Raw genomic sequence first — 72,089 nt, forward strand, 5'->3', positions numbered from 1 at the left:
TAGCCATTACGATCTCGTGGTAGATCAACTCTTGTAATACTCATATTCATCAAGATCAATCAAGCAGGAAGTAGGGTGTTACCTCCATAGAGAGGGCCCGAACCTGGGTAAACATCTTTTCCCCTGTCTCCTGTTACCATCGACCTTAGACGCACAATTCGGGACCCCCAACCCGAGATCCGCCGGTTTTGACACCGACGTTGGTGCTTTCAATGAGAATTCCGTTGTGACGTTGAAGACAGGATTGATGGCTCGCCTTGTTATCAAGGACAGCATCACCTCCGGAGGAGCCCTGGCTCCAGGGCAAACCCTTTGGCTAGGCGGCTTTGTCATGACCGCCCAATCGGCCGTTAAGCCGACGATGACTTCTTAGGTCATCGAAAATCACCACCGTGTTAATCCCGAATACTCCAACGGATGGATCCGACGGAGCTATCATCTTTAAACGAACTCCACGATCGCCTCACTGCCTTGGGGGTCGCTACAGACTACGGTCGGATTAGGCTTAAACCCGATCAGAGAGAAATCAAATCTCCGCCGATCACCCACCAGATAGCGGTAATAGAGGATCAAAACAACAACTCACCCGTCGTATTGAGGACGAACTATGTTCAGATTGCTGAGCTCGAAGGGTTGGATACCTGCCCGCTGAGCGACGCGCCCCACTTCTGAACCTAGAATCGGACGATGGGCCCGAAAAATCAGTTGATATCCCGGAGCCCGAGCTATTAAGCTCGGAAGTTTGTCAAACTCTGGATCCCAAATCGGGCCAGGGTCCAGATTTAAATCCACCCATCCACCCAGATACACGCAATCTCATAGACTTACGACAACAGTCTCAGGAAACAGTCCATCACTTTTGGGCTAGATTCCTCCTTGTCACAGACAAGATTAAAGATTGCCATGATGAAGACGCGATCTCAATATTTTGCAACAATTGCACAGACGAAGGAATCCTCAACGCCATCAACCGCCATCGCGTATTACACTTCGCTGACTTGGCAACCATAGTACAGAAGTACTGCGCAATGGAAAGCGCCTGGAAAACTCAGGCAGCTCGGTGGGAACCATCGGTTTCCACTCAACCCCTCGAACAGGCGAAAAGGACGCACCCTCGTGACACGCCCGGCCCAATAGTAAAGAAATATAAGCCCGTTATGGGGCGCGGAACCGTTCTGGAGGGATGGCTCGATGGGCCATGCAAAATACACACAACACCGGATACCATACCAACCCACAGCCTTAGAGCATGTTGGATACTCTGGCAAGTGGCCAAGAGCGGCGAGGATATCCTCACCAAAAACACCCCAGAGCAACACCCCCCAGAAGACGACGACCTCAGAGTATTGACGGTCTTCGAGACCTTCGCTTCAAACAATAGGCGAAAAAGGGCACTCCGCGACCTTGCCAAAGTCTGCCAAATCGCAGCAATAAACCCCTGGAACAACACGACTATAACTTTTAATGCCAGTGACGAACCAAAATTCAGGACAGTCCGGGCACCAGCCGCCTTGGTCCTCAGTCCGATCGTGGATGGCTTTCGGCTCACCAAAGTGCTCATGGATGGCGGCAGCGGACTCAACCTCATCTACGAGGATACACCCAACAAAATGGAAATAGACAGCAGCCGCATCGAGCAGAGTAGCACGACCTTCCGAGGAATTATTCATAGTCGGGAGGCGCGATGCGCGGGAAAAATCACACTCGACGTGGTATTCGGCACGCCGGAAAATTACCGGTCCGAAGAAATAACCTTCCAAATGGCTCCTTCCAGCAGTGGATATCACGCCCTATTGGGGCGAGACGCATTTACACGCTTCCAAGCTGTACCGCATTATGGGTATATGAAGCTCAAGATGCCCATGCCCAATGGTATTATCACTCTTGCCAGTGATCCGGACATAGCACTCTGTGCGGAAAACAAAACCACATCCCTGGCTCTCGAGGCATTGTCTGAAGCACTTGCGGCCGAAGAGTTAACCGCACTAAGCTCCACGGTGGATAGGGACGACGTAATCTTGGACAAGTGACCCAAATCCACCTGCTTGAAACCAGAAGATGAAATCGTCAAATTTGAAGTCCATCCAACAGATCCCAAGAAGACAGCATCCATCGGGGCAAAACTAGAGCCAACGGTCGACGCCGTGCTACGAGAGTTCCTGCGCGAGAACTGGGACATATTCGCCTGTCACCCTTCTGATATGCCAGGAATCCCATGCAGGTTGGCCGAACACAGCCTCAATATATTGAAGGGATATAAACCGGTCAAACAAACACTGGGGTGCTTTTCCGAACCCAAACGTCAAGCTATGGGGGAGGAGCTATCCAAACTAATCGAGGCCGTATTCATTAGAGAAATAAAACACCCAAACCTGGTGATGGTGCCAAAGAAGAATAAATCCTGGCGCATGTGCGTCGATTTCAAAGACCTTAATAAGGCTTGCCCTAAGGATCCCTTTCCCCTCCCCCGCATCGACCAGATTATTGATGCTACCGCAGGACACGACTCACTGTGCTTCCTCAACGCATACTCCGGATACCATCAATTCAAAATGAAGGAGTCCGACCAAGCCGCAACGGCATTCATTATCCCATATTGGCCATTCTGCTTCAACATTATGCCCTTCGGGCTAAAAAACGCAGGGGCCACCTACCAACGCATGATTCAAACATGCCTGGAGAAACAGATCAGCAAGACAGTTGAAGCATATGTGGACGACGTTGTCATCAAAACTAGGCACGTCGAGTCATTGATAGACGATTTACGTCTCACATTCGACAACCTCTATACATATCACATCAAGCTCAATCCGGAAAAATGTGTTTTTGGCGTCCCCGCTGGGAAACTGCTGGGCTTCATCGTCTCTATCAGAGGAATTGAGGCAAATCCACCAAAAATACGAGCTTTGTCACAATTGGCTACACCAATAGACCTTAAACAGGTCCAAAAACAAGCCGGATGCGTGGCAGCTTTAAGCCACTTTATCTCCAGATTGGGAGAAAAAGCATTGCCACTTTATCGCCTTCTCCGGCGCACCGACCACTTCGAGTGGACGGATGCGGCAACGGCCGGACTGGAAGAAATAAAGGCCCTTCTAGCGAGCAACCCAATGCTGGCCGAGTTGAACGTCGGCGAACCCATGTTATTATACATATCGGCAACACACCAGGTGGTGAGCGCCGTGCTCGTCGTTGAGCGAGAGCAGGACGGACAAAAATTCCCGCTTCAGAAGCCAGTATACTATGTATCCACTGTGCTCACACCATGCAAATCCCGGTACCCTCATTATCAAAAGATAGCATACGCTGTCTTCATGGCATCCCGGAAGCTACGACACTACTTCCAAGAGTGTTCGATCACGGTGGCTTCCGAAGTACCACTCAATGACATAATAAACAACCGTGACGCTACAGGCCAGATTGCCAAATGGGCCATTGAGCTCCTGCCATTCGACATAATGTATAATCCGCGCCGAGCCATTAAATCACAAGTATTGGCTGATTTTATCGCCGAATGGACAGAGGCCGAACTCCCTAAAAAGTACGGCACATATTCCAACTGGGTCATGTACTTCGATGGATCTAAGATGCTGGCCGGTTTGGGAGCGGACGTCATCTTAACATCCCCAACGGGAGACACAGTCCAGTATGTACTCCAAATCTTATATACAGACTCCAATAATGCAGCCGAATACGAGGCCTTATTACATGGTCTTCGGATGGCTGTCTCCATGGGCATACAACGCCTGGAAGTGCGCGGGGATTCAAACATCGCAATATCTCAAAAAACGGAGATTTCGATGCCAAAGATCCAAAGATGGCGTCTTACTGTAATGTCGTTCTCAAAATGGCGGCTCGGTTCAAGGGGCTCGAGTTTCATCATGTGGCTCGAGAAAGTAATCAAGCGGCGGATGTCCTTGCTTGCATTGATGCCATGCGCGACCCCGTCCCACCGCACATCTTTCTGGAAAGGCTCTTCAAGCCATCCGTGGTGTGGCAAGGGGAGAGCGGCAACACCAGTCCGGACCCGACTATAACCCCAGATTCCGGACACACCGATATCATCGGAGGCTCAGCCACCGAAACAACACCGTCGGCCCATCTTATCATGGCAGTCATTGCCCCATGGACCGAACCCTTCTTGGCCTACCTTAATAGGCGAGAACTCCCTGAGGACCAGAATGAGGATCACCGCATTGTCCGGCGCTCGAAACCCTACAAGGTTCACGACGAAGAACTCTACAAGAAAAGTGCTACCGGAGTACTTCAAAGATGTATCTCCGAGGAAGAGGGGCGGTAGCTCTTGGCTGAAATTCACGCCGGTCTCGGTGGTCACCACGCCACAGCTCGGGCCCTTGTAAGCAAGGCCTTCCGTACAGGTTTCTATTGGCCGACGGCCCGAGCAGATGCACAGGACCTTGTCCAACGTTGCGTCGGATGCCAACTTTTCGCCAACCAAAGCCATATGCCACCCACCGCTCTACAAACGATCCCCATAACTTGGCCTTTCGCGGTCTAGGGTCTTGATATGGTCGGGCCCGTTAAAGGAGGAAGCCATAAGAAAAAATATCTGCTGGTCATGGTGGATAAATTCACTAAGTGTATAGAGGCCAAACCAGTTAAAACGGCTGAAGCCGGACCAATGACAGACTTCATATCCGGAGTTGTGCACCGTTATGGTGTCCCACACAGCATCACCACCGATAACGGTTCCAATTTTACAGCCGATGAGGTGAAAACCTGGTGTGCTAACCTAGGCATTAAGCTTGATTACGCCTCCGTCTATCACCCACAAACAAACGGTAAAGTCGAACGAGCCAATGGTCTCATTATGAGTGGCATTAAGCCTAGACTAGTGCGGTCTCTGAAAGAATCAGACAAGCACTGGGTTGAGGAGCTCGACTCCGTACTCTAGGGGCTGCGGACCACGCCCAATCACACTACCGGATATACACCTTTTTCATGGTGTACCCTGCGACATTATTCATGACTCACCTCGAGTGCGCATGTATGAAGAGAGAGAGGCCAAGCTTGATCGGCAAGACAGCTTAGATGCCCTGGAGGAGGAGCGCGACATCGTAAAAGCCCGCTCCGCATATTATCAACAGCAGGCTCGCAGATATCAAAGCAAAGAAGTGCGGGCCAAGACTTATAATGTTGGCGAACTCGTTCTACGCTTGCCAGAGAAGAAAAAGGACAAGCTCAAGCCCAAGTGGGAGGGTCCCTTCATCATTGACGAAGTCCTCACCGGAGGAGCGTACCGCCTGCGTGACGCATTAGACAATCGCCTAGAGCCGAACCCATGGAACACGGCCAGACTCTGAAGATTCATGCCTAGCGCCGAACTCTTTGTCCATCTCCTTCTCCCCTTTTGTTTCCATTACTTTTTCCTCTCTTTTCGCTTTTTTTAAAGATTTAAAGCTTTCGTGCGGCTAAACCGCGCACCTATGACGAACACATCCTTAAATATGTACGTCCATTATACCTGGGGGCTTATGGCACAGAAGCTTATTGTTGTTATTTTTCGAGCATCAAGCTCATCACAAATGCGTTCTTTCCTCATATGTACCTTTTCTTCGCCACTATATGCATCGATATGACTTAAGTTTTGGCCAAGCTGGGTTGCCTGGCTCCTGTGCTTATGCCCTACGTTCCCATTAGTTCGGCTAGGGCATAAAGGGAGCACCTCTGCGATTGTTACTGTCGGGTCATCCGGATGTGTACCTCAGACTGGGTGAAGCTGAAAGCTAGCGTTCTTAAGGGAATATTCGGTCGGCGGATTAAAGATGCTTTCACATTCATTACACTATGAACCCCCGGATGTTACGTATACTGCATTTTTTCAATAACAGTTCGGACATGCACATTAACGCATGTACACCCACGGAAAGGAACCCTTAACGGAACTATTCTCTCTGGAAGATGTTCCTTACAATCACAATGTAATATAACATAGCTAGTCGGATAGTTCAAGCAACTATGACCCCTACGCCTGGTTTCCACGCATACCCCGGCCTATTTTGCCGTTCAGGAATTCAGAAACACTCCGCACCTTCGGGTCCAGAGGTCGAAGCGAGAAGGTCTGCCATGACAATCGTTTTACAATCCGGCTAGGGACAAATATGTCAAGGGAAGTACATAGTCACCTGGACTCAAACATTTCCTCCTCTATACCGTCTACAAGGCTGTCTAACTTACAATCCTGTTGGGAATATTTGGCGTCTACTTCTACTTGGTCATATTGAAGGAAATATTCCCTGGAGGCAATAATAAAGTTATTATTTATTTCCTTATATCATGATAAATGTTTATTATTCATGCTAGAATTGTATTAACCGGAAACATGATACATGTGTGAATACATAAACAAACAGAGTGTCACTAGTATGCCTCTACTTGACTAGCTCGTTGATCAAAGATGGTTATGTTTCCTAGCCATAGACATGAGTTGTCATTTGATTAACGAGATCACCTCATTAGGAGAATGACGTGATTGACTTGACCCATTCCGTTAGCTTAGCACTTGATCGTTTAGTATGTTGCTATTGCTTTCTTCATGACTTATACATGTTCCTATGACTATGAGATTATGCAACTCCCGTTTACCGGAGGAACACTTTGTGTGCTACCAAACGTCACAACGTAAATGGGTGATTATAAAGGTGCTGTACAGGTGTCTCCAAAGGTACTTGTTGGGTTGGCGTATTTCGAGATTAGGATTTGTCACTCCAATTGTCGGAGAGGTATCTCTGGGCCCACTCGGTAATGCACATCACTATAAGCCTTGCAAGCATTGTGACTAGTGAGTTAGTTGCGGGATGATATGTTACAGAACGAGTAAAGAGACTTGCCGGTAACGAGATTGAACTAGGTATCGAGATACCGACGATCAAACCTCGGGCAAGTAACATACCGGTGACAAAGGGAACAACGTATGTTGTTATGCGGTCTGACCGATAAAGATCTTCATAGAATATGTGGGAGCCAATATGGGCATCCAGGTCCCGATATTGGTTATTGACCGGAGACGTGTCTCGGTCATGTCTACATAGTTCTCGAACCCGTAGGGTCCGCACGCTTAACATTACGATGACAGTTTTATTGAGTTTTTATGTACCGAAGGAGTTCGAAGTCCCGGATGAGATCGGGGATATGACGAGGAGTCTCGAAATGGTCGAGACGTAAAGATCGATATATTGGACGACTATATTCGGACTTCGGAAAGGTTCCGAGTGATTCGGGTATTTTTCGGAGTACCGGAGAGTTACGGGAATTCGTATTGGGCCTTAATGGGCCATACGGGAAAGGAGAGAAAGGCCTCAAAAGGTGGCCGCACCCCTCCCCATGGTCTGGTCCGAATTGGACTGGGGAAGGGGGGCGCACCCTTCCTTCTTTCTCCTTCCCCCTTCCCTTCTCCTACTCCCACAAGGAAAGGAGGAGTCCTACTCCCGGTGGGAGTAGGACTCCCCCCTATGGCGCGCCTCTCCCCTTGGCCGGCTGCCTCCCCCTTGCTCCTTTATATACGGGGGCAGGGGGGCACCCCAGAGACACAACAATTGATCCTTGAGATCTCTTAGCCGTGTGCGGTGCCCCCCTCCACCATATTACACCTCGATAATACCGTTGCGGAGCTTAGGCGAAGCCCTGCGTCGGTGGAACATCATCATCGTCACCAAGCCGTCGTGCTGACGAAACTCTCCCTCAACACTCGACTGGATCGGAGTTCGAGGGACGTCATCGAGCTGAACGTGTGTAGAACTCGGAGGTGCCGTACGTTCGGTACTTGATCGGTCGGATCGTGAAGACGTACGACTACATCAACCGCGTTGTGATAACGCTTCGGCTGTCGGCCTACGAGGGTACGTGGACAACACTCTCCCCTCTCGTTGCTATGCATCACCATGATCTTGCGTGTGCGTAGGAAATTTTTTGAAATTACTACGTTCCCCAACAGTTGTATCAGAGCCTGGTTTTATGCGTTGATGCTATGCACGAGTAGAACACAAGTGAGTCGTGGGCGATATAAGTCATACTGCTTACCAGCATGTCATACTTTGGTTCAGCGGTATTGTGAGATGAAGCGGCCCGGACCGACATTACGCGTTCGCTTACGCGAGACTGGTTTCACCGTTGCGAGCACTCGTTGCTTAAAGGTGACCGGCGGGTGTCTGTCTCTCTCACTTTAGTTGAACCGAGTGTGGCTACGCCCGGTCCTTGCGAAGGTTAAAACAGCACCAACTTGACAAACTATCGTTGTGGTTTTGATGCGTAGGTAAGAACGGTTCTTGCTAAGCCCGTAGCAGCCACGTAAAATATGCAACAACAAAGTAGAGGACGTCTAACTTGTTTTTGCAGGGCATGTTGTGATGTGATATGGTCAAGACATGATGTGATATAATGTGTTGTATGAGATGATCATGTTTTGTAACCGAGTTATCGGCAACTGGCAGGAGCCATATGGTTGTCGCTTTATTGTATGAGATGCAATCGCCATGTAATAGTTTTACTTTATCACTAAGCGGTAGCGATAGTCATAAAAGCAATAAGTTGGCGAGACGACAACGATGCTACGATGGAGATCAAGGTGTCGCGCCGGTGACGATGGTGATCATGACGGTGCTTCGGAGATGGAGATCACAAGCTCGGTGCTTCGGAGATGGAGATCACAAGCACAAGATGATGATGGCCATATCATATCACTTATATTGATTGCATGTGATGTTAATCCTTTATGCATCTTATCTTGCTTTGTTTGACGGTAGCATTATAAGATGATCCTTCACTAAATTATCAAAGTATAAGTGTTCTCCCTGAGTATGCACCGTTGCGAAAGTTCTTCGTGCTGAGACACCACGTGATGATCGGGTGTGATAGGCTCTACGTTCAAATACAACGGGTGCAAAACAGTTGCACACGCGGAATACTCAGGTTAAACTTGACGAGCCTAGCATATAACAGATATGGCCTCGGAACACAGAGACCGAAAGGTCGAGCGTGAATCATATAGTAGATATGATCAACATAAGTGATGTTCACCATTGAAACTACTCCATCTCACGTGATGATCGGACATGGTTTAGTTGCTTTGGATCACGTAATCACTTAGATGATTAGAGGGATGTCTATCTAAGTGGGAGTTCTTAAGTAATATGATTAATTGAACTTAAATTTATCATGAACTTAGTCCTGATAGTATTTTGCAAATTATGTTGTAGATCAATAGCTCGCGTTGTTGCTTCCCTGTGTTTATTTTTGATATGTTCCTAGAGAAAAATTATGTTGACAGATGTTAGTAGCAAAGATGCGGATTGGATCCATGATCTGAGGATTATCCTCATTGCTGCACAGAAAAATTATGTCCTTGATGCACCGCTAGGTGACAGACCTATTGCAGGAGCAGATGCAGACGTTATGAACGTTTGGCTAGCTCAATATGATGACTACTTGATAGTTTAGTGCACCATGCTTAACGGCTTAGAATCGGGACTTCAAAGACGTTTTGAACGTCATGGACCTTATGAGATGTTCCAGGAGTTGAAGTTAATATTTCAAGCAAATACCCGAGTTGAGAGATATGAAATCTCCAACAAGTTCTATAGCAAAAAGATGGAGGAGAATCGCTCAACTAGTGAGCATGTGCTCAGATTGTCTGGGTACTACAATCGCTTGAATCAAGTGGGAGTTTATCTTCCAGATAAAATAGTGATTGACAGAATTCTCTAGTCACCATCACCAAGTTAGTAGAACTTCGTGATGAACTATGGTATGCAAGGGATGATGAAAGTAATTCCCGAGCTCTTCGTGATGCTGAAATCGACGAAGGTAGAAATCAAGAAAAACATCAAGTGTTGATGGTTGACGAGACCACTTCAAGTGTTGATGGTTGATGAGACCACTAGTTTCAAGAAAAGGGCAAAGGGAAGAAGGGGAACTTCAAAAAGAACGGCAAGCAAGTTGCTGCTCAAGTGAAGAAGCCTATGTCTGGTCCTAAGCCTGAGACTAAGTGCTTCTACTGCAAAGGGACTGGTCACTGGAAGCGGAACTACCCCAACTATTTGGTGGATAAGAAGGATGGCAAAGTGAAGAAAGGTATATTTGATATACAGATTATTGATGTGTACTTTACTAGTGTTTATAGCAACCCCTCGGTAATTGATACTGGTTCAGTTGCTAAGAGTAGTAACTCAAAACGGGAGTTGCAGAATAAACAGAGACTAGTAAAAGTGAACAAAGGTATATTTGATATATAGATTATTGATGACTAGTGTTTATAGCAACCCCTCGGTAATTGATACTGGTTCAGTTGCTAAAGAGTAGTAACTCGAAAACGGGAGTTGCAGAATAAACAGAGACTAGTAAAAGGTGAGGTGACGATGTGTGTTGGAAGTAGTTCCAAGATTGATATGATCATCATCGCACACTCCCTGTACTTTCGGGATTAGTGTTGAAACTAAATAAGTGTTATTTGGTGTTTGCGTTGAGCATGAATATGATTTGATCATGTTTATTGCAATACGGTTATTCATTTAAGTTAGAGAACAATTGTTGTTCTGTTTACATGAATAAAATCTTTATGGTCATACACACCAACGAAAAATGGTTTGTTGGATCTCGATCGTAGTGATACACATATTCATAATATTGAAGCCAAAAGATGCAAAGTTAATAATGATAGTGCAACTTATTTGTGGTACTGCCGTTTAGGTCATATTGGTGTAAAGCGCATGAAGAAACTCCACACTGATGGGATTTTGGAATCACTTGATTATGGATCACTTGATGCTTGCGAACCGTGCCTCATGGGCAAGATGACTGAAACGCCGTTCTCCGGAACTATGGAGAGAGCAACAGATTTGTTGGAAATCATACATACAGATGTATGTGGTCTGATGAATATTGAGGCTCGTAGCAGGTATCATTATTTTCTGACCTTCACAGATGATTTGAGCAGATATGGGTATATCTACTTGATGAAACACAAAGTCTGAAACATTTGAAAAGTTCAAAGAATTTCAGAGTGAAGTGGAGAATCATCGTAACAAGAAAATAAAAGTTTCTATGATATGATCGTAGAGGTAAAATATTTGAGTTACGAGTTTGGCCTTCAGTTAAAACAATGTGAAATAGTTTCACTACTCACACCACCTGGAACACCACAGTGTAATGGTGTGTCCGAACGTCATAACCGTACTTTATTGGATATAGTGCAATCTATGATGTCTCTTACCAATTTACCACTATCGTTTTGGGGTTATGCATTAGAGACAGCTACATTCACGTTAAATAGGGCACCATCAAAATCCGTTGAGACGACGCCTTATGAACTGTGGTTTGGCAAGAACCAAAGTTGTCGTTTCTTAAAGTTTGGGGTTGCGATGCTTATGTGAAAAAGTTTCATCCTGATAAGCTCAAACCCAAATCAGAGAAATGTGTCTTCATAGGATACCCAAAGGAGACAGTTGGGTACACCTTCTATCACAGATCCGAAGGCAAGACATTCGTTGCTTAGTATGGATCCTTTCTAGAGAAGGAGTTTCTCTCGAAAGAAGTGAGTGGGAGGAAAGTAGAACTTGATGAGGTAACTGTACCTGCTCCCTTATTGGAAAGTAGTTCATCACAGAAATCTGTTCCTGTGACTCCTACACCAATTAGTGAGGAAGTTAATGATGATGATCATGTAACTTCAGATCAAGTTACTACCAAAACTCGTAGGTAAACCAGAGTGAGATCCACACCAGAGTGGTACGGTAATCCTGTTCTGGAGGTCATGTTATTAGACCATGACGAACCTACGAACTATGAAGAAGCGATGGTGAGCCCAGATTCCGCAAAATGGCTTGAGGCCATGAAATCTGAGATGAGATCCATGTATGAGAACAAAGTATGGACTTTGATTGACTTGCCCAATGGTCGGCGAGCCATTGAGATTAAATGGATCTTCAAGAGGAAGACGGACGCTGATAGTAGTGTTACTATCTACAAAGCTAGAATTGTCGCAAAAAGGTTTTTCGACAAGTTCAAAGTGTTGACTACGATGAGAGTTTCTCACTCGTATCTATGCTTAAGTCTGTCCGAATCATGTTAGCAATTGCCGCATTTTATGAAATATGGCAAATGGATAAACAAAACTGCATTCCTTAATGGATTTATTAAAGAAGAGTTGTATATGATGCAACCAGGAAGTTTTGTCAATCCTAAAAGTGCTAACAAAATATGCAAGCTCCAGTGATCCATCTATGGACTGGTGCAAGCATCTCGGAGTTGGAATATACACTTTGATAAGTTGATGAAAGGATATAGTTTTATACAGACTTGCGGTGAAGCCTGTATTTACAAGAAAGTGAGTGGGAGCACTACAGCATTTCTGATAAGTATATGTGAATGATATATTGTTGATGAGAAATAACGTAGAATTATTCTGCAAAGCATAAAGGAGTGTTTGAAAGGAGTTTTTCAAAGAAAGACGTCGGTGAAGCTGCTTACATATTGAGCATCAAGATCTATAGAGATAGATCAAGACGCTGGATAAGTTTTTTCAATGAGTACATACCTTAACAAGATTTTGAAGTGGTTCAAAATGGAACAGTCAAAGAAAGAGTTTCTTGCCTGTGTTACAAGGTGTGAAATTGAGTAAGACTCAAAGCCCGACCACGGCAGAAGATAGAAAAAGAATGAAAGTCATTCACTATGCCTCGGCCATAGGTTCTATAAAGTATGCCATGCTGTGTACCAGATCTATTGTATACCCTACACTGATTTTGGCAAGGGAGTACAAGAGTGATCTAGGAGTAGATCACTGGACAGCGGTCAAAATTATCCTTAGTGGAATAAGGATATGTTTCTCGATTATGGAAGTGACAAAAGGTTCGTCGTAAAGGGTTACGTCGATGCAAGTTTTGACACTAATCTAGATGACTCTAAGTCTCGGTCTAGATACATATTGAAAGTGGGAGCAATTAGCTAGAGTAGCTCCGCGCAGAGCATTGTAGACATAGATATTTGCAAAATACATACAGATCTGAATGTGGCAGACCCGTTGACTAAACTTCTCTCACAAGCAAAACATGATCACACCTTAGTACTCTTTGGGTGTTAATCACATAAGCGATGTGAACTAGATTACTGACTCTAGTAAACCCTTTGAGTGTTGGTCACATAGCGATGTGAACTATGGGTGTTAATCACATGGTGATGTGAACTATTAGTGTTAAATCACATGGCGATGTGAACTAGATTATTGACTCTAGTGCAAGTGGGAGACTGAAGGAAATATGCCCTAGAGGCAATAATAAAGTTATTATTTATTTCCTTATATCATGATAAATGTTTATTATTCATGCTAGAATTGTATTAACCGGAAACATGATACATGTGTGAATACATAGACAAACAGAGTGTCACTAGTATGCCTCTACTTGACTAGCTCGTTGATCAAAGATGGTTATGTTTCCTAGCCATAGACATGAGTTGTCATTTGATTAACGAGATCACCTCATTAGGAGAATGACGTGATTGACTTGACCCATTCCGTTAGCTTAGCACTCGATCGTTTAGTATGTTGCTATTGCTTTCTTCATGACTTATACATGTTCCTATGACTACGAGATTATGCAACTCCCGTTTACCGGAGGAACACTTTGTGTGCTACCAAACGTCACAACGTAAATGGGTGATTATAAAGGTGCTCTACAGGTGTCTCAAAAGGTACTTGTTGGGTTGGCGTATTTCGAGATTAGGATTTGTCACTCCAATTGTTGGAGAGGTATCTCTGGGCCCACTCGGTAATGCACATCACTATAAGCCTTGCAAGCATTGTGACTAGTGAGTTAGTTGCGGGATGATGTGTTACGGAACGAGTAAAGAGACTTGCCGGTAACGAGATTGAACTAGGTATCGAGATACCGACGATCAAACCTCGGGCAAGTAACATACCGGTGACAAAGGGAACAACGTACGTTGTTATGCGGTCTGACCGATAAAGATCTTCATAGAATATGTGGGAGCCAATATGGGCATCCAGGTCCCGCTATTGGTTATTGACCGAAGACGTGTCTCGGTCATGTCTACATAGTTCTCGAACCCGTAGGGTCCGCACGCTTAACGTTACGATGACAGTTTTATTGAGTTTTGATGTACCGAAGGAGTTCGGAGTCCCGGATGAGATCGGGGATATGACGAGGAGTCTCGAAATGGTCGAGACGTAAAGATCGATATATTGGATGACTATATTCGGACTTCGGAAAGGTTCCGAGTGATTTGGGTATTTTTTGGAGTACCGGAGAGTTACGGGATTCGTATTGGGCCTTAATGGGCCATACGGGAAAGGAGAGAAAGGCCTCAAAAGGTGGCCGCACCCCTCCCCATGGTCTGGTCCGAATTGGACTGGGGAAGGGGGGCGCACCCTTCCTTCTTTCTCCTTCCCCCTTCCCTTCTCCTACTCCCACAAGGAAAGGAGGAGTCCTAATCCCGGTGGGAGTAGGACTCCCCCCTATGGCGCGCCTCTCCCCTTGGCCGGCTGCCTCCCCCTTGCTCCTTTATATACGGGGGCAGGGGGGCACCCCAGAGACACAACAATTGATCCTTGAGATCTCTTATCCGTGTGCGGTGCCCCCCTCCACCATATTACACCTCGATAATACCGTTGCGGGGCTTAGGCGAAGCCCTGCGTCGGTGGAACATCATCATCGTCACCACGCCGTCGTGCTGACGAAACTCCATCTCAACACTCGGCTGGATCGGAGTTCGAGGGACGTCATCGAGCTGAACGTGTGTAGAACTCGGAGGTGCCGTACGTTCGGTACTTGATCGGTCGGATCGTGAAGACGTACGACTACATCAACCGCGTTGTGATAACGCTTCCGCTGTCGGTCTACGAGGGTACGTGGACAACACTCTCCCCTCTCGTTACTATGCATCACCATGATCTTGCGTGTGCGTAGGAATTTTTTTGAAATTACTACGTTCCCCAACACATATACCAAATTAACGGGAATTTCTTTTACATCTGACCCTAGAGGTCCGACCCGGGCCATATGATTTGGATCAAGCTTGGTATACCGTGTTTTCACCATGGCCCAGGCTTCTCGTGCTCCTTCCCGGCAGGCCGATATCTTCCATAATCGGAAACGCCACCGCGCTCCTTTGAATAGTTGTATAAGCTCCTCCATACTTCCTGGAGGCGAGGCGGCTGGCCATAAAGCCTTGGCAACACTTCGCATCGCCTGCCGAGCTTGCTCGTGCACTTTCGACAGCTCTTGTAGCAGATCGCCCGAGGATCCGGACATCTCCTCTTCGGGACGGCCAGTCAGCATACCTACAGACATAACTCTATCAGTTCCTTTTATCTCTGAATTACTCGGAGGTAAGTTTGACCACATACTGAATATGCCGCCTTGCGGCCTTTTATTTTCCTTCACGAAGTCAGCCAGCTGGGCCCGCACATCTTTCAGTTCTTCGCCCAGCAGGGTGTTGGAATCCTGGAGCTTCTTTTTCTCCTCCCTGACTCGTGTCAGCACACGTTCGCCTGCAGCCAGTAGTCATTTGGATTCTTTTTCTCCCGCTTGAGCGGCTTTTAGTTGCTCCTCCAGTTGATCTGACGATCATGTCATGAGATGGGCAACACTGTTAGCATTGTTGGCATATAATTATGTTTTCTCGATGGAGGGGAATATTACCAGGTGACGCCTTTTTGGATTTCTCTAGTTCGGCGGTAGCAGTAGTTAGCTGTGTCCGACACTTTTCCAGTTCTTGAGACAACAGGTTGTTCTTCTCCGTAAGTACCTGGTTATACAATGATCCTTAAATCAGTTGTATCAACTGCTTCAAGTCTCGGGGACTACTGGTATATAATTATCATATTTGTATAATATAAACTTACCTGCATTTCTTTTAAATGCTGGTCTGTGGCTCTGGTAAGCCCGTCTCGAGCAGCTCAGATGTATGCATCCGTCGAGCTGAAGGCATTGAATGCCTCTTTTGTAAAGCCGGGGTCACGAAGAGCGGCCCTTCGGTGCCGATGATCCATGGCGCTTTCCACTTCCGAGTTTGTGACGGACACATCATCCGAATCCTCGGCCAAAGGACACTCCGGCGTCGCTCCCGTATCTGTCCTTGTCTTTACAGCAGGGTCTGGAACCTGATTGTGGAGGACGTGACCGGCAGGATCCCCGGACATAGTCCGGCGAACGCTCTTCTTGATAAGACACAACGGACAGTGTCACAGTTGGAGGTGACTGCCAAGGGGCATGTTTACAAAGCCATACCTCTTTGATGAAGGCCCGGTCGTGTCTTTGTTTGCCTTGCTCTTCGAAGGACTGCTCGGCATGGGCGCCGCTCTCTTTGGAGTTGCTTCTGGTGTAGCCCGGCGCGTCGAGCGCCTCCCCTTTGGAGCACGAGATAGTGCGGTGGGTGAGGCAGAATGAGGAAGCTCTTCCGGGGGAGATGTTTCATGATTACTTACGTGCGAGGTAGGAAGGAGGCCTGGATAGTCGGCCTATAATGGCCACTTTTGTGCCATCGTAGCTCGCCTGGTAAAATACTCCCCCCTCAAGCTCTACAAATATGTCCAGATCTTCTTCGAATCCGGGGTCAAGATCCCGGTTATGGTCCTCCGGCTGTGGAGCGGGGCTGTGGATCCCCGCGACGACCTTTCGCCATTCCTGTTACAAATGGACGGGTCGTATCAATTGAAAGACTCGGGAAAAGATTAAGATGGTGGGATTAAAACTCACCCAACTGGGGGGGATTTTACATGGAAAATCCCTCTCGACGCTTGAGACGAGCGAACTCTTGTTTCTCCCATTTATACAGGTCGGCCAGTATTGCGGCCAAGGCTGTGAGGGAATCTGGACCCTTTCTTCCACAGCGTGAGGCGTCATCTTCCCCGTTGAATTGCCACATAGGGAGCCCCCTATATTGGAGCGGCTGAACCCCTCGTGCTATGGAAGTGGCCATTACCTCAATTATCGGTAATCCGGACTGGGCGAGTGTCCCTATCTTGCCCATCAATTGGCGGACTTCCGCACTATCTTCCTCCTCGAGACTCCGAGGGCGCCAGCTGTGGCGTTTCTTCAACGGAGCGCTTGAAAATTCGGGCAGACCCATTCGGACCGGGTCAGGAAGGGCGACGTCCTCAATATAGAACCACTCGGAAGGCCACTCTTCGGACGCCTTCTTCGGCGTGCCTGACAAGTATCCGGTCCCGGCGATGCGCCATACCTCGGCTCCGCCCACCTCGAATATTGATCCCTCTTTGTTATGAGGGACGAGGCAGAATAGTTTCCTCCATAATTTAAAATGGGCCTCGCAACCCAGGAATAGCTCACAAAGAGCGACGTAACCCGCGAGATGCAGGATGGAGGCAGGAGTGAAGTTGTGCAGTTGGAGGCCATAATACTCCAGAAGCCCTTGGAGGAACGAATGGATTGGGAATCCGACGCCTCTTAGCAAATAGGGGACGAAGCACACTCGTTCCCCCTGGATGGATTGGGGAAATTCTCCGCCTGAGCCCCGCCATTCAAAGAAGTCAATCCTGCTCGAACGAGGACTAGATCCGCAGGGGAAAGAAATCCCTGTGTTTGCAGCTTCGCTAGCTGACCGTGGGATACGGAACATCTCTCCCAATCGGCTTTTTTGGGGCCGTAGGGACGGGAGGAAGAACTGGGAGCGCTGGCCATGTTGGAATGGTTCCTCCTAGCAAGCTCTGAGGATTTTCCGCGTGGTGTGGAGTGGATCTGAGATCCAATCCCTTTAAATAGACGCTTTTCTTACATGGCTGGGGTGTTATGTGCAAAAATACCCTGACATCTCGTATTCGCCTGACACGTGGAAGACGAAGTCGTGGATACACAGAAGCCGAGGGGTGCGACATTAAATGGAATGCTGAATACATCTCTTTGAAGTCATCGGAGGAAGAACCCGCCTTGTAATGCCGAAGACAATCTGCGCGCCAGACATATCGTCATTGAAAGCCTGGTTTGGGGGCTACTAAGGGAGTCCTAGATTAAGGGGTCCTCGAGCGTTCAGCCTATTAGACATGGGCCGGACTAATGGGTTGTGAAGATGCGAGGCCGAAGACTCTCACCTGCGTCCGGATGGGACTCTCCTTGGCGTGAAAGGCAAGCTTGGCGTCTAGATATGAAGATTCCTTTCTCTGTAACCGACTTGGCACAAGTCTAGTCCCCTCAAGTGTCTATATAAACCGGAGGGCTTAGTCCATAGGGACAATCATAATCATACAGGCTAGACTTCTAGGGTTTTAGCCCTTACGATCTCATGGTAGATCAACTCTTGTAATACTCATATTCATCAAGATCAATCAAGCAGGAAGTAGGGTATTACCTCCATAGAGAGGGCCCGAACCTGCGTAAACATCGTGTCCCCTATCTCCTGTTACCATCGACCTTAGACGCATAGTTTGGGACCCCTACCCGAGAGCCGCCGGTTTTGACACCGATACTTACGGCAAAAACTGGATGCACTTCGTGTACAAAATGGACAATCTCTTTCGAAGTATCAGGGTTTCGGACGAAAACTCATCTATTAGAAAGTCATTTCATTTTTTTAAAATAACCTAAGTACTACCAAATTGAATATAATGATAAAACACACTAATATTAAACATAAGAGAAAAGAATCACCGAAAAATCTATTTTTAAAGTAAAGTTATTCACAAACTAGTGATTCACATAAATTTCAAATAATTCAAATTTGAAAACTAATGGCACTAACAGAAAGTTTATAATTTTTTTGACATAAAAGCAAAAATATTCACAAAGAAACTCTAAATACAGCAAAAAAACAACTCAGAAATAAATAAAAGAAAATAAATAAAGTAGAAAAGAAAAAAAGAAAAAGAAATTTTAAAAAGCCAGCCTACTAGGCCACAACGGCCTGCATACGACTAGAAACCCAACCTGTAGTTGGGCCAGGATGCAGGCCTGCTAGCCCAGTAGGCCCAACAGGGTATGCAAGCACAGGTAGGCCTAGAAGGCCTACAATAGAGAGGAGCTCGAGACAGCTGCCACGGCGGGGCTTATAGCAGGTGCGGACGCAGCTCGGCGAGCGAGGTGGGACTAAACTTGCCCGCACCGCACCTGCGCCAGCGTCAGCGCACACCTTTAGTACCGGTTGGTGGCTCCAACCGGTACTAAAGGGTGGTCTTTAGTACCGGTTGCTGCCGTGAACCGGTACTAAAGGGGGTGCGCTTCCCGCCGCTTGGCCTGGCCAAAATAGGCCCTTAGTGCCGGTCGGTGGCTCCAACCGGTACTAAAGGCCCCTCCTATAAATATAGCACTTACGAAATATTCAGTTAGTTTCTTCTTCATCTGCTTCTTCCCCATCGCCGCCGCGCCCGTCCTCGTCCCCTTCGCCGTCCCCGTACGTTGCCGTCGCGCGCCCGTCCCCCTACGTCGTCGTCGCGCGCGCGCCGCGCCGCCCCTGGCCGGCCCGTCCCCGTCGCCGCCCCCGTACGTCGCCGCCCCAGCCCGTCCCCGTCGCACCCCCCGTCGCCTGGCATCGCCGGCCGTCGCCCCCGCGCTGTAAAACCGCCCCGGCCCCCTGCCGCGCCATGGCCAGCGGCCAGCACACACAGAGTACACACACACACATGTACACACAGTACACACAAAGAGACATATTTTTCTTAATTATTTTCTGTTTTCTGTTTTTTAGTTTTTTATACTTTTAGTTTATATAAATGTTAGATTAATATCAATTGTTAGATGATTACATATATATAGAAATGTTAGATATTAATGTCAAATATTAGATGAATTAGATAGAAACTAGTCGTAAACCCGTGCATTCGCACGGGCTAGCCTATTAAAAGTGCTAACTTTGTACAAATTTGACCAAACAATATAGTTAACCTGTTATTAGTTGACAATGGCTTTGTAGTCAATTAATCATTTTATTGATGGGGCAAACATAAATTTTCCATATGCTCATTTTTTCAGCACATACCATGGATTTAGAGCCATTCTTAAACAATGCTGGCAAATTTATTTGGTATCTTAGCTTATTTCACATGTGAGATTTAGTGTATAATTTAAAATTTGACCGAACTATAACAGAGAGAATACCAACTCTACGCATATGAAAATCATTAATATATTTATCGTTGAAATATTACTTGCTACTTCCGAGTAGTAAAAATCAGCTCTATAGCCCTTACTTAATTTTCCCTTTATTTCTAATTGTTGTATCCGTCCGTCTCGATCAGCGCATAACTTTGCGTCTTTGGGTGCCAATGGTTTCAACATGCTATCTCCTCTATCTGAGCTCCACCACAACGTCCTGGACAAATTGAATAGGCTAGTACCATCTGCATTATAACCCCCAATCCCCATTCATTTCCGAGGTGTCCCCACACCACGGTGAACTCCCTTTGCAACTCTATGTTATTGTGTTTGCATCCATATTCCGTTGCACAGGAGAAGGGTGGAAGGTATCATGGGGAGATGATTGTACGTCGCTCATTAAAGAGATTGCTGGATTTTGTTTAAAATTTTATATTTGTTTTGACTCAGCCAAAGGAAATTAGTGATTTGTAATGTATTTTTTATATGTACTGTTTTTTCTGTACTGGCCATTATATTGTTGTCATATACATGTATTCTTGTTTCGTGGTTTTAGGCATGTAAATTACACGCGCATACACATATTGGAACTTTGGTTTTCCGCAATGCTAAGGGTTCCCATTAAGAACATGTACTATATCAATCAAATTCAAGCAGACTGAGAAATGAAAAGAGAATGATTACCGTACAGTTTGGAGACTACATCAAGATATGTTATTTCTAGAAAGCTGGCCCATGCCGTGCAGTTTGGACATTAAATCTTTCAGGACAAATATATACAACTAAAACAAATAATTAATTGATATAACAAAGATTCCGTGCTAGTACTAAATGTATAGAACAAATGGGAAATTATAAATAGTTCAAGTCTAGCCAAGTAGCCGGTTAATCTAACAAAATCTAGGAACAATTATTTTTGTTTTAACAACTGAACTATGTATTATCTCCACACTCGATATGATACATTATGACACAGATGATGCAAAAATACTGAGAACCAACTTAAAGGGATCCTTCCAACTTTACACATGGTTTTCCCACACAGATTACAGCACTATTCTGAAAAAAAAATATAACACTGCATTGTTTTGTAAGAAAGAAAAAACACAATACTACGTACACTAATTAGTTTTTAGAAAACTCGACAAAACATCAGGTACCATCTTGAGCGTTCTCAGTATTCCAAAGCCAAAAAATTCCTCGAGATATCAGCAAGGGCTGCACGCACAGTTGTTGTCGTTGATATGTGAAAAACGCAGAACCAAGCATGCACGTCAGTCTACTAAGCTGGAAGTTGGATGCCATGACGGGCTCTGCTCTCCAACCTTGATAGGGACCCTCTTGACGTATATGTTATATTCCCATCATGCCGGCCTTACTCTGAGATATGTCGTCCAGATCAGCACCGCGTCAGGGTAGGAGCAGTGGTATGTCCCCTGGTTATGCGCAATGTAGTGTTGTCACTAAGGCTCGCGAACTCCGCGGAAGTTAACATCGACATTCTGCAGGAATTAGCGCTGACTTGCAGTGATTTGATGCCAATTTAGAGAAATGCAAACATGCATGACTTAAGGAAATACCCCTGAACATCGTAAATAAATGACAAAAGATATATAGTCTCGAAATTAGATGGCAATACAGAAACATTATAGAATAGACAATAAGTGAAAGACGATAAGCGTCTTCAGATATATTTGCAATTAAGTTTCATGAACTTTTTGGCTAATTTTAGTGGGCATAAAAGAGGTACATATGGATTTGCCTCATTGTTTGACCGCAGCAAGATTCAAGTTTCTAAACAAAGTATAACTAACACTTTGAGAAAAAACGTGGTTAGGCGAGAGCTAATACAAAAGGAGAAATCAAAGTTTGAAAAATATTCATATTTTACTAAAGAAGAGCAACACAACCAAGAAACAATAGTCCCACTGTTATACTTGATATGTTGCTAACATTAATCATCCGTACCATATCAAGAATCTTGATTTCCTCTCACATTAAGCAATTGTTTTGTTCAGAATTTCAGATGCATTTACCAATGAATGGTTTCTATATCTGGACCTGACCTAATAGCAGACCAGATTGATTTCTGTTTCAGTGTATGGATGATTTGATTAACTGAAGACATCGAGATCATCAAACTATGGTTTGCGTTGCAGAGTTTTAGAAATTTACCCCACTTTCATGACCAAGATCAACTATAGGATCATGTATTTCATCACAGCAGAACAACTACAGCCCATTACTTCTACACCTCTGAACCATGACTCTGTTACCTGGACTATGCCAGAGGCGCGCACCAGGATGCTCTGCCATTCAAATTTCTCTCCATGAATGTTAAGGTCAAAGAAGGATAAAGATATGGGAGCATCCTGATATGTGAATAGGCTAGTATCATCTGCATCATCATAGAAAATGCTATATCTTGGTGGCAAATCTATTGTATAAGTTACCAATTGTAGAGAAAACTACATCAGATTTCTTGTAGGTTCAAACCTTCCACATGGGAGAAGAACGAATATGATAAGAAAAAACAACCTGAGATTTAGATTGAATACTTGAAAATGGGACCAAGTTTCGAAGGAGAATTTATCATGTGCACATAGTACTTTTCATATTCAGATTTTTCATCTATATATTATACCATGCATGTACATTTACACAAATCCATCACCTACATGGCTTTTTTTCTCAGCTATCTCCTATACACAGCATCATCATCCCCACAAATTCTTTACATGGATTCCACTTCCATGTGGAGGAGAATAGAAGATAAATTGCACTGTGCAACATATATGTATTAGTAGAAAAGATAGTATTAGACAAATCAATACTAACCCATTGAACGTCATAGCTCGCTGATCACGATTCGCTGCCTTGGCCCTGTTCCTACGCGACGCAAGTACTTCCCGGCGAGGGGCAACGACGACGATGACGACGAAGCAAGATGGCAGTTCGCGTCACATAATGTTGTACAACCTCAGGAAAACGGCAGGTTTGGTCTTCTATACAATATATTGGAGAGGGCAAGACCCCAAATACCTATGTCACACCTTTTTCCACTACAAGAAAGTCGTTAATCTGTGACAGTCAGTGTTCGTCACAAACATGGCAAAAACTGTCAAGGATGGCCGGGCGTGACGGTCCAAAAATCCGTCATGTATATCGCGTCATAATTTGCCCTCCCGCCCATCCTTGACGGATTTTTGTTTCCGTCATGAATTATGACGGTCTATCACCGTCACCGATCTGACCCCCGGCCCGCCCAAGGCCCGGTCCTCTGTGACAGACTATTCCGTCACAGATTTACATGACGTGTAGAAAGACAAGTCCCATGTGGCATCTCCCGTGATCTGACGTGGCGCCAGCATGCAGATGACGTGGCGCCAGCGTGGAGCTGATGTGGCGCCAACGTGGAGCTGACGTGGCACAGTGTAAGCCGATGGCATTCGGCCCAGTGTGGTCAGGCCCATTTATTTTAGTACAGCCAGGCCTATGGGTCCATTTTACCGCAGCTGGTTGGCCCGTTCGTTTTGGTCCATAATCATTTACACTCTCGTTGGCCCATTTCCACGTGTTCAATATGCACATCAGCCCATTAAAATTATGCGGCACTTGTGTTTTTTTTAGCCAGAAAGTGTGTTTCGAGGCCCACTTTATTCGCCCCATTAGTGTTTACTCTACCCAACCCAGCCCTTCTTTGTTTCTACACAAAATGGGTTTCCAAGCCTAAGAGCTTACATCTCCAGATCCATCACAAATACATAAAAGAAGAACAACATCACAAAGCATAGTAACATTGAGCTTACATCTCCAAATCCACCAACAATGGAGCAGCAAAATGCAACCAGTTTGCATCCAACAGTGTGCAGTTTGCACAACAAAATCATTACAAAATAAGAAGGTAGGTTCTAGCAGTATATCACATTCAGATAGCTTCCATGCATCAAGTAGAGATGACGGCTGATCTTGGACAAACAACTTACCCTTGAGCTGATCTTGCTTGCAACTGACTTAGCAAAAAGTCCAGTTTTGCATCCATCTCAGCTTGCTTCTTCCTGTTCTCCTCATCTCTCTTCCTGTGCTCCTCGTCTTGCGTGGTCCTTGCTTCTTCGGACTCCTTCAACTGCTTGGTCAAGGTGTCAACAAGTGCCCAAAGCTCGACATTGCCCCTCTTTGCCAATTCTGCTTGACAGTTGCTATCGCTAGATCACGCATGGACATACTGGATCCCCACATGCTGAAGAAACCTTGGCTTCTTGGTGTGCTTAGCAAGCACTTCAGCTACAGCCTCGGTCGCGGAGTTCGATTCCTGTCCATCTTCTGTAGGCTGAGAGGCCTTGTTTTCCATCTCGGTCTAGCAATGCAAGCAACAAACATGGTTATAAGACGGCTTAAGCACAAGTAGAGAAGACAACATCAACAAGCTTACATGCATTGTCTTTGTAAGGAAAGCTATCATGCATCCTTTACAAAACACTTGTGATAACAATCAGATTAATCTTTTTTCTGTGCGGAGGTGATTCAAATTATTCATATATACTATCATCTACAACAAAGTGGACTATTTCATGATTTAACTAGAAGTGAGTAATGTTTAAATCAAATTATTTCTCGAGGTCAGTCTATAATATATATATACACACACACACACTAAAAATATAAGACACTGAGGATGGCCAAAACTACAATATATAAAGCCAAATAATAGATTAATAAAAAAATCTGTAATTTTAGGTGGCTGATTGGTCACATGTCAAAGTGATTATGCGCATTTATTGAAGACATTTCATCTAGCTATATACTAAATCAAAACTGATGTTTTTCAATCGCTTCAAAACTTATCAGTTGTATGAAAATAAAAAAGGGTACAATCATACAGGACAGGCTATTACAAGATAGTTAAGTGAACATGTTAACATTTTCAATTAAGATACACTGACATTTGATTCTCAGTTTCAATCTGGTGGAGTAACTCAAACAATATTAGTTCTAGTAAGCAAAAAGGTAAAATGATGGTTGGTAGTCTTTTGAAGTTGACTTACAATTGCAGCTTGGACAACAGCGATGTAGCTTTTCTTTTTCTTGCTGTAGTGGCACTCCTTGAACAAATCCAATGCAGTGGGTTCTTTATCTTTGTATTTGTCTCCCTGGAAACAACCAATATGAAGGCAAGGGAGCATCATACACAGTTACTACATGGACGCAACAGTTTACATGAACCTATGGTCAAGAATATTTCTCATGACAATGCACATCGAGAGCCACATGTTTGACTTACCAGATTATCACAGTGCACAGGGTAGCTGCGCGAGCCAGTGGTTTGGTGAAACTTAACTTGAGCTCGATTATTTTTGTTAGTTTCACATATCCCCTACATCAAGAGACCAAATACATGTAAGGCACAATTTCTTGATTAGCATGTAGAAGGCGAGAGATTGGTCTCGAGGAAGAAACATACCATCTTTTTGGGATCCTTCCAGCTTTCCACTAGCTCATTCCACTGCTCATCAGTCATCGAGGGGACAGGAGACGTTCTCGTCACCAAATGGAGTGGGCGAGGGTCAAAATACTCTTTCTTGAGCCTGTATCGTTGTTGGCGAGTCACACGTTTCAGCATTTCAGTACAAGCCTTCCTAACTGGCACAGCATCAATGTCCATCTGAAACTTGTTCTAGCCCGATGAAAAAACATGTGTAAGTATCATGATTGCACATAATTGACACAATAGGAAAAATTGACAGGTTGATAGCAATTTGAGGGAGAAAGGCTTGGACTTTGTACTTACACCAACTTTTCCTACAAAGTCTTGAAGATCCCATCTCGGACATGTCCATCTGGGTCCTTGTAATCCTTCCAGCGCTTAAACACAGGCATATGGTGTCTAACTGCGACGTTGCATTCAGTTGCGAACTTTGCAGCAAGAAGAGGTGCCTCCGGCCTTAACTTCCCTTCTGGAATGACAAGCGGCAGTTTGCCCTGCCGGCGTCGAGTGATCCTTTCCAGACCTTTTCCCAAATTGGGGCCCCTTTCCCTTGGCTCCTCATAGGATTGTGGACCTGAAAAAAGGTAAAATCAAGAATGGATACAATTAAACCGCAATTACACGTATAGAAGTGTACTAATAAATGGAGAACGTCGTTTCAAAATGAGTAACTATAACAAGAGGAATTAAGCTCACAAAAAAGTCAAGACAATATACTAGTAACCATATGGCAACAACAACTAAATGGAATATTGCAGTATCTGTCATGTTGGTGTGTTTCTGATTGTTACGAATGCACAGGTTAACTAGAACGGAAGACACGGTTCGAGCAGATTTCAACAAGGCAATATCTTCAACAAAGACAAAAGAAGATAAAACTAAAATCATGATAGAATCCATTGCAAGAAACACAATTTTAAATTCAGTACTATGTAAATTGTCCTTATTTAAATACTGTGATATTAAGAAATGAGCACAATGGAGTTGTCCTTGAGAATATCATCATCCCGCAGCACTGGAATGACTCATAAAAAATCATGCACACATATGGTATAAATTAAGACAGGAAGATGCATAGAACAATAGATTGAACAAGAAGTTTAACTCTAATAGATGCTAGAAAGATTCAGGTTATAACATGCCTTCGGAGTTATTGTTAGGTTGGGTTTGCTGATTTGGTTGGGCACTACCACCAGCTTCGTTCGCCATCTCATTTTCGTCATCACGATGGGCAATGAGATCAGCTCCATTGGCAATCCAGTTGTCATCGTCACAATGTCCAGGATCATCACCTTTTTAGAAAAAAGCATCCAGTGAGAGTATGTTCATCATGCAATCAGAGCTAATAGCCTAGGCTAGCAATTCAAAACAAAAAACATGATATGATAATAATATTAAGAACTTGCCTTCAACACCATCGTCATCAAAGTTGGGAACAATTTCTTCAGCTGGGCGGACACAAGCCATAGAAGCAGTTGGCTTATGGATGACACTTGGAGTCTGATGTTTAGGATCAGACATTTCCTCACTTTGAGTACCTGCATCAGCATCTTGTAATAGAGCTTTCTTCGACCTTGTGACTCGTGGATTAGTTGGGAGGTCCGCATGAACTCTCTTAGGAGGCCGAGGCTTGACTCCACCAGGGGGCATGGCAGCAGATCTTTTCTTACTTGTTTTCTGACTAGTCTTCTTACAGCCCTGATAGATATGAAAACATGGTTTAATCAACAAATAGTAACAAAATTCTGCTGCAACGGCAAACAAGCAACATATCTAAGCAATGAATGACTAGATGGAGGAAATTAGCACCTTAGAGTTTGAGCTAGCAGCAGGTGTGGACTGCAGTGCTTCTGTTTCATCTACTAAACTATCATCGGATGACTCTCCTTCACTGGTATTGTCCTCGTTAGGATGGTACTCGGCTTCAGAATCATTACTACTATGCTTGGGTTTATTTTTTTCAGGTGAAATGACAGTTTTGGCTGCAAACAATGTCGATAGTGCAGAAATTCCGAGTGCTTGCAGCCTTGAATTGTTCCTTATGCATGTTCTGATGCGCGACTCCTCCAAAGGATGTAGTGGTGCTTCTAAGATGAGTGAACACATGAGCACGAATTACTATGTGTATAATCTGTAGTTAATAACAAAGTACTATTTTTTGATTAAGTTTGTAACAATATGTGACCCAAATCTACAGTTGGCATGACAAGACCCTTTTTTCATAGGTATGACCAGAACTCTAATGGACAAGAAACGCTAGCAACTTAAATAAAACACAAGAAAAACGCTTTTACCACACACCCATTAGACATACATATGCATGAACAGAAAATAGGCAGGCGTGGGGTGGGTTAAGAAGATTATACCTGCTGTCTTGCGTCCTCGGGGTTTCTTCGCTGCAGTCTTCTTCCCCATCAGTGTGGCGCAGAGGTCCTTGAAGCGGCGCAGTATGGTCGCGGTGACGGTTTGTTCTAGGGTTTGGTGGAGTGGAGAGGAGGGGGAGGGGGTTCTTGACCGGCAGTTGAGGTGGGTAGTGACCGGCGGTGGAGGCGAAAGAAGAAGGGGAGTTGTGCTCAGCAGTGGTGCAGTGTGGTGGCATTGGCGGTGGCGGCGACGGCTTACTCTAGGGTTTGGTGGAGGCGGATGGTGGGGGAAAGGGGGTCTTGACCGGCAGTGGAAGAGCATGGTGCAGGGGAGGGAGGGGATTCGTGCTCTGCGATGGAGGTGGACGAGGAAGGGAAGGGAAGTTGGGCTCGGCGGTGGAGGAGGTGAAGTTGTGGCCGGCGGCGGAGTAGGAAGGGGAATGGGAGGGAGGGGATTTGGCGATACGCGGGGAAGGGAGGGGATTTGGCTGGTGGTGCGGTGGGGGTAGATTGTGTGTGTGTAAAATTACTAATAGGCCCTTCATCTGGTGCTGGTGGGTGAATGCATATGTGTAATTTTGGGGAACATTGCTAGGCAATAGCGTCAATTCGCGTTGTGTTGTTTTTTTCCTTGGCGCAGCCGCGCGGCTGGAGCGAAAACTGTAACCTGCGTGCGCGCGCTTTTTGCCGCCGAGCCAAATTTAGAACATTCTAGAGCATATAACACAAGTTTATTATTTATTGCTGTAATTAGTAAGACATATATTTAGTTATGCACTATTATTAGGAAATAATTACTAGAATGAGCAAGACATATGCGCCAACTTTTTTACAAACCATAGGGGAAACGATGACATAGTTTAAAAAACCGAACCGGATCGGCGGCCTCACCGGTTCGATTATCGGTTTGGATTATCGGTTTGATTTTTTAAATTATGAGCAAGGGAACTACCAACTCCAATAAACTTGGTTATAGACGCATCTCGACGTGAAAAAGCCTTTGTATCGTCGAAACGAACAACTTGTTGATTCGGCCATCTCTATCTGAGTTGATCACATGGAGGTGCAGGACGTCGATACGCGTCGACCGATGGGTGGCATGAGCTCCAGGGTGGACGGATGGAGAACTCGCGAACAGAGCGCGTGCTCTCGGAAGCTTTAAGGGGAGTCGCGTTCCCTTGAGCCTCGCAAGCGCCGGGGAGTCGATTGGAGGAATCAGACGACCATGTGACTCTGCAGGACCCGTGGACGTCCTATGAAGTTGGAAGCTTGAGCATGGATTCCTGATCAATCAATTTCTGATACGACTTCAGGCCACATCCAGCCTTGAGAACAGCTCACGCATGCTCCTCAGGGTTTCAACCAAACAACCCCTATGTATCGATTGCTACTATTTGGTTTAGGAAAGAGGGTTTCCCCCCCTCCCCCCCCCCCCCCCCCCCCCCCCCCCGCTTTATATTATAAAGCACCAACACAACATCGAAGCATCCGAAACAAACGCACGCCACACAGACCCAAGGGACATGAATGCCGGGCACCGATACACAACCTCAACAACACCCGCAGCCATGTCGCCCGAGCGTTCGTGGTTGCATGCCCGCACCACCACAATGCCGCCCGATTGCTACTATTTGGCGCAACCTTATCAGTGGATCCTATTTGTATCTTGTGCTATCGGACAGGGAAGGAAGCCTGCGACATATGCTATCGAGGAATGTGCTATTTGGCACATATTGTGCTGAATACAATTCAAATGGTAAGGGGAGTCCACTACAACCAAGTGTCTGGTTATAATAGGTCGGGCCATCTAGCTCCACCCCTCTTCGGTTTTCTGAAGCTTCCGTGGATTTTGGTTGGTTCTTTGTTTTGTTTCCTTTTTTCCTTTACGTTTTCTCATTTTTTTTTAAATTCATGAACATTTTCAAATTTGTGAACTTTTTTAATTCATGATGATTTTTAAAATTCGTGATATTTTTTTTAAATCCATGAACTTTTGAACATTATGTTTTTTTGAATCATCAAACATTTTTCCAATTCATGTACTTTTTTTAAAATTTGAGAACATTTTTAAATTTCTTAACAAATTTTTTAATCGGTGAACGTTCTAATAATTTGCGAACTTTTTACTTCAACATTTTTTGTGTACAGGCAGATGCAATAGAGGAATATCTATTGGCCCGCAGCCCATAGGGAAGCAACGTGGTGGGTTAGTGTCTCCCAACAGAAAAACACAGACGCGATGGAACAGACGCCCGCGCTAACCTGTCTGGTGGAGCGCGTCGAAGCAGGGAGTGGTCGCGCGATGGATCAGACACAGTGTCTGGTGAGTTGCGCGAGATCTCCTCCTCCTCTCTCTTTTCCTTCCCTTTCTTTCCTTCTTTTCTCTCCCAGGTCCTCACGATCTGGTGCTCTGCCCTCTCCCTGTTTCCTTCGATCCCTCTTTCCCCACGATATGGTGCCTCTTTTCTTCTTTCCTTCTCACGTGTTGGAGGGGGCAGGTGGGATGAGACCTTGGCGCCAGGGGGGTTTGAACAGTGCCGGACCCTGGGGCCGTCGGCGTCGCACCGGCCGGCACGGCAGAGCAGCTCCCATCGACTCCGGCTGGAGAGAAGTGATCGCAGGGGCGGGAGAGAGCTACAGGCGAGAGGGGTGAGCGAGTAGGGCCCTGAACTGCTCGTCGCGCTGCTAGAAACACACAGAGCGCCATTATTGCATGCCAGGTCACTGGTCACCACGCGCTCTCCCTCTCTGTGCATTAGTTCAAGCAACCGAGCGTGTCACAGTGTGCTTCTATGCTCAAATAGGGTATACAAAGAAGCTAGACGTTAATGGCTAAGGATAGCTGCACTGATGTTTTGGAAGATGGCATCTAAACTAGATACAACAAACTTGATTTTAGGCCATATTATGAACATACATGAGCCATATGAATTTCAGGAATAATTTGTGTACCTGAATAGCCAATGACAGCACACAAATGCCATCCTCACAACAGCCGGTACAGAGATAATATATTGTCAGGCAAACAAAAAGGATTACAACCACAACGATATATTGTCAGGCATACAAGAAGGATTACAACCACAACGACTTCGTTAACACACTGACAAACTATAACTCTGATACGGATCACAACAAGGATCAGCGGTCATTGGCCTATCAAGGCAAACAAAATATAACTCCAAATACAACTCTGATACGGATCACAACAAGGATCAGTGGTCACTGGCCTATCAAGGAAAACAAAATATAGATCCAGATACAACTCTGTTACGGATCACAAGAATCACCGGTCATTGCCATATCAAGGCAAACAAAATAAAACTCCAGATACTACCATTGTAGATGACAGTATTACAGAGCCAAAAGCAATGTACAGACCAACTTAAGCTTGCAGCACAACCTTTTTTCAGCATCTCCTTCTCAGCCTTGTCAGCAACGCCTGTCGAATATTTCAAAATTAGAAGTGCATTCAAACTGTACATATGCAACAAGAGACGATGTACTGAACTGAACAAACTTGTAGTGGATAAACACCTCAGTCTCCCATGTACTGTACTGAACAAGCATGTAGTGTGTAAACAGCAACAGGATATTGCAGTAGCAAAGGAAAACATTATGCAACATGAATGAAGATAGTACCTTCTACATTAAAACATCTACTCGTCATCGCTGTCGACATCCATTGTGGCACCTCCTTCGTCTTCACTGCAATACTCCAAACCTGTGTCATCTTCTTCATCTTCATCGCCACCTTCATACACTTTTGTGGTTTTTTCTTTCATCAAACGGGCAACGACATCAGCTTCAAAAGTAATACCTTGCTCATCATCTCTATGCAAAGGCTTCTCAGATGTAAGGTTAGAAACTGATGTTCTCCTACCCTCCTCTTCACAACACTCCTCCTCTTGATATGCAGGACCACTAAAAGGTACACCCTCAGTTTCACTAATATAGAACTGATGCCTATGGTCGAATGTTTGCACAACTTGCCAATTTTTCCCATACTTCGTGTCTGGCAAATAAAAGACCTTACTAGCCTGAGTAGCCAGAATCAAAGAATCATCCTTGTACCACAAACTTCCAACATGTATGCTTTTGAAAAAACCATCATTTTTAAGTTCAGTCTTCTTTCCATCAAGTTTAAACCAGTCACATTTAAACAAAACAACTGACCTATCTTCCAAGTTATAATCTAACTGAATGATCTCTTTCAAGGTTCCATAAAAATCTATGACCTTACGGTCATGTTCACATTCGGTCATGACTCCACTGTTCTGCGTCCTCTTGTTGCTATCACGAGCAATAGTGTTAAATCTAATCCCATTCACTATGCACGATGAGAATTTCCGGACTCTCCGATCAGGACCACATGCCAAGGCAAAGAGATCTTCATCTACCTCTTCGCCAACCTCATCTCGCAGCCTCATCATCTGCAACAGCACACAAACACATACATTAGAATCTGCAGTGAAATTTGACAACCAAAAATTATAACTAGATGTGAATCAAAACTAACATAGTTCCTGAACCATGTCTGGAAATTTTGTTGAAGCTCTTATCACTGTCCGGCAACCGTTTTCTCTTTAACTCATCTCTGAACATACTGTAAAATAAAACAAATTAGTCTCGAGATCACATATGTACAACACAATGCAACAAGCGCAAGTTTCAGAAGTGACAACGTACTCGATATATTTCTTAGCTTGATCACAATTGTTCAACACATACCACACCATCTGGTCAAATTCTTTTTGCTCATGCACATATTCATATTCATATCCAGAAGTAAAATTAACTCCATGCCCAAAAACATCAACACCATAGGCTTCTTCATCTGAAAAACCTATATTTCTTGGTTTCCGATTAAATATTGTTTCAACATCATCCATGTACCTGCAGCAAAATGCCAGGCATTCATCTGCAATATATGCCTCAGCAATCGAACCGTCTGGTCGCGCCCTATTCCTCACATAGCGCTCTAAAGATAAAGCCTTCTTTCAACTGGGTACATCCACCCATATTGTACGGGACTGATATGTCTCCAACGTATCTATAATTTTTGATTGCTCCATGCTATATTATCTACTGTTTTGGACATTATTGGGCTTTATTATTCACTTTTATATTAATTTTGGGACTAACCTATTAACCGGAGGCCCAGTCCAGAATTGCTGTTTTTTGCCAATTTCAGAGTTTCGCAGAAAAAGAATATCAAACGGAGTCCAAACGGAATGAAACCTTCGGGGACGTGATTTTTGGAACGAACATGATCCAGGAGACTTGGACCCTACGTCAAGCAACCAATAGGGAAGCCACGAGGTAGGGGCGCGCCCTCCACCCTCGTGGGCCCCTGTTGCTCCACCGACGTACTCCTTCCTCCTATATATACCTACGTACCCCCAAACGATCAGATACGGAACCAAAAACCTAATTCCACCGCCGCAACCTTCTGGACCCATGAGATCCCATCTTGGGGCCTGTTCCGGAGCTCCGCCGGAGGGGGCATCCATCATGGAGGGCTTCTACATCAACACCATAGCCCCTTCGATGAAGTGTGAGTAGTTTACCTTAGACCTTCGGGTCCATAATTAGTAGCTAGATGGCTTCTTCTCTCTTTTTGGATCTCAATACAATGTTCTCCCCCTCTCTCATGGAGATCTATTCGATGTAATCTTCTTTTGCGGTGTGTTTGTTGAGACCGATGAATTGTGGGTTTATGATCAAGTTTATCTATGAACAATATTTGAATCTTCTCTGAATTCTTTTATGTATGATATGTTATCTTTGCAAGTCTCTTCGAATTATCAGTTTGGTTTGGCCTACTAGATTGATCTTTCTTGCAATGGGAGAAGTGCTTAGCTTTGGGTTCAATCTTGCGGTGTCCTTTCCCAGTGACAGTAGGGGCAGCAAGGAACGTATTGTATTGTTGCCATCGAGGATAACAAGATGGGGTTTTTATCATATTGCATGAATTTATCGATCTACATCATGTCATCTTGCTTAAGGCGTTACTCTGTTTTCATGAACTTAATACTCTAGATGCATGCTGGATAGCGGTCGATGAGTGGAGTAATAGTAGTAGATGCAGGCAGGAGTCGGTCTACTTGTCTCAGACGTGATGCCTATATACATGATCATACCTAGATATTCTCATAACTATGCTCAATTCTGTCAATTGCTCAACAGTAATTCGTTCACCCACCGTAAAATACTTATGCTCTTGAGAGAAGCCACTAGTGAAACCTATGGCCCCCGGGTCTATCTTCATCATATTAATCTTCCAATACTTAGTTATTTCCTTTGCTTTTTATTTTACTTTGCATCTTTATCACAAAAATACCAAAATATTATCCTATCATATCTATCAGATCTCACTCTCGTAAGTGACCGTGAAGGGATTGACAACCCCCTTATCGCGTTGGTTGCGAGGATTTATTTGTTTTGTGTAGGTACGAGGGACTCGCGCGTAGCCTCCTACTGGATTGATACCTTGGTTCTCAAAAACTGAGGGAAATACTTACGCTACTTTGTTGCATCACCCTTTCCTCTTCAAGGGAAAACCAACACAGTGCTCAAGAGGTAGCAAGAAGGATTTCTGGCACCGTTGCCGGGGAGGTCTACGCAAAAGTCAACGTACGAAGTACCCATCACAATCCCTTATCTCCCACATTACATTATTTGCCATTTGCCTCTCGTTTTCCTCTCCCCCACTTCACCCTTGCCGCTTTATTCACCCTCTCTTTTTCGTTCGCCTCTTTTTCGCTTGCTTTTTGTTTGCTCGTGTGTTGGATTGCTTGTTTGTCACGATGGCTCAAGATAATACCAAATTATGTGACTTTACCAATACCAACAATAATGATTTCCTTAGCACTCCGATTGCTCCTCTTGTCGATACTGAATCTTGTGAAATCAATGCTGCTTTGTTGAATCTTGTCATGAAACATCAATTCGCCGGCCTTCCTAGTGAAGATGCCGCTACTCATCTAAATAGCTTCGTTGATTTGTGTGATATGCAAAAGAAGAAAGATGTTGACAATGATATTGTTAAATTAAAGCTATTTCCTTTTTCGCTTAGAGATCGTGCTAAAGCTTGGTTTTCATCTTTGCCTAAAAATAGTATTGATTCTTGGAACAAGTGCAAAGATGCTTTTATCTCTTAAGTATTTTCCTCCCGCTAAGATCATCTCTCTTAGAAACGATATTATGAATTTTAAGCAACTTGATCATGAACATGTTGCACAAGCTTGGGAGAGGATGAAATTAATGATACGTAATTGCCCTACTCATGGTTTGAATTTATGGATGATTATACAAAAGAATTATGCCGGATTGAATTTTGCTTCTAGAAATCTTTTAGATTCGGCCGCGGGAGGCACATTTATGGAAATCACTTTAGGAGAAGCTACTAAACTCCTAGATAATATTATGGTTAATTATTCTCAATGGCACACTGAAAGATCTACTAATAAAAAAGTGCATGCAATAGAAGAAATTAATGTTTTGAGTGGAAAGATGGATGAACTTATGAAACTATTTGCTACTAAGAGTGTTTTGTCTGATCCTAATGATATGCCTTTGTCTACTTTGATTGAGAATAATAATGAATCTATGGATGTGAATTTTGTTGGTAGGAATAATTTTGGTAACAACGCGTATAGAGGAAACTTTAATCCCAGGCCTTATCCTAGCAATTCCTCTAATAATTATGGTAATTCCTACAACAACTCTTATGGAAATTTTAATAAGATGCCCTCTGAATTTAAAACTAGTGTTAAAGAGTTTATGAATTCGCAAAAGAATTTCAATGCTTTGCTTGAAGAGAAATTGCTTAAAGTTGATGAATTGGCTAGGAACGTTGATAGAATTTCTCTTGATGTTGATTATTTAAAGCTTAGATCTATTCCTCCTAAGCATGATATCAATGAGTCTCTCAAAGCCATGAGAATTTCCATTGATGAGTGCAAAGAAAGAACCGCTAGAATGCGTGCTAAGAAAGATTGCTTTATGAAAGCGTGTTCTTCAAATTTCTATGAAAATAAAGATGAAGATCTAAAAGTTATTGATGTGTCCCCTATTAAATCTTTGTTTTGCAATATGAATCTTGAAGGCGTTCCAAAAATTCGGAGTTTTTAGATCTTGATGCTAAAATTGACAAAAGTGGGATTGAAGAAATCAAAACCCTAGATGTTAAACCCACTATTTTGGATTTCAAGGAATTTAATTATGAAAATTGCTCTTTGATAGATTGTATTTCCTTGTTGCAATCCATGCTAAATTCTCCTCATGCTTATAGTCAAAATAAAGCGTTTACTAAACATATTGTTGATGCCTTGATGCAATCTTATGAATAAAAGCTTGAGTTGGAAGTTTCTATTCCTAGAAAACTTGATGATGAGTGGGAACCTACTATTAAAATTAAGATTAAGGATCATGATTTCTATGCTTTATGTGATTTGGGTGCTAGTGTTTCCAGTACTCCCAAAACTTTGTGCGATTTGCTAGATTTCCGTGATTTTGATGATTGCTCTCTAAACATACACCTTGCGGATTCCACTATTAAGAAACCTATGGGAAGAATTAATGATGTTCTTATTGTTGCAAATAGGAATTATGTGCCCGTAGATTTTATCGTTCTTGATATAGATTGCAATCATTCATGTCCTATTATTCTTGGTAGACCTTTCCTTAGAACGACTGGTGCCATTATTGATATGAAGGAAGGGAATATTAGATTCCAATTTCCATTAAAAAAGGCATGGAACACTTCCCTAGGAAGAAAATAAAATTACCATATAAATCTATCATGATAGCCACTTATGGATTGCCTACCAAAGATGGCAATATCTAGATCTATCCTTGCTTTTATGCCTAGCTAGGGGCGTTAAACGATAGCGCTTGTTGGGAGGCAACCCAATTTTATTTTTAGTTTTTTGCTTTTTGCTTCTGTTTAGGAATAAATATTTGTTCTAGCCTCTGGTTAGATGTGTTTTTATGTTTTAATTAGTGTTTGTGCCAAGTTAAACCTATAGGATCTTCTTGGATGATAGTTATTTGATCTTGCAGAAATTGCCAGAAACTTTCTGTTCACGAAAATAATTGTTAAAAATCACCAAAACGTGATAAAAGAGTGATTCCAATTTCTTCTGGTCAATAAACAAATTTTCCAGGTCGTCCTATTTTTTCTGATTTTTTGGAGTTCCAGAAGTTTGCGTTAGTTACAGATTGCTACAGACTGTTCTGTTTTTGACAGATTCTGTTTTTCGTGTGTTGTTTGCTTATTTTGATGAATCTATGGCTAGTAAAATAGTTTATAAACCATAGAGAAGTTGGAATACAGTAGGTTTAACACCAATATAAATAAAGAATAAGTTCATTACAGTACCTTGAAGTGGTCTTTTGTTTTCTTTCGCTAACGGAGCTCACGAGATTTTCTGTTATGTTTTGTGTTGTGAAGTTTTCAAGTTTTGGGTGAAAGATTTTGATGGATTATGGAACAAGGAGTGGCAAGAGCCTAAGCTTGGGGATGCCCATGGCACCCCCAAGATAGTCTAAGGACACCATAAAGCCAAAGCTTGGGGATGCCCCAGAAGGCAGCCCCTCTTTCGTCTACTTCCATCGGTAACTTTACTTGGAGCTTTATTTTTATTCACCACATGATATGTGTTTTGCTTGGAGCGTCTTGTATGATTTGAGTCTTTGCTTTTTAGATTACCACAATCATCCTTTCTGTACACACCTTTTGAGAGAGCCATACATGATTGGGAATTTGTTAGAATACTCTATGTGCTTCGCTTATATCTTTTGAGTTATATAGTTTTGCTCCAGTACTTCACTTATATCTTTTAGAGCACGGTGGTGGATTTGTTTTATAGAAACTATTAATCTCTCATGCTTCACTTAGATTATTTTGAGAGTCTTAAATAGCATGGTAATTGCTTGAATAATCCTAATATGCTTGGTATTCAAGATTAGTAAAAACTTTCTTATGAGTGTGTTGAATACTAAGAAAAGTTTGATGCTTGATAATTGTTTTGATATATGAAGATGGTGATATTAGAGTCATGATAGTTGAGTAGTTGTGAATTTGAGAAATACTTGTGTTAAAGTTTGTGATTCCCGTAGCATGCACGTATGGTGAACCGTTATGTGATGAAGTCGGAGCATGATTTATTTATTTATTGTCTTCCTTATGAGTGGCGGTCGGGGACGAGCGATGGTCTTTTCCTACCAATCTATCCCCCTAGGAGCATGCGTGTAATACTTTGCTTTGATAACTTGTAGATTTTTGCAATAAGTATATGAGTTCTTTATGACTAATGTCGAGTCCATGAATTATACGCACCCTTCTTCCTTCCACCATTGCTAGCCTCTCTAATACCGCGCACTTTTCGCCGGTATCATACACACACCATAAATCTTCCTCAAAACAGCCACCATACCTACCTATCATGGCATTTCCATAGCCATTCCGAGATATATTGCCATGCAACTTTCCACTGTTCCGTTTATTATGACACGCTCCATCATTGTCATATTGCTTTGCATGATCATGTAGTTGACATCGTATTTGTGGCAAAGACACCGTTCATAATTCTTTCATACATGTCACTCTTGATTCATTGCATATCCCGGTACACCGCCGGAGGCATTCATATAGAGTCATATTTTGTTCTAAGTATCGAGTTGTAATTGTTGAGTTGTAAGAAAATAGAAGTGCGATGATCTTCATTTTTAGAGCATTGTCCCAAGTGAGGAAAGGATGATGGAGATTATGATTCCCCCACAAGTCGGGATGAGACTCCGGACGAAAAATAAAAAAAAGGGAGAAAAGAGGCCATAAAAAAAGAGAAAATGCCCAAATAAAAAAATGAGAGAAAAAGAGAGAAGGGACAATGTTACTATCCTTTTACCACAATTGTGCTTCAAAGTAGCACCATGATCTTCATGATAGAGAGTCTCTCATTTTGTCACTTTCATATACTAGTGGGAATTTTTTCATTATAGAACTTGGCTTGTATATTCCAATGATGGGCTTCCTCAAAATGCCCTAGGTCTTCGTGAGCAAGCGAGTTGGATGCACACCCACTTAGTTTCTTTTGTTGAGCTTTCATATACTTATAGCTCTAGTGCATCCGTTACATGGCAATCCCTACTCACTCACATTGATATCTATTGATGGGCATCTCCATATCCCGTTCATACGCCTAGTTGATGTGAGACTATCTTCTCCCTTTTTGTCTTCTCCACAACCACCATTCTATTCCACATATAGTGCTATGTCCATGGCTCACGCTCATGTATTGCGTGAAGATTGAAAAAGTTTGACAACGTCAAAAGTATGAAACAATTGTTTGGCTTGTCATCGGGGTTGTGTATGATTTAAATACTTTGTGTGGTGAAGATAGAGCATAGCCAGACTATATGATTTTGTAGGGATAACTTTCTTTGGCCATGTTATTTTGAGAAGACATGATTGCTTAGTTAGTATGCTTGAAGTATTATTATTTTTATGTCAATATGAACTTTTGTCTTGAATCTTTCGGATTTGAATATTTTGTAGGGATAACTTTTGTCTTGAATCTTTCGGACAAAATAAGAAGAATTACATTGAAATTATGCCAAGTAGCACTCCGCATCAAAAATTCTGTTTTTATCATTTACCTACTCGAGGACGAGCAGGAATTAAGCTTGGGGATGCTTGATACGTCTCCAACGTATCTATAATTTTTGATTGCTCCATGCTATATTATCTACTGTTTTGGACATTATTGGGCTTTATTATTCACTTTTATATTATTTTTGGGACTAACCTATTAACCGGCGGCCCAGCCCAGAATTGCTGTTTTCTGCCTATTTCAGAGTTTCGCAGAAAAAGAATATCAAACGGAGTCCAAACGGAATGAAACCTTCGGGAACGTGATTTTTGGAACGAACATGATCCAGGAGACTTGGACCCTATGTCAAGCAACCAACAGGGAGGCCACGAGGTAGGGGCGTGCCTACCCCCCTAGGGCGCGCCCTCCACCCTCGTGGGCCCCCTGTTGCTCCACCGACGTACTCCTTCCTCCTATATATACCTACGTACCCCCAAACGATCAGATACGGAGCCAAAAACCTAATTCCACTACCGCAACCTTCTGTACCCACGAGATCCCATCTTGGGGCCTGTTCCGGAGCTCCGCCGGAGGGGGCATCCATCATGGAGGGCTTCTACATCAACACCATAGCCCCTCCGATGAAGTGTGACTAGTTTACCTTAGACCTTCGGGTCCATAGTTAGTAGCTAGATGGCTTCTTCTCTCTTTTTGGATCTCAATACAATGTTCTCCCCCTCTCTCGTGGAGATCTATTCGATGTAATCTTGTTTTGCGGTGTGTTTGTTGAGACCGATGAATTGTGGGTTTATGATCAAGTTTATCTATGAACAATATTTGAATCTTCTCTGAATTCTTTTATGTATGATTGGTTATCTTTGCAAGTCTCTTCGAATTATCAGTTTGGTTTGGCCTACTAGATTGATCTTTCTTGCAATGGGAGAAGTGCTTAGCTTTGGGTTCAATCTTACGGTGTCCTTACCAAGTGACAGTAGGGGCAGCAAGGCACGTATTGTATTATTGCCATCGAGGATAACAAGATGGGGTTTTTATCATACTGCATGAATTTATCCCTCTACATCATGTCATCTTGCTTAAGGCGTTACTCTGTTTTCATGAACTTAATACTCTAGATGCATGCTGGATAGCGGTCGATGAGTGGAGTAATAGTAGTAGATGCAGGCAGGAGTCGGTCTACTTGTCTCAGACGTGATGCCTATATAGATGATCATACCTAGATATTCTCATAACTATGCTCAATTCTGTCAATTGCTCAACAGTAATTCGTTCACCCACCGTAAAATACTTATGCTCTTGAGAGAAGCCACTAGTGAAACCTATGGCCCCGGGGTCTATCTTCATCATATTAATCTTCCAATACTTAGTTATTTCCTTTGCTTTTTATTTTACTTTGCATCTTTATCACAAAAATACCAAAAATATTATCCTATCATATCTATCAGATCTCACTCTCGTAAGTGACCGTGAAGGGATTGACAACCCCCTTATCGCGTTGGTTGCGAGGATTTATTTGTTTTGTGTAGGTACGAGGGACTCGCGCGTAGCCTCCTACTGGATTGATACCTTGGTTCTCAAAAACTGAGGGAAATACTTACGCTACTTTGCTGCATCACCCTTTCCTCTTCAAGGGAAAACCAACACAGTGCTCAAGAGGTAGCAGGGACCTCGAAGCAATGCCTCTTTAGGTAATGTACGGCAAGGTGCACCATCACATCAAAGAATGCAGGTGGGAAAATTTTCTCAAGCTTGCACAAAATTACAGGGATTTCCTTCTTCATTTCGGCCAAGACATCCCTATTAAGAGTTTTGCTGCACAGTTCTCTGAAAAAATTGCCTAACTCAGCTATTGCTTGATATATATCACTGTCCAAAAGTCCTCTCATGCCGGCAGGTAAGATTCTCTGCAGAAGAATGTGACAATCATGTGTTTTCAGGCCTTGTACCTTGGTTCCATCAGCACTTGTGCATCTTGAGATGTTGGAAGCAAACCCATCTGGAAACTTTAACTCTCGTAAAAATTGACAAAATGCAACCACTTGTTCTTTGGACAAGGTATATCGGGCCCGAGGCATCACATATGAGTCTCCCTCCTTCCTCAATTGCAACTCCTCTTTAATATTCAAATCTTTGAGATCAATCCTAGCATTAAGTGTGTCCTTTGTCTTACCCTCCAGATTCAGAATTGTCCCAATGAGGTTTTCACAAATGTTTTTCTCAATATGCATGACATCAAGATTGTGTCTCAGCTTCAACTTTGCCCAATACTTCAAATCCCACAAACAAACCCTGCGGCCCCAAATTGGCACATGATCCTTCTTGCTGCCCAAGTCAGAACACTTCCTTTTCCTACTTTCTTGTTGTATCCCAGGTCTAACCTTCTCCAATTCTGCTTGCAACTCTTTCTCAGAGAATTTACCTGGCTCATCATTACTTTCATGAAGACCAACAAATTCATTGTTTCTCCGCAAACGATGACCCCTTGGAAGGAAACGATAGTGACCAATATATCCAATTTTACTCCTTAGGCTGTAAGAAAGAGGGTGTTTGTCACAATGAATACATGCAAAATAGCCTCTTGTGGTACGCCCTGAAAGAGTGCTCAGAGCTGGGTAATCGTGAATGCACCATAGAACTTCAGCATGAAGATCAAACATTTTTCCACGAAGAGCATCATATGTACGCACACCCTCCCAGAGCACAAGTAATTCTTCTACAAGTGGTTGTAGAAAGACATCGAAGTGCTTACCAGATGATTTGGGACCTGGAATCAGCAGAGCCATCATAAAATTTGAATTATCCATGCATGCCCAAGGTGGAAGGTTGTATGGTATAACAAATACAGGCCACATACTATAGGTTGTGTTAAAATTTCCAAAAGGATTGAACCCATCAGTGGCAATGCCAAGCCTAAAGTTTCTGGCATCTTTTGCAAATTCTGGAAATTTTTCATCAAAATCTTTCCACGCATCACCATCTTTTGGATGACTCAGTTGCTTCTCATTAGGCTGCCTCTTTAGCTCATGCCATTGTGCTTCTTCTGCACCTTTTTTGGAAAGAAACATCCTCTTTAGCCTAGGCAGCAATGGAAAATGCCTCAACACTTTCTGTGGAATCTTCTTTCTAGCAGGGTCTTTCCACCTTGACAGTCCACAAACTGGGCAGTTGTCATGATTGGCATATTGCTTTCTGAACAGAATGCAATTATTGAAGCACACATGTATAGACTCATACCCAAGGCCTAATTCCTTTAGAAGATTCTTTGCTTCCTTATACGATTTTGGGAGCGTATTGGGTTTAGGGAATGCTTGAGCTAATAGCTTCAAAATTTCAGTAAATGCACTATTCGGGATCCTATGGTATGACTTCAAGTGAAGAAGCTTTACCACGAAGGAGAACCTTGAAAACTTGGTACAACCGTGATAAAGCTGCCGTTTTGCCTCCTTCATCACATTCTTCAAAAAAGACTCGTTCTCATAAGGGTTTCCACCATTGTTAGCATCTTGATTTTCAGTTTCACTCTGAGCTTGTTCTACTGCTGTGCGTAGGTCTTCAAACATCTCTTCAAACCGGTCAGCGCCATTGTCACCATCCTCGGTATCATGCACATCAACACGATGTTCAATAACATCTACATCAAAGTCTTCTCCATGATATATCCAGCGAGTATACGTACTTTCCATGCCATACGTCAGTATGTGCGTGTTCGCAACGGTCTGATGCTGGTAGTGATGATTAAGGCATTTTCTACATGGGCAGAATATTTTATCATCCTCGCTGAATTTCTCTTGAATGAAGTTCATAAATTCTTTGACACCTTCGATGTACTCACGGGAAAACAATGTACCATGAATCCAACGTCTATCCATCTACATTGCAGAAAAAGAACCAACTCAATCAAAGGTTTACCCCGGCCATCAAATTAACATGTACAGTATAGCAAACTAGAATATGTTCAGATTTAAAATTATACTCTTTCGCACTATAGTGAACACAGTTCATCAAAAGATTTTTTTTCTTTTGCTGTGACAAAGGAACATACACCACTTGACAATATTTCACTGATTATTCGAAATTAATGTACATTGTTCAAGTATCACATCCATGGTGTCATGAAAACAAGGAAAATGGAACTAAAATCCCAAATGCTAACTACACTGAGATAATATTTTCTGAATATGTATCTGGACATCCCCACTGTCTCGTTAGTGCTGGACATAATACTAGGGACTCACCTGAGTGGTGGTAACCAAGAAGGCAGTCGTGGGAGCCGACACCAAGATTATGGGGTGACAACCCCACTGTCTCATTATACACAAGGAAGTGCACCACCGCAGCCGAAGATCACGACGACAACCATCATATGGCGGCAACAACAGCTGATCTCTCGGCGCAAAAAATAGACAAGATTAATTAATGGCCAAGTAATAAGTATAACCCCAAAAAAGAAACCCATAAATTTGTGTGTGAATTATTGCATTTTGCATTCTTAATGGTAAGTATGATAAGAGCACACACAAAATCCGGCATTTGTTATGAAAATATTTTGCTTGCCCATAGTACAACGTTTCTGAAGAAGTCAACATGATAGTGTGCATGGAAGATTTTAGTATATTACAACATCATAAACAGAGGATGTGTAATAGTGCAAAAACATGTTCGATCAATTCTCGCTTAACCTATTAGTAAAATCTATTCTTGGCATCCTGCAGTAGGATGTAGCAACATCTCTACAGCCCCATCAACATCATTCAGTTTAGTGTGAATTTAAGTAAGCGTCTAACTTCAGCATATAAAATTGTACCCCAGTGTACTGAGCCAGTGAACTAAATGGGCTTAGTTGTTAACTGTATGTGCCACTCCATCAGTGAGAAAATTCAGTAAACTGACTGGTATAGTTCTGAAATTCAATTAGCTTAGTGAGTTGTGGTTTGTTTTAAAACTGGGATGTCAACAGATAACTTAGCTTCTACTTAAGCCATTAGGCTAATGGATCGCTTAAATCTTTGTAATCGATCTTCACATATGATACGTCTCCGTCGTATCTACTTTTCCAAACACTTTTGCCGTTGTTTTGGACTATAACTTGCATGATTTGAATGGAACTAACCCGGACTGACGCTGTTTTCAGCAGACTTTCCATGGTGTTATTTATGTGCAGAAACAAAAGTTCTCGGAATGACCTGAAACTCCATGGAACATCTATTTGGAAAATAAGAAAAATACCGGAAGAAAAATCCATGTCAGGGGGCCCACACCCTGCCCACGAGGGTGGGGGCGCGCCTGCCCCCCTAGGGCGCGCCCCCTACCTCGTGGGCCCCCTGACGCTCCACCGACCTCAACTCCAACTCCATATATTCACTTTCGAGGAGAAAAAAATCAGAGAGAAGGATTCATCGCGTTTTCCTATACAGAGTCGCCGCCAAGCCCTAAAACATCTCGGGAGGGCTGATCTGGAGTCCGTTCGGGGCTCCGGAGAGGGGGATTCGTCGCCCTCGTCATCATCAACCATCCTCCATCACCAATTTCATGATGCTCACCGCCGTGCGTGAGTAATTCCATCGTAGGCTTGCTGGACGGTGATGGGTTGGATGAGATCTATCATGTAATCGAGTTAGTTTTGTTAGGGTTTGATCCCTAGTATCCACTATGTTCTGAGATTGATGTTGCTATGACTTTGCTATGCTTAATGCTTGTCACTAGGGCCCGAGTGCCATGATTTCAGATCTAAACCTATTATGTTTTCATGAATATATGTGAGTTCTTGATCCTATCTTGTGAGTCTATAGTCACCTACTATGTGTTATGATCCGGCAACCCCAAAATGACAATAATCGGGACCACTCCCGGTGATGACCGTAGTTTGAGGAGTTCATGTATTCACTATGTGTTAATGCTTTGGTCTGGTACTCTATTAAAAGGAGGCCTTAATATCCCTTAGTTTCCATTAGGACCCCGCTGCCACGGGAGGGTAGGACAAAAGATGTCATGCAAGTTCTTTTCCATAAGCACGTATGACTATATTCGGAATACATGCCTACATTACATTGATGAATTGGAGCTAGTTCCGTGTCACCCTATGTTATGATTGTTACATGATGAACTGCATCCAGCATAATTCTCCATCACCGATCCAATGCCTACGAGCTTTTCACATATTGTTCTTCGCTTATTTACTTTTCCGTTGCTACTGTTACAATCACTACAAAACACCAAAAATATAACTTTTGCTATCGTTACCGTTACTTCCATATTACTCTGCTACTAAATACTTTGCTGTAGATACTAAATTATCCAGGTGTGGTTGAATTGACAACTCAACTGCTAATACTTGAGAATATTCTTTGGCTCCCCTTGTGTCGAATCAATAAATTTGGGTTGAATACTCTACCCTCGAAAACTGTTGCGATCCCCTATACTTATGGGTTATCAAGACTATTTTCTGGCGGCGTTGCCGGGGAGCATAGCTCTATTCTTTGAGTCACTTGGGATTTATATCTGCTGGTCACTATGAAGAAGTTGAAAGACGCTAAGACAACAATTTATCCCTCAACTACGAGGGGAGGTAAGGAACTGCCATCCAGCTCTGCACTTGATTCACCTTCTGTTTTGAGTAAGCTTGCGACACCTAAACCTGCTTCTGCTATTCGTTCTGATATGTCGCATGTTATTGATGATGCCACTTCTGCTATGCATGATACTTATGATGAAACTACTTCTATGCTTGATACTACTGTGCCACTTAGTAAATTTCTTGATGAACAAATTGCTAGGGTTAGAGAGAAAGAAATTATTGAAACTAATTATATTGATGAAAGTGATGATGAAGACTTGCCTGTTATTCCTGAGGGTTATGTTTTTGATAAAGAAGCTACTTTAGCTATTTTAGCTTGCAAAGATAGATATGAACTCAAGAGGTTATTAGCTAAATGGAAGCAACAATCTCTTAATGATAGAATGAAACTGGACCCTGCTTTTGCTACTTGACCTGTCTGTGTTACTGATAAGGATTATGAATTCTCTGTTGATCCTGATATAATTACTTTGGTTGAATCTGATCCTTTTTGATGGCTATGAATCTGAAATTGTTGTGGCTCATCTTACTAAATTAAATGATATAGCCACCCTGTTCACTAATGATGAGAAATCTCGCTACCTATATATCCTTAAAATATTTCCGTTCTCATTAAAGGGTGATGCTAAGATATGGTTTAATTCTCTTGATCCTGTTCTGTGCGTAGTCCCCAGGATATGATTTATTACTTCTCTGCTAAATATTTGCCTGCTCATAAGAAACAAGCTGCTTTGAGGGAAATATACAATTTTGTGCAAATTGAAGAAGAGAGTCTCCCACAAGCTTGGGGGAGGCTTCTCAAGTTACTTAATGCTTTGCCTGATCATCCTCTTAAGAAAAATGAAATACTTGATATCTTTATAATGGACTAACCGATGCTTCCAGAGATTACCTGGATAGTTGTGCTGGTTCTGTTTTCAGGGAAATAACACCGGATGAAGCTGAACTTCTATTGAATAATATGTTGACAAATGAAAATAATTGGACACTTCCTGAGCCAGCCCCTGAGCCAATTCCTGAGCCTATTCCTATACCAACTCCGAAGAAGAGAGGTGTTCTATTTCTCAGTCCTGAAGATATGCAAGAGGCAAAGAAATCTATGAAAGAAAAGGGTCTTAAAGCTGAAGATCTTAAGAATTTACCTCCTATTGAAGAAATACACGGTCTTAATTACCGCATGTTGAAGAAGCATATGATCTTAATCCTTTACCTATTGAAGAAACTCATGGTCTTGATAACCCGACACAGGTAGTAAAGGTAAATTCTCTCTATAGATATGATAAAGCTGAAATCCCTCCTACTAAAATTGCTAGCCAATGCTTGGATGAGTTTGATAACTTTATGTTTAAGCAAGAAGATTTCAATGCTTATTTTGGTAGACAATTAAAACAAAATGCTTATATGATTGAACACTTGGGTGATTATATGGCTATTGTTAAAGGTGAACTTAAACTCATTAGTAAACACGCTTCTATGGTTACCACTCAAGTAGAACAAGTACTTAAGGCTCAAAATGATTTGCTCAATGAAATGAATAGTAAGAAAAATGATTATGCTGTTAGAGTGGCTACTAGAACTGGTAGAATGACTCAGGAACCTTTGTATCCTGAAGGCCACCCTAAGAGAATTGAGCAAGATTCTTAGAGAAATAATATTGATGCACCTAGTCCTTCTAAAAAGAAGAAAAAGAAAAATGATAGGACTTTGCATGCTTCTAGTGAACCTATTGCTGAACCACCTGAGAATCCAAATGATATTTCTATTTCTGATGCTGAAACACAATCTGGTAATGAACATGAACCCAATGAAAATGTTAATGATGATGTTCATGATGATGCTCAACCTAGTAATGACAATGATGTAGAAATTGAACCTGCTGTTGATCTTGATATCCCACAATCAAAGAATCAACGTTATGATAAGAGAGACTTTGTTGCTAGGAAACATGGTAAAAAAGGGAACCATGGGTTCAGAAACCTATGCCATTTCCTCCCAAACCATCCAAGAAAAAGGATGATGAGGATTTTGAGCGCTTTGCTGAAATGATTAGACCTACCTTTTTGCGTATGCGATTAACTGATATGCTCAAAATGAATCCTTATGCTAAGTATATGAAAGATATTGTTACAAATAAGAGAAAGGTACCTGAAGCTGAGATTTCCACCATGCTTGCTAATTATACTTTTAAGGGTGGAATACCTAAGAAACTTGGAGATCCAGGAGTATCAACACCATGCTCCATTAAAAGAAACTATGTTAAAACTGCTTTATGTGATCTTGGAGCCGGTGTTAGTGTTATGCCTCTCTCTCTCTTTATATCGTAGACTTGATTTGAATAAGTTGACACCTACTGAAATATCTTTGGAAATGGCTGATAAATCAACTGCTATACCTGTCGGTATTTGTGAGGATCTGCCTGTTGTGGTTGCAAACGTTACTATTTTAACGGACTTTGTTATTCTTGATATTCCCGAGGACGATAGTATGTCTATTATTCTTGGAAGACCCTTTTTGAATACTGCAGGGTCTATTATTGATTGCAACAAAGGCAATGTCACTTTTCATGTTAATGGTAACGAGCATACGGTACACTTTCCGAGGAAACAACCTCAAGTCCACAGTATCAACTCTATTGGAAAAATTCCATCGATTATATTTGGAGGTTTTGAATTTCCTCTTCCTACTGTCAAGAAGAAATATGATATTCTTATTATTGGGTTTGTGCATATCCCCGTTGAGGTAACATAGTGTTATTCAAAATTTCTCTGGTTTCATGTTATTCGGAATGAGTTTGTTAACAAGACTTGATCAACCTTGTTAGTGGATTCTTTTTTATGAGCGTGAGATGGATGAAACTAGAAGGCAAAACCTTCTGTACCCTCTTTCTACTTCTGTTTTTAGTTGAAATAAAGTAAAATAGTATTTTCTGTCTGTTTTCTGATTTATCTGTGCAATATAAAAATACCCCGGAAATAAAAGTTCTCCAAATGCCCTGAAAATGGAATATGATTTTTTCTGGAATATTTGAGAATATCTGGCACTAAGAACACAACAGGAGGGGCAAGCACCTGGCCACAAGGGTGGAGGGCGCGCCCTACCCCTTGGGCGTGCCCCCTGCCTCGTGGGCCCACAGTGGCCCTCCTCCACTTATTCCTGCACCCACACACTCCTTCCTCCCACAAACACCAATATCTAGCTCAAGCACGAGTTCTAGCTCATTTTGCTGCGATTTTCGATCTCCTTGCTCAAAGCACCTCTCACAAAACTGCTTGGGGGGATTGTTCCTTGGTATGTGACTCCTCCATTGGTCCAATTAGTTTCTGTTCTAGTGCTCTATTCATTGAAAATTTGTGCTGCCTAGGTGACCATGTTCTTGAGCTTGCATGTCAAATTTATATGGTTCCAAGTAGTTCTAATGCTTGATATAGGCTCTAGGCACTTGTAGGAGTAGTTGCTATGAATTTTATTGAGCTTGGTTCACTTTTGTTTGAAGTTACTAAAAATTTCAGAAATTTTTCAGAGGAAGAAATATGGTTAGGAAAATGTTCCAAGGTGGTTCTTCAAGGAAGCAAGGACCCAAGCTTGCAATGCGTGATGCTGACGATGAGCCACCAAGGGACGCTCCAGTGCGGCCTTGTGAATGGCCTTCAGAAAACTTTATGGATCAAGCGGGAATCAAGGAAGAATTTAACACATATTTGCGTAACGCTAATCTTGTTAGCTTCGAGGCAGAGAAGTGCCGCCACTACCACTATCTCACTAGTACATTTGTGAGGAGGTTTGAATTTTCATCTTCACGTAATTCTCCAACTGTCCTGTTTGATCTTTATGAAAAATCTTATACCATGGACTTAGAGGATTTTACTATTGCTTGCAAACTTCCACAATGGGGTAGTGTTAGTGAACCCCGCAAATCTGAATTTAGAAATTTTCTTGCTAGTATAACTGTGGGGGAATCTAGAGATATAGCACAAGCTACCATAGGGAGCATTCATTTTCCTGCTATACATTATTTTGCTCTCTTCATAGGTAGGTGCATAAATGGTAAAGATGAAGCATGTCATATGTGTGTCCCTGACCTTAGTATTCTTAGGAGTGCTGTGTTAGGAGACAAATCTTATAATTTGGGATCCATTGTTGCACGTAGGTTGCATCATAATAGATTTAATGGAGATTTCTTTGGAGGAATTTATGCAACCTGCTTAGCTGATTTTCTTGGTGTGGACGTTCGTGAGGATGATATTGAGTTTCCTCCTACTTATTTAGACTATAATGCTATGGTCCACCACCAGTTTGTCGAGAGGAATGAATCACCTCTCCGGTATTGCTTCATCTTTGATAGACGTCGTGCTGTCCGTATTACTCTCCCTGCTCCTGCCTTCTTTGATTATCAGGCAAAAGGAAGATATGCTATTACCAGAGAGGAGGCAGATGAGTACGAGAGGAGGGCGGAGGCAGCTCGCCGCCACGCTGGAGCTTAGGAGGCGATAATTGCTGCATCTCAGTACGACCCTGGCTACAACTATGGATATCCGCCACGCCATCCGTGGCAATAAACCAACTTAGGCCAAAAGCCTAAGCTTGGGGGAGTACGTATCTCTCACCGACATTACATTTATGTTCACACACTCATTGCTAGATGTCGGTGCTCATACTCTTTCACTGTAATATCCATGCTAGTTTATTTTTTCTTTTTTCTGCTTTCTTCTTGTGTGTTTAATAAACTTTAAGAAAAACAAAAAAAAATTAGTGTAGCTTTTAGTTAGTTTACTTTTCTTGCTGTAGTAGTAGTAATCAAAAAGAAAACCCAAAAAGATTTCCCGTTCTTCTTTTGCTTGTTGGGAGCTTTCCCGTGTAAATAGTTTTATTTCTTTTCTTTTCTTTGGCGGTCAATAGGAGAAGACCATGATTAAATTGTTGAAGTGGCTCTTATATGCATTATTGTTGATTTAACCAAGAGCCCATATTGCCTTGTCTTCTCCTGTTTATTGAATGCTCGCAGATTCCAGCTTATTCCAATGCACGTGCACTCTTATTATTATTCACATCGTTCGGTCGTGCAAGTGAAAGGCAATTATGATGATATATGATGGACTGACTGAGATGAGAAAAGCTGGTATGAACTCGACCTCTCTTGTTTTTGTAAATATGATTAGTACATCATTCCTAATTCAGCCTATTATGAATAAACATGTTTGCAATAACAATTAGAGATCATAGTTGCTTACTCCATGCTTGATTAGCTATGAGTTATAATGGTTTACCTTGCGTGCCAACATGCTATTAAAATGGTTGTGATGTGGTATAGTGGGGTGGTATCCTCCTTTGAATGATTTAAGTGACTCGACTTGGCACATGTTCACACATGTAGTTGAAACAAATCAACATAGCCTTCACGATATTTATGTTCATGGTGGATTATATCCTACTAATGCTCGTACTCAATGTCTATTAATTTTAATGCATGTTCATGACTGTTGTCGCTCTCTAGTTGGTCGCTTCCCAGTCTTTTGCTAGCCTTCACTTGTACTAAGTGGGAATACTGCTTTGCATCCAATCCCTTAAACCCCAAAGTTATTCCATATGAGTCCACTGTACCTTCCTATATGCGGTATCTACCTGCTGTTCCAAGTAAATTTGTATGAGCCAAACTCTAAACCTTCAAATAAACATTCTATTTTGTATGCTAGAATAGCTCATGTATCAACTAGGGCTGTCCGTATCTTCCATGCTAGGCGAGTTATTCTCAAGAGGAGTAGACTCCGCTCCTCACTCACGAGAAAATGGCTGGTCACCGGGATGCCCAGTCCCATGCTTTATGCAAACTAAATCAAAATAATTGCAAACAAAACTCCCCCTGGGACTGTTGCTAGTTGGAGGCACTCGTTGTTTCGAGCAAGCCATGGATTGATGCTTGTTGGTGGAGGGGGAGTATAAACTTTACCATTCTGTTTGGGAACCGCCTATAATGTGTGTAGCATGGAAGATACCGCCATCTCTTGTTTGTTATGTTGACAATGAAAGTATGCCGCTCAAAATATTATTTATTTATATTTCAAAACCGAGCTCTGGCACCTCTACAAATCCCTGCGTCCCTCTGCGAAGGGCCTATCTATTTACTTTTATGTTGAGTCATCACCCTCTTATTAAAAAGCACTAGCTGGAGAGCGCAGCTGTCATTTGCATTCATTACTATTAATTTATATTGGGTATGACTATGATTGGATCTCTTTTACATTGAATTACAATGTCTAGTCAGTCCTTGATCTTTAAAGGTGCTCTGCATTTAAGTTTTGCGGTCCCAGAAAGGGCTAGCGAGATACCATCTTGTTATATCATATTATGATTGTTTTGAGAAAGTGTTGTCATCCGAGATTTATTATTATGGCTCACTAGTTGATTATGCCATTGATATGAGTAAACATGAGACCTAAGAGTTATTGTGAATGTGGTTAGTCATAATCTTTGTTGAAAACTTGAATGCTGGCTTTACATACTTACAACAACAAGAGCAAACAGAGTTTGTAAAAGTTTTTCTTTATCACTTTCAGTTTATCAACTGAATTTCTTGAGGACAAGCAAAGGTTTAAGCTTGGGGGAGTTGATAAGTCTCCGTCGTATCTACTTTTCCAAACACTTTTGCCCTTGTTTTGGACTCTAACTTGCATGATTTGAATGGAACTAACCCGGACTGACGCTGTTTTCAGCAGACTTTCCATGGTGTTATTTATGTGCAGAAACAAAAGTTCTCGGAATGACCTGAAACTCCACGGAACATCTATTTGGAAAATAAGAAAAATACCAGAAGAAAAATCCTTGTCAGGGGGCCCACACCCTGCCCACGAGGGTAGGGGGCGCGCCTGCCCCCCTAGGGCGCGCCCCCTACCTCATGGGCCCCCTGACGCTCCACCGACCTCAACTCCAACTCCATATATTCACTTTCGGGGAGAAAAAAATCAGAGAGAAGGATTCATCGCGTTTTATGATATGGAGCTGCCGCCAAGCCCTGAAACCTCTCGGGAGGGCTCCGGAGAGGGGGATTCGTCGCCATTGTCATCATCAACCATCCTTCATCACCAATTTCATGATGGTCACCGCCGTGCGTGAGTAATTCCATCGTAGGCTTGCTGGACCGTGATGGGTTGGATGAGATCTATCATGTAATCGAGTTAGTTTTGTTAGGGTTTGATCCCTAGTATCCACCATGTTCTGAGATTGATGTTGCTATGACTTTGCTATCCTTAATGCTTGTCACTAGGGCCCGAGTGCCATGATTTCAGATCTGAACCTATTATGTTTTCATGAATATATGTGAGTTCTTGATCCTATCTTGCGAGTCTATTGTCACCTACTATGTGTTATGATCCGGCAACCCCGAAGTGACAATAATCGGGACCACTCCCGGTGATGACCGTAGTTTGAGGAGTTCATGTATTCACTATGTGTTAATTCTTTGGTCCAGTACTCTATTAAAAGGAGGCCTTAATATCCCTTAGTTTTTCATTAGGACCCTGCTGCCACAGGAGGGTAAGACAAAAGATGTCATGCAAGTTCTTTTCCATAAGCACGTATGACTATATTCGGAATACATGCCTACATTACATTGATGAATTGGAGCTAGTTCTGTGTCACCCTATGTTATGATTGTTACATGATGAACCGCATCCGGCATAATTCTCCATCACCGATCCAATGCCTACGAGCTTTTCACATATTGTTCTTCGCTTATTTACTTTTCCGTTGCTACTGTTACAATCACTACAAAACACCAAAAATATTACCTTTGCTACCGTTACCGTTACTTCCATATTACTCTGCTACTAAATACTTTGCTGCAGATACTAAGTTATCCAGGTGTGGTTGAATTGACAACTCAACTGCTAATACTTGAGAATATACTTTGGCACCCCTTGTGTCGAATCAATAAATTTGGGTTGAATACTCTACCCTCGAAAACTGTTGTGGTCCCCTATACTTGTGGGTTATCAACATACCTCACAGGATTTTAGCTAAAGCAGAGTGTTCACTTCTCAGCAGTTAGTTGCAGCCTTTAGGTAGAAATCTGATTGTTTACTTAAACATCTGCTGATGGTTACAACCCATCCCGTTGAAACGAAATCTTGCTCACCAAATTGAGTGAGGAACAACTGGACCCATGCCTCAATTTAGTATGTATTATAGTGAGCATCTAACTTCAGCATATAAACTTGCCACTGAAGTGTATTGAACAAATGAGCATGATTAGCATATAAACTTGCCACTGAAGTGTATTGAACAAAAGTGCATCTCAAATTCTGAAGGGGGGAATTGCAAATCACAATATTTAGTCAACAAGTTCTGAAGTAGAGAGATGATTTCTGCCGGAGACATACCACTCGCTCCTGGCTGGCGTTGATGTGGGAAAGAACGGGGGAGTGTCTGGTGCAGCAAGTGCGGGCAGCGACTGGCTCGTCCGTGCGGCAATGGTGGGCGGCGGCTGGCTCGTCCGTGCGGCAATGGCGGGCGGCGGATGGATCGTTGGCGCGGCAATGGCGGGCGGAGGCTGGCTCGTCGATGCAACAAGGGCGCCCGGCGGCGAGGAGAGAGACTGAAGGGATCCTGAAGATGGCGCCGAGACGGACCACCCAGCCGGATCTGACCACCCTCGCCCGGGCAGTCGTCGGTGGCACTGGCGGCGGCGGCGGCGGCGGTCGATGGGATCTGGAGAATGTGAGAATCGGGGAAAAGGAAGTATCCACTATTTTTTTTAGGGAAGCAACATAATGCAAAATACATTGTCATGTGGGGCATACAATGGCACCCACGTATCCTCAAAGTTTTTTTTTAAGCAAAACGTACAGTCTGCCCGACATGTGGGCCAACGAATGGGCATGTACGCCACATCAGGAGCACAATCCATGATGGTCTGGATGGTGTATATTAAAAAATGCTAGGCGCGTCTAAGCCCACTTGGTCGATTCATGAAAGGTTCTGTGACGGTAGCATGTGGTCCGTCATCAAGGGCCTGCTGTTTTCCGGCCCAACCACGGCTTACAAATCGGTGACGGTACTGGTGACGGGCCGAGGTAAACCGTCATAATCTGTGACGGATTGCAGGAACGTCAGCAAGAATCTGTCATGGATTGACAAGTTTCTTGTAGTGTTCGAGAATGACAATGGCGCACTGGTTGAAGGAAAATGGCAGTAGCCGAGTAGAGAGGAGTTAGCGGCTCAATATCATACTACTAATGTTACCGGTGACAAAATCGAATGGTGTTAATCTGGTAAAGAGTACCGCTACCAATCTTGCATAGTTCTTTTGCTTGTCAGTCTCGTTGACATCGACATCCATCTAATTAATCCGCTTCCAATAGTCTTTAATACACCCACACCTCCTTGGCTAACCTGAAAAAGATGTTGGATTACTGCATGGGCAGAGCTTGAAAGCTGATTAGATTCAAGGTTTCTGATATTGGAGAGGAATGCGACCACATGCAGCAGCAGAAGATGAATTTGATCATACACGGTTTCTCTTAGATCAATTCCAGCATGGACAGACGACTGAAATCATCAACGTACTGAAGGCTAGATGCATGGAGGTGGATCCATGATGGGTTAGGAGCAGCGGCAGTTAAAGAGGATCGATCAACGTCTTGTTGGGACCCGGGAAGCGGCGGCGAACTGATGGAGGGCCAGCCTACGGGAGCGATGGGGTAGGTAGAGTTTTTTGTGAAGAAGGAGACGTGCCAATAGAAGGAAAGATATTTGGGAGAGAACGGCAAGAAACAGATCCGATTTTATTTGTTAGTATCGTACCTGTTTTGGTTTCTACCATGAGAAATCAACCTATCGTTGTTGATCATCTGTGAGATCGGAGGTGTTTTTTTTCCTTTTGCTGACCTCTTATAATTTCTAGCTTTTTATATCATGGTAATTTGTAGGATTGATCTTTTTTTTAATGGAGAGATTGAGAGAATTGAGTCATGCGAGAGAGATAAGTTAGTTTTTTCCTCATTGGAGATATAAAGGAGACGTGAGAGATTGATATTTTTTTTCTTAGGGAGATAAGTTAGTTTTTTCTCATTGGAGATATAAAGGAGACATTAGAAAGTGATAGTTTTTTTCTTACGGAGAGTTTGAGAGACTTTGGGTCATGGGAGACATATACGTATTTTTTCTCTATGCGAGTTTTTTTCTCTATGAGTCCACACCTCCATGGCTAACCTGGAAAATATGTTGGATAACTGCATGGATAGAGTGGATCCATGATGGGTGAGGAGCAGCGGCAGTTAAAGAGGATCGATCAACGTCTTGTTGGGACCCGGGCAGCGGCGGCGAACTGATGGAGGGCCAGCCTACGGGAGCGATGGGGTAGGCAGAGTTTTTTGTGAAGAAGGAGACGTGCCAATAGAAGGAAATATATTTGGGAGAGAACGGCAAGAAACAAATCCGATTTTATTTGTTAGTATCGTACCTTTTTTGGTTTCTACCATGAGAAATCAACCTAACGTTGTTGATCATCTGTGAGATCGGAGGTGTTTTTTTCCTTTTGCCGAACTCTTATAATTTCTAGCTTTTTATATCATGGTAATTTGTAGGAGTGATCTTTTTTTTAATGGAGAGATTGAGATAATTGAGTCATGCGAGAGAGATAAGTTAGTTTTTTCCTCATTGGAGATATAAAGGAGACGTTAGAGATTGATATTTTTTTTCTTAGGGAGATAAGTTAGTTTTTTCTCATTGGAGATCTAAAGGAGACATTAGAAATTGATATTTTTTTCTTACGGAGAGTTTGAGAGACTTTGGGTCATGGGAGACAGATACGTATTTTTTCTCTATGCGAGTTTTTTTTCTCTATGAGTCGATCTACACCGTAATAATTTGGTCCCACCTGAGTAAGAGCTCATAAAATATAATTAGCATGGGAATTTGTAGGAAGCGCCTAATTAGTATAGGTATAGATGTTAGATATTAATGTCAAATGTTAGATGAATTAGATAGATATTAATGTTAGATGAGTTAGTTTTTCAATACTAATTTTAGTTATAGGTGATTTAGATATATTAATGTTAGATGAATTAGATATATTAAATTTAGGTATATGAGATTTGATCATCTAATTAAAATTTTACTATGTAGAACTACCTACTTTATTTTTAGTAAGAAAATAATAGAACTAGTTTATTTTTAGTAAGTGCTTAGTTGAATTAGTTGAATTAATAGTAATAGTTGAATTAATAGAACTAGTTGAATTACTTGAATTAATAGAACTGGTAAGTGTTTATCAGTTAATGTTTCAACTATGAACATAGGAAATGTCTCACGACGAAGATGATTTGGTAATGTGTGAATACTGCGAAGAGGAGCGCGGCCTGTGCGACAGAAATTTCCTAGATGATGATAGGCGCTTCAGCATCAAGCTGTATGAGACCTTCGAAGTGGATAAAGTAAGTCACAACGACAAGTCTTTTTCGTAATTAAGCATGACTTATGCTTCATTTGCTTTAACTTATAATTTTAATTTTTACTATTCTACTAGCGTATCCCCTGCCATGCAAGAATTTTTGTCTTGGATAAGATAGGTTTCAGTCCTAACAAACTATGGAGGTAAAGAGAGATTACTTAAATACCAAGCATGGTTATACTTTCGACGTCAAATTATACAATGCAGACACCTACACCTATTTTGAATGCAAAACTTTGCAAGCACTATGCAAGGCTTATGCATTTGCCTGACATGGTTATCACATTTGATATTCGTCCAGAAGATGATATTGAAGGTAATAGAGACATCTGGGTCGATGTGCAGACGCCTCCAGTTCTACCATTATGTGAGTTTCGCAACCATATATTTATGTCTTTGATATTGTTTATTCAAAAATAGTTGACAACTAATTTATATTGATGACAGCCCATTTCCTTCAAGCAAACATGTCCAGCGCTTGGTAGAAAGGACCGTCCACTGTCCCGGGGCTGAACTAAACTGCGAGGAGATAAGTCATTATGTTTAGGTCCCAGTGCATATAAATTGGTTGAAAATTCAAATCTATGTCCTTGGTTGCATGCTTATTAGGTCCCATGCAGGAAATGGGAATGAATGTCAAACACCCTACCACCGTCACTCGGCCGCAAACATTGAGATACCTGGTTTTTAAATTCTAGTAATCCAAAACTCGTCTGAAATTCATGAAACTTAGCAATGCTATCATGGAGCGGCATCAACACGTCGTGGTAAAAGTTTTGTCCCATTTGGGGCAGGTTTGGGTTTAAGCTTCTCACAAAGCAGAGATTCTCACAAAAAGCCTGATGGTTTCGGTAGGGAACGTGCCACCTTTGGGGATGAAACGATATCCGTTGTCTCTTATTGCTTTCAAAAATTTTCTAGTGTCAACATAGAACAACAGGAGTGTTGTCTTAAATTTTGGAATTTTTCGAGGTTCGTTTGGACATTTTTATAACTGGGTTTTCTAGGCATTTTATGTGCATAGTTCAAATTAGAACTGCATGCACATGCTCCAGTGCATATAAATTGGTTGAAAAAACAAATCTATGTCCTTGGGTGCATGCTTAGGTCCCATGCAAGAAACGATAATGAATTTCAAACACCAGGGCACTGTTGATTGCCAACAAAACGTTGAGATACTTTGTTTTTTAATTCTAGTAAATCCAAAACTCGTCTAAAATTCATGAAACTTGACATGCTATCATGGAATGGGACCCAACATGCTGTGGCATTTTTCGTGTCCATTTTGAGAGAAGGCGCACTCGATTAACTGCCGACAAAGGTATTTTGAAACAAATAGCTGCCACTCTAACATCACAAATGTTTTAGATAGAACACCCGTATGTAAACCGACAACTTCCCCGGTAAGCCAAGGGAAAATGTGTCGAGTAGGATTTGTGTAGCTCTTCATCGCAAATGTTTTAGATAGAACACACGTATGCAAAGTGAGACGTATGGTCTTCCGCATTAAGCCAAGGGAAAATTCGCCGCGTAGGATTTGTGCATCTCTTTAACGCAAACGGTTCAGATTGAATAAGGTATGCAAAGCGAGACTTCGGCGCTAAGGCAAGAGAAAATTTGGCAAGTAGGATTTGTACCTCCCTTCAACGCAAACGGTTTTTTCGGATGACCCGTGTTCAACCACGTACAAACAATGTGATAAGATTTGCATCTGTCATATTGGGTATATTGCCATTTGTCAAACTGGAAAGATTGACATTTGTTGATCTAGTAACATTGCCATTTGTCAATCCTTGTAACACTGTGATTTTTCAAAATATGCACCTACTAATCACTAGCACTATCTAATTTTTGCAACTAAAATTCATTAATTAAGCATAGATTTCATTTATAGATTAAGCAGTTGTTCTTAATCTATACAAACAGCTCAACTCGACAGCTGAACCAACCAAAATTTTCCCCAATTGTTGCCAACCACTTACTGAAATAGCTAGTTGAACTATATATACTAGCTAATTTTAAGTACGTTGTACAGTTCCACCACATCTATAGTCAGATAAATGAACAAAATAGTCCCTAAATACTACTACTACTATGGAGGGGCTTTGTACTACTTCTGGCAGCCTCTCCTCTGCCGAGCGCGCTCAGTAAGATGAAGAGGAGAAGGAGCCTACCGACGAGCTATACAACTACAATACGGTGCCTGCCACTGCTGCACCTGCAGCGACGCTCACCAGCTCGAACACCCTCTGCCGCTCCAGGTGACCCCTCTCGAAGCAGCCGAACTGCTCATAGATCTCCTGATTCCTACCTCTGCGTTGGCGTGTGCTGCGGCCACGGCTGCAGTAAGGCTCTTTGCGTGTTTGACGAGGCGCTCCTCCTCCTCCCGCGGGAACTCGATGTAGCGCGCAAGGTCGCTGACGCACGTGCGAGCCTCCACCTCCGCCTCCCTTCTTCGGGCGGCTGTGGCGGAGCGGGTGATGATCCCAGCGGTCGACGATGGCCTGGCGGCCACGGTGGCCGACGATGGGGTGGCGGCCACGACCACCACCTCCCACTTTCGGGCCGCGGTGGCGGAGCGGGTGATGGCCACGGTGGCCGGCAGTGGGGTGGCGGCCACGACGGCCACCTCCCGCCATTGGGCCGCGGTGGCGAAGCGGGCGATGGCCCTGGGTTTTGACGGTGGTATGGCGGCAACGGCGGCTGGCAACATCTGGTGACGGGCAGTGGCGGCGGAGCGTGTGTTGGGTGTTCTACGCACACCCAACAAGGACGCCACGCGCAATACACTAGGCCGGGGACTGTGCCGCTGCCGCGGTGTAGCCTCCCAGCTAGAGCTTTCCTCTGATGACGACGGAGTGGCTGAGCGACGACGACGGACCGGTGCCATTGGCGATTGTGGCAGAAGCAGACGAGATAAGCTATAGGGTGGGAGGGGAAAATGCGACGCGGGACTTGCCGGCCGTGAGGGTTTATATAGTAGGCTGGTAAGCATTGGGATTTTGGGGGATTTCACCGAGTCGGGCGAGAAGCCTGCGCGGGAACCTGTGCGATTGCGGGGGAACGGGCTCACCACCGTTTGGCCAAAAGAATGCCCCCGCACGCTGCTCAAGCTTGCGCTCGAAGCCGTCTGCGACAACGGGGTGACAAGACGTGCGAGAGGAGGACGAAAGGACACGTACACATACGGTTAATAAAAAAAAGTTGCACACGCATTAATATTTTGTTGGTTAAATTTAAGGTTATATACCAGCAAGCATTTGCCCACAACACACACGGCTTATTCCATCACAAACAGCTCGGATGGATCAACTGTATGCCACGTATCGCACACGCAACTCTAATCTGATTCGTGCATAATGTCTCCGACATCGCTCGCTGCTACCTCTTGAGCATGCGTTGGTTTTCCTTGAAGTGGAAAGGGTGATGCAACAAAGTAGCGTAAGTATTTCCCTCAGTTTTTGAGAACCAAGGTATCAATCCAGTAGGAGACTACACGCAAGTCCCTAGCACCGGCACAAACAAATAAGAAACTTGCAACCAACGCGATAAAGGGGTTGTCAATCCCTTCGTGGCCACTTGAAAAAGTGAGATCTGATATAGATAATAAGATAAATATTTTTGGTATTTTTGTTATATAGATTGAAAAGTAAAGATTGAAAAATAAAATAGATTGGAAACTTATATGATGGAAAGTAGACCCGGGGGGCATAGGTTTCACTAGTGGCTTCTCTCAAGATAGCATATTCTATGGTGGGTGAACAAATTATTGTCGAAGAATTGATAGAAAAGCGCATAGTTATGAGAATATCTAGGCATGATCATGTATATAGGCATCACGTCCGTGACAAGTAGACCCAAACGATTCTGGATCTACTACTATTACTCCACACATCGACCGCTATCCAGCATTCATCTAGAGTATTAAGTTCATAAGAACAGAGTAACGCATTAGGCAAGATGACATGATGTAGATGGATAAACTCAAGCAATATGAAATAAACCTCCTCTTTTTATCCTCGATGGCAACAATACAATACGTGTCGTTTCCCCTTCTGTCACTGGGATTGAGCACCGCAATATTGAACCCAAAGCTAAGCACTTCTCCCATTGCAAGAAAGATCAATCTAGTAGGTCAAACCAAACTGATAATTCGAAGAGACTTGCAAAGATATCAAATCATGCATATAAGAATTCAGAGAAGATTCAAATATTGTTCATAGATAAACTTGATCATAAACACACAATTCCTCGGATCTCTACAAACACACCGCAAAAAGTATTACATCGAATAGATCTCCAAGAAGATCGAGGAGAACTTTGTATTGAGCTCCAAAGAGAGAGAAGAAGCCATCTAGCTAATAACTATGGACCCGAAGGCTGTGATAAACTACTCACACATCATCGGAGAGGCTATGGTGTTGATGTAGAAGCCCTCCGTGACCGATTCCCCCTTCGGTAGAGTGCCTGAAAAGGCCCCAAGATGGGATCTCACTGGTACAGAAGGTTGCGGCGGTGGAAATAGGGTTTCGTGGTGCTCCTGGATGTTTTCGGGGTATATGAGTATATATAGGCGAAGGAAGTAGGTCGGTGGAGCTACAAGGGGCCCACGAGGGTAGGGGCGTGCCTACCCCCCTGGGCACGCCCTCCTACCTCGTGGCCACCTTGTGGCTTCCTTTACATCCACTCCAAGTCTCCTGGATTGCGTTTGTTCCAAAAACGATTCTCTCGAAGGTTTCATTCCGTTTGGACTCTGTTTGATATTCCTTTTCTGCAAAACACTGAAATAGGCAAAACATAGAAATTTGCACTGGGCCTCCTCTTAGTAGGTTAGTCCCAAAAATAATATAAAAGTGCATAATAAAGCCCATTAAACATCCAAAACAGATAATATAATAGCATGGAACAATCAAAAATTATAGATACGTTGGAGACGTATCAAGCATCCCCAAGCTTAATTCCTGCTTGTCCTCGAGTAGGTAAATGATAAAAAAAACAGAATTTTTGATGAGGAATGCCATCTAGCATCATTCTTAATGTAATTTTCTTTATTGTGGCATGAATGTTCAGATCCGAAAGATTCAAAACAAAAGTTTGATATTGACATAAGAATAATAATACTTCAAGCATACTAATAAAGCAATCATGTCTTCTCAAAATAACATGGCCAAAGAAAGTTATCCCTACAAAATCATATAATCCGGCTATGCTCTATCTTCATCACATAAAATATTTAACATGCACAACCCCGATGACAAGCCAAGCAATTGTTTCATACTTTTGATGTTCTCAAACTTTTTCAAGCTTCACACAATACATGAGCGTGAGCCATGGACATAGCACTATATGTGGAATAGAATGGTGGTTCTGGAGAAGACAAAAAATGAGAAGATAGTCTCACATCAACTAGGCGTATCAACGGGGTATGGAGATGCCTATCAATAGATATCAATGTGAGTGATTAGGGATTGCCATGCAACGGATGCACTAGAGCTATAAGTGTATGAAGGCTCAACAAAAGAAACTAAGTGGGTGTGCATCCAACTCGCTTGCTCAAGAAGACCTAGGGCATTTTGAGGAAGCCCGTCATTGGAATATACAAGCCAAGTTCTATAATGTAAAATTCCCACTAGTATATAAAAGTGACAACATAGGAGACTCTCTATCATGAAGATCACGGTGCTACTTTGAAGCACAAGTGTGGTAAAAGCATAGTAACATTGTCCCTTCTCTCTTTTTCTCTCATTTTTTTGTTCGGGCCTTTTTTCTGTTTTTATGGCCCCTTTTTTTAGTCTGGAGTCTCATCCCGACTTGTGGGGGAATCATAATCTCCATCATCCTTTCCTCACTTGGGACAATGCTCTAATAATGATGATCATCACACTTTATTTACTTACAACTCAAGAATTACAACTCAATACTTCGGCGGTGTACCGGGATATGCAATAAATCAAGAGTCACATGTATGAAAGAATTATAAAGGTGGCTTTGCCACAAATACGATTGATACGTCTCCAACGTATCTATAATTTTTGATTGCTCCATGCTATATTATCTACTGTTTTGGACATTATTGGGCTTTATTATTCACTTTTATATTATTTTTGGGACTAACCTATTAACCGGAGGCCTAGCCCAGAATTGCTGTTTTTTGCCTATTTCAGAGTTTCGCAGAAAAGGAATATCAAACGGAGTCCAAACGGAATGAAACCTTCGGGAACGTGATTTTTAGGAAGAATATGATCCAGGAGACTTGGACCCTACGTCAAGAAACAAAGGAGGAGGTCATGAGGTAGGGGGGCGCGCCTACCTCCCAGGGCGCGCCCCCCACCCTCGTGGGTGTTGGGGAACGTAGTAATTTCAAAAAAATTCCTACGCACACGCAAGATCATGGTGATGCATAGCAACGAGAGGGGAGAGTGTTGTCCACGTACCCTCGTAGACCGACAGCGGAAGCGTTATCACAACGCGGTTGATGTAGTCGTACGTCTTCACGATCCGACCGATCAAGTACCGAACGTACGGCACCTCCGAGTTCTACACACGTTCAGCTCGATGACGTCCCTCGAACTCCGATCCAGCCGAGTGTTGAGGGAGAGTTTCGTCAGCACGACGGCGTGGTGACGATGATGATGTTCCACCGACGCAGGGCTTCGCCTAAGCTCCGCAACGGTATTATCGAGGTGTAATATGGTGGAGGGGGGCACCGCACACGGCTAAGAGATCTCAAGGATCAATTGTTGTGTCTCTGGGGTGCCCCCCTGCCCCCGTATATAAAGGAGCAAGGGGGAGGCAGCCGGCCAAGGGGAGAGGCGCGCCATAGGGGGGAGTCCTACTCCCACCGGGAGTAGGACTCCTCCTTTCCTTGTGGGAGTAGGAGAAGGGAAGGGGGAAGGAGAAAGAAGGAAGGGTGCGCCCCTTCCCTAGTCCAATTCGGACCAGACCATGGGGAGGGGTGCGGCCACCTTTTGAGGCCATTCTCTCCTTTCCCGTATGGCCCATTAAGGCCGAATACATATTCCCGTAACTCTCCGGTACTCCGAAAAATACCTGAATCACTCGGAACCTTTCCGAAGTCCGAATATAGTCGTCCAGTATATCGATCTTTACGTCTCGACCATTTCGAGACTCCTCGTCATATCCCCGATCTCATCCGGGACTCCGAACTCCTTCGGTGCATCAAAACTCAATAAAACTGTCATCGTAACGTTAAGCGTGCGGACCCTACGGGTTCGAGAACTATGTAGACATGACCGAGACACGTCTCCGGTCAATAACCAATAGCGGGACCTGGATGCCCATATTGGCTCCCACATATTCTACGAAGATCTTTATCGGTCAGACCGCATAACAACATACGTTGTTCCCTTTGTCACCGGTATGTTATTTGCCCGAGATTTGATCGTCGGTATCTCGATACCTAGTTCAATCTCGTTACCGGCAAGTCTCTTTACTCGTTCCGTAACACATCATCCCGCAACTAACTCATTAGTCACAATGCTTGCAAGGCTTATAGTGATGTGCATTACCGAGTGGGCCCAGAGATACCTCTCCGACAATTGGAGTGACAAATCCTAATCTCGAAATACGCCAACCCAACAAGTACCTTTGGGGACACCTGTAGAGCACCTTTATAATCACCCATTTACGTTGTGACGTTTGGTAGCACACAAAGTGTTCCTCCGGTAAACGGGAGTTGCATAATCTCATAGTCATAGGAACATGTATAAGTCATGAAGAAAACAATAGCAACATACTAAACGATCGAGTGCTAAGCTAACGGAATGGGTCAAGTTAATCACGTCATTCTCCTAATGAGGTGATCTCGTTAATCAAATGACAACTTATGTCTATGGCTAGGAAACATAACCATCTTTGATTAACGAGCTAGTCAAGTAGAGGCATACTAGTGACACTCTGTTTGTCTATATATTCACACATGTATTATGTTTCCGGTTAATACAATTCTAGCATGAATAATAAACATTTATCATGATACAAGGAAATAAATAATACTTTATTATTGCCTCTAGGGCATATTTCCTTCAGTCTCCCACATGCACTAGAGTCAATAATCTAGATTACACAGTAATGATTCTTACACCCATGGAGCCTTGGTGTTGATCATGTTTTGCTCGTGGAAGAGGCTTAGTCAACGGGTCTGCAACATTCAGATCCGTATGTATCTTGCAAATTTCTATGTCTCCCACCTGGACTAAATCCCGGATGGAATTGAAGCGTCTTTTGATGTGCTTGGTTCTCTTGTGAAATCTGGATTCCTTTGCCAAGGCAATTGCACCAGTATTGTCACAAAAGATTTTCATAGGACCCGATGCACTAGGTATGACACCTAGATCGGATATGAACTCCTTCATCCAGACTCCTTCATTTGCTGCTTCCGAAGTAGCTATGTACTCCGCTTCATATGTAGATCCCGCCACGACGCTTTGTTTAGAACTGCACCAACTGACAGCTCCACCGTTCAATGTAAATACGTATCCGGTTTGCGATTTAGAATCGTCCGGATCAGTGTCAAAGCTTGCATCAACGTAACCATTTACGATGAGCTCTTTGTCACCTCCATATACGAGAAACATATCCTTAGTCCTTTTCATGTATTTCAGGATGTTCTTGACCGCTGTCCAGTGATCCACTCCTGGATTACTTTGGTACCTTCCTGCTAGACTTATAGCAAGGCATACATCAGGTCTGGTACACAGCATTGCATACATGATAGAGCCTATGGCTGAAGCATAGGGGACATCTTTCATCTTCTCTCTATCTTCTGCAGTGGTCGGGCATTGAGTCTTACTCAACTTCACACCTTGCAACACAGGCAAGAATCCTTTCTTTGCTTGATCCATTTTGAACTTCTTCAAAACTTTGTCAAGGTATGTGCTTTGTGAAAGTCTAATTAAGCGTCTTGATCAATCTCTATAGATCTTGATGCCCAATATATATGCAGCTTCACCGAGGTCTTTCATTGAAAAACTCTTATTCAAGTATCCCTTTATGCTATCCAGAAATTCTATATCATTTCCAATCAGTAATATGTCATCCACATATAATATCAAAAATGCTACAGAACTCCCACTCACTTTCTTGTAAATACAGGCTTCTCCAAAAGTCTGTATAAAATCAAATGCTTTGATCACACTATCAAAGCGTTTATTCCAACTCCGAGAGGCTTGCACCAGTCCATAAATGGATCGCTGGAGCTTGCACACTTTGTTAGCTCCCTTTGGATCGACAAAACCTTCTGGTTGCATCATATACAACTCTTCTTCTAGAAATCCATTCAGGAATGCAGTTTTGACATCCATTTGCCAAATTTCATAATCATAAAATGCGGCAATTGCTAACATGATTCGAACAGACTTAAGCATCGCTACGGGTGAGAAGGTCTCATCGTAGTCAATCCCTTGAACTTGTCGAAAACCTTTCGCAACAAGTCGAGCTTTATAGACAGTAACATTACCATCAATGTCAGTCTTCTTCTTGAAGATCCATTTATTTTCAATGGCTTGCCGATCATTGGGCAAGTCAACCAAAGTCCATACTTTGTTCTCATACATGGATCCCATCTCAGATTTCATGGCCTCAAGCCATTTTGCGGAATCTGGGCTCACCATCGCTTCTTCATAGTTCGTAGGTTCGACATGGTCTAGTAACATAACTTCCAGAACAGGATTACCGTACCACTCTGGTGCGGATCTTACTCTGGTTGATCTACAAGGTTCAGTAATAACTTGATCTGAAGTTTCATGATCATCATCATTAACTTCCTCACTAATTGGTGTAGGTGTCTCAGAAACTGGTTTCTGTGATGAACTACTTTCCAATAAGGGAGCAGGTATAGTTACCTCATCAAGTTCTACTTTCCTCCCACTCACTTCTTTCGAGAGAAACTCCTTCTCTACAAAATTTCCGAATTTAGCAACAAAAGTTTTGCCTTCGGATCTGTGATAGAAGGTATACCCAACAGTCTCCTTTGGGTATCCTATGAAGACACATTTCTCCGATTTGGGTTCGAGCTTATCAGGTTGAAGTTTCTTCACATAAGCATCGCAGCCCCAAACTTTAAGAAACGACAACTTTGGTTTCTTGCCAAACCATAGTTCATAAGGCGTCGTCTCAACGGATTTTGATGGTGCCCTATTTAACGTGAATGCAGCCGTCTCTAAAGCATAACCCCAAAACGATAGCGGTAAATCAGTAAGAGACATCATAGATCGCACCATATCTAGTAAAGTGCGATTACGACGTTCGGACACACCATTACGCTGTGGTGTTCCGGGTGGCGTGAGTTGCGAAACTATTCCGCATTGTTTCAAATGTAGACCAAACTCGTAACTCAAATATTCTCCTCCACGATCTGATCGTAGAAACTTTATTTTCTTGTTACGATGATTTTCAACTTCACTTTGAAATTCTTTGAACTTTTCAAATGTTTCAGACTTATGTTTCATTAAGTAGATATACCCATATCTGCTTAAATCATCTGTGAAGGTGAGAAAATAACGATATCCGCCACGAGCCTCAACATTCATCGGACCACATACATCTGTATGTATGATTTCCAACAAATCTGTTGCTCTCTCCATAGTTCCGGAGAACGGTGTTTTAGTCATCTTGCCCATGAGGCACGGTTCGCAAGTACCAAGTGATTCATAATCAAGTGGTTCCAAAAGTCCATCAGTATGGAGTTTCTTCATGCGCTTTACACCGATATGACCTAAACGGCAGTGCCACAAATAAGTTGCACTATCATTATCAACTCTGCATCTTTTGGTTTCAATATTATGAATATGTGTATCATTACTATCGAGATTCAACAAAAATAGACCACTCTTCAAGGGTGCATGACCATAAAAGATATTACTCATATAAATAGAACAACCATTATTCTCTGATTTAAATGAATAACCGTCTCGCATCAAACAAGATCCAGATATAATGTTCATGCTCAACGCTGGCACCAAATAACAATTATTTAGGTCTAAAACTAATCCCGAAGGTAGATGTAGAGGTAGCGTGCCGACCGCGATCACATCGACTTTGGAACCATTTCCCACGCGCATCGTCACCTCGTCCTTAGCCAATCTTCGCTTAATCCGTAGCCCCTGTTTCGAGTTGCAAATATTAGCAACAGAACCAGTATCAAATACCCAGATGCTACTGCGAGCATTAGTAAGGTACACATCAATAACATGTATATCACATATACCTTTGTTCACCTTGCCATCCTTCTTATCCGCCAAATTTTTTGGGCAGTTCCGCTTCCAGTGACCAGTTTGCTTGCAGTAGAAGCACTCAGTTTCAGGCTTAGGTCCAGACTTGGGTTTCTTCTCCTGAGCAGCAACTTGTTTGCTGTTCTTCTTGAAGTTCCCTTTCTTCTTTCCTTTACCCTTTTCTTGAAACTGGTGGTCTTATTGACCATCAACACTTGGTGCTCCTTTTTGATTTCTACCTCCGCAGCCTTTAGCATTGCGAAGAGCTCGGGAATTGTCTTACTCATCCCTTGCATATTATAGTTCATCGCGAAGCTCTTGTAGCTTGGTGGCAGTGATTGAAGAATTCTGTCAATAACGCTATCATCTGGAAGATTAACTCCCAGTTGAATTAAGTGATTGTTATACCCAGACATTTTGAGTATATGCTCACTGACAGAACTATTCTCTTCCATCTTGCAGCTGAAGAACTTATTGGAGACTTCATATCTCTCAATTCGGGCATTAGCTTGAAATATTAACTTCAACTCCTGGAACATCTCATATGCTCCATGACGTTCAAAACGTCGTTGAAGACCCGGTTCTAAGCCGTAAAGCATGGCACACTGAACTATCGAGTAGTCATCAGCTTTGCTCTGCCAGACGTTCATAACATCTGGTGTTGCTCCTGCAGCAGGCCTGGCACCCAGCGGTGCTTCCAGGACGTAATTCTTCTGTGCAGCAATGAGGATAATCCTCAAGTTATGGACCCAGTCCGTGTAATTTCTACCATCATCTTTCAACTTTGCTTTCTCAAGAAACGCATTAAAATTCAACGGAACAACGGCACGGGCCATCTATCTACAATTAACATAGACAAGCAAAATACTATCAGGTACTAAGTTCATGATAAATTCAAGTTCAATTAATCATATTACTTAAGAACTCCCACTTAGATAGATATCCCTCTAATCCTCTAAGTGATCACGTGATCCATATCAACTAAACCATGTCCGATCATCACGTAAGATGGAGTAGTTTCAATGGTGAACATCACTATGTTGATCATATCTACTATATGATTCACGCTCGACCTTTCGGTCTCCGTGTTCCGAGGCCATATATGTTATATGCTAGGCTCGTCAATTTAAACCTGAGTATTCCGCGTGTGCAACTGTTTTGCACCCGTTGTATTTGAACGTAGAGCCTATCACACCCGATCATCATGTGGTGTCTCAGCACGAAGAACTTTCGCAACGGTGCATACTCAGGGAGAACACTTATACTTTGATAATTTAGTGAAGGATCATCTTATAATGCTACCGTCAAACAAAGCAAGATAAGATGCATACAGGATTAACATCACATGCAATCAATATAAGTGATATGATATGGCCATCATCATCTTGTGCTTGTGATCTCCATCTCCGAAGCACCGTCATGATCACCATCGTCACCGACGCGACACCTTGATCTCCATCGTAGCATCGTTGTCGTCTCGCCAACTTATTGCTTTTACGACTATCGCTACCGCTTAGTGATAAAGTAAAACTATTACATGGCGATTGCATCTCATACAATAAAGCGACAACCATATGGCTCCTGCCAGTTGCCGATAACTCGGTCACAAAACATGATCATCTCATACAACACATTATATCACATCATGTCTTGACCATATCACATCACAACATGCCCTGCAAAAACAAGTTAGACGTCCTCTACTTTGTTGTTGCATATTTTACGTGGCTGCTACGGGCTTAGCAAGAACCGTTCTTACCTACGCATCAAAACCACAATGATAGTTTGTCAAGTTGGTGCTGTTTTAACCTTCGCAAGGACCGGGCGTAGCCACACTCGGTTCAACTAAAGTGAGAGAGACAGACACCCGCCGGTCACCTTTAAGCAACGAGTGCTCGCAACGGTGAAACCAGTCTCGCGTAAGCGTACGCGTAATGTCGGTCCGGGCCGCTTCATCTCACAATACCGCTGAACCAAAGTATGACATGATGGTAAGCAGTATGACTTATATCGCCCACAACTCACTTGTGTTCTACTCGTGCATAGCATCAACGCATAAAACCTGGCTCGGATGCCACTGTTGGGGAACGTAGTAATTTCAAAAAAATTCCTACGCACACGCAAGATCATGGTGATGCATAGCAACGAGAGGGGAGAGTCTTGTCCACGTACCCTCGTAGACCGACAGCGGAAGCGTTATCACAACGCGGTTGATGTAGTCGTACGTCTTCACGATCCGACCGATCAAGTACTGAACGTACGGCACCTCCGAGTTCTACACACGTTCAGCTCGATGACGTCCCTCGAACTCCGATCCAGCCGAGTGTTGAGGGAGAGTTTCGTCAGCACGACGGCGTGGTGACGATGATGATGTTCCACCGACGCAGGGCTTCGCCTAAGCCCCGCAACGGTATTATCGAGGTGTAATATGGTGGAGGGGGGCATCGCACACGGCTAAGAGATCTCAAGGATCAATTGTTGTGTCTCTGGGGTGCCCCCCTGCCCCCGTATATAAAGGAGCAAGGGGAGGCAGCCGGCCAAGGGGAGAGGCGCGCCATAGGGGGGAGTCCTACTCCCACCGGGAGTAGGACTCCTCCTTTCCTTGTGGGAGTAGGAGAAGGGAAGGGGGAAGGAGAAAGAAGGAAGGGTGCGCCCCCCTTCCCTAGTCCAATTCGGACCAGACCATGGGGAGGGGTGCGGCCACCTTTTGAGGCCTTTCTCTCCTTTCCCGTATGGCCCATTAAGGCCGAATACGAATTCCCGTAACTCTCCGGTACTCCGAAAAATACCCGAATCACTCGGAACCTTTCCAAAGTCCGAATATAGTCGTCCAATATATCGATCTTTACGTATCGACCATTTCGAGACTCCTCGTCATATCCCGGATCTCATCCGGGACTCCGAACTCCTTCGGTACATCAAAACTCAATAAAACTGTCATCGTAACGTTAAGCGTGCGGACCCTACGGGTTCGAGAACTATGTAGACATGACCGAGACACGTCTCCGGTCAATAACCAATAGCGGGACCTGGATGCCCATATTGGCTCCCACATATTCTACGAAGATCTTTATCGGTCAGACCGCATAACAACATACGTTGTTCCCTTTGTCACCGGTATGTTACTTGCCCGAGATTTGATCGTCGGTATCTCGATACCTAGTTCAATCTCGTTACCGGCAAGTCTCTTTACTCGTTCCGTAACACATCATCCCGCAACTAACTCATTAGTCACAATGCTTGCAAGGCTTATAGTGATGTGCATTACCGAGTGGGCCCAGAGATACCTCTCCGACAATT

General features: G+C 43.2%; 2 protein-coding genes and 1 long non-coding RNA gene across 3 annotated transcripts; all 3 read right to left on the reverse strand.

Annotated features, from left to right (window-relative positions):
- Positions 1 to 23,676: 23,676 nt before the first annotated feature.
- Positions 23,677 to 26,152, reverse strand: LOC123494745 (uncharacterized). Its single transcript, XM_045230998.2, has 5 exons — positions 25,867 to 26,152; positions 25,540 to 25,752; positions 25,360 to 25,452; positions 25,124 to 25,228; positions 23,677 to 24,435 (listed from the first exon to the last, which is right to left on the reverse strand). The coding sequence occupies exons 2-5, from the start codon at positions 25,738 to 25,740 to the stop codon at positions 24,289 to 24,291; spliced, it is 546 nt and encodes a 181-aa protein (XP_045086933.1). The 5' UTR covers positions 25,741 to 25,752; positions 25,867 to 26,152; the 3' UTR covers positions 23,677 to 24,288.
- A 5,067-nt stretch (positions 26,153 to 31,219) lies between these two features.
- LOC141026572 (uncharacterized) lies at positions 31,220 to 32,877 on the reverse strand. The gene is made up of 3 exons (XR_012188859.1): positions 32,616 to 32,877; positions 31,569 to 32,532; positions 31,220 to 31,368 (listed from the first exon to the last, which is right to left on the reverse strand). It is a non-coding gene; the product is annotated as an uncharacterized lncRNA (long non-coding RNA).
- Positions 32,878 to 41,190: 8,313 nt separating this feature from the next.
- Positions 41,191 to 43,753, reverse strand: LOC120968676 (uncharacterized). The gene has a single exon (XM_073503675.1). It carries the CDS (start codon positions 43,408 to 43,410, stop codon positions 41,191 to 41,193), a length of 2,220 nt encoding a protein of 739 aa, XP_073359776.1. The 5' UTR covers positions 43,411 to 43,753.
- Between the last annotated feature and the right edge of the window lie 28,336 nt (positions 43,754 to 72,089).

Source organism: Aegilops tauschii, chromosome 7 (assembly GCF_002575655.3).
Source record: "Aegilops tauschii subsp. strangulata cultivar AL8/78 chromosome 7, Aet v6.0, whole genome shotgun sequence".
Classification (NCBI taxonomy): domain Eukaryota; kingdom Viridiplantae; phylum Streptophyta; class Magnoliopsida; order Poales; family Poaceae; genus Aegilops; species Aegilops tauschii.

What these genes read in the sequence shown, in the direction of transcription:
- LOC120968676 (XM_073503675.1), bottom strand. Translation starts at nt 43,410, where the DNA reads ATGGATAGACGTTGGATTCATGGTACATTGTTTTCCCGTGAGTACATC.
- LOC123494745 (XM_045230998.2), bottom strand. Translation starts at nt 25,740, where the DNA reads ATGGACATTGATGCTGTGCCAGTTAGGAAGGCTTGTACTGAAATGCTG. An exon ending in GGAAGGATCCCAAAAAGATG is followed by an intron (nt 25,453 to 25,539) that starts GTATGTTTCTTC and finishes CTCTTGATGTAG; the next exon opens with GGGATATGTGAAACTAACAA. An exon ending in CTGTGCACTGTGATAATCTG is followed by an intron (nt 25,229 to 25,359) that starts GTAAGTCAAACA and finishes GGTTGTTTCCAG; the next exon opens with GGAGACAAATACAAAGATAA.